At 44.7% G+C, this 72089-nt stretch overlaps 1 pseudogene; it reads left to right on the top strand.

Moving 5' to 3' along the window:
• The first annotated feature begins 22114 nt into the window (after window positions 1-22114).
• On the top strand, window positions 22115-55030 carry LOC147703745 (uncharacterized; annotated as a pseudogene).
• Window positions 55031-72089: the final 17059 nt, after the last annotated feature.

Here is a 72089-nt window from a genome sequence, read left to right on the forward strand (position 1 = left end):
TTGCTCATCACCACACCCATAAAGATATTCACTCACCCAAACAACTGTTAGAACATGTAGTTTTAACTTCATATATCTACCGAATCAACTATTCACACATCTTTGGGCAGTCACACACCCTCCACCGAACCACACACACATTCACTCTCCCATACAAATACTCAATGTACTAATCAATAACTAATATAGCCTTTCACATAGCTAGTAACCAACTGGAGAACCAGTTTACACAACAACTGACAAAGTGATACAGATATACACACAGTTTAGTCACTTACCACTATATTTAGTGAGACACTATACATTGTTAAAGTCCTCCATCTTAGCATTACCATATGTGTTTTATAGCGTTACATCAGCACTAGTCCGAATGAAATGTAACGCTATAAAACACATACGGTAATGCTAAGATACAGGCACCAGACCTTAGAATATGATGGAAACTTGTCGCTTTGTGAAATTCTTTTTATGACATAGACTCACACTAAAGGATGTTAGTACCATCATTCTCTGAGTATCTTAGTCCATATCTCCTTCTATATGTGTCAAGTAACAACTATAACATTGTTCTCATGGCAGATTTAAACCTAGGAGGAATGCATAATATGCACAGGACTAGGAAATGCACTAATGAATATACTAGCTTAAAATGGCGGATCTGTTTAACAGTATGCACATGTCTAGCCAAAGCAGTTGTGCGTCTTCTCTGTTGATTACACTCTTTCACCTTTGTGTTTACTTAAGAAAGTAAAAATGTCTAGTTGGGTAACGTGTGAACAAGACACACTTTGGTGTCGAAACGCGTAACGTTGATTGAGAAATAAAAAGAACCTTGGGCATCTCTACTACCGAGTGCGCGTGTTGCTTTCAAGCACACTGGGATTATTTATATATATATATATATATATATATATATATATATATATATATATATATATATATATAGATAGATATATATATATATATATTCACTGAAAAAACCATAGGTTTCACACCAGTTATAGTTAGGAATTAGCATTTAAAAAACCTATTAAATTCACTGACAAAACCAGTTATAGTTAGCTGGAAATTTTACTGACATAAAACCATTGAAATTCCCACGTTATAGTTAGTTGGACTCACTATAACTTGCACGCCTGCAATGCACTGCTGATGACGTCACATATTACATCACTCATGACATGGTCAGTGACATCACTCATGACATCACTGATGACACCATCCAGTGAATGTGTGTCTTTCTGAAAAATAAATTTGTTTTATATATGTATTTGTAAAGGTCGATGGAAGAATAAATGTTTAAATAAGTGTGTAAATGGATGTTTTTTTAAAAAAAAAATTGGTTGGTTAACTGGCTTATCAAGTGTATCTTAGTGAATACATATATTAGCGAGTATTGTTTAAATATTTAAATGTTTGTATCAGTGTTTCTCTTTGTGTATAAGTGGCACCAGGGGTTGGTGACTGACTCACTGTTTGTATGTGTTTTGAAGACAGCATATGTGCAGGACTGTATGGGTGGACGAGTGTGTATATGTGTGTGTTAGTGAGTGAATGACTGTCTCACTAGTGTCTTCATTAGTAACGACATATGTTTTAATCTAGTATATGTGAGTATTGATGTATATAAGTGAGTATAGTATATATAGTGAGAGATTGTAGGAGTTCCTGTTTAAATAAGTATGTGTTTCTATAAGTGATTGTTTAAGAGAGTAAGTATGTGTAAGTTTCCTTAGAAGTAAGGTGGTAGTGTGTGTATAAATGTATATGCAAATAAATGGATGTTCAATAGTTTATGTGCATGTGTGAGTATGTGTGTGAGTAACTTTTGGATGACTGCTGATGTGTAACAGGATGTATAGGTGTATCACTACATATGATGAGTGAGTATATATATGAGTGACTATATAGAACTGTTGGTGAATGAGTGGATGAGTATATAGATGGTGGAATTACTGAATTGGTTGTTGTTACTGGTTTGGGTATCTCCATTTTTTTGAAAATGTTTGTTTCTATTTTTGAATATGTGTTTCAAGCGTTACATTACACTGAAATTAGGTCTGTCACTCTGTCACAAGGATGGTGTCATCAGTGATGTCATGAGTGATGTCACTGACCATGTCATGAGTGATGTAATATGTGACGTCATCAGCAGTGCATTGCAGGCGCGCAAGTTATAGTGAGTCCAACTAACTATAACGTGGGAATTTCAATGGTTTTATGTCAGTAAAATTTCCAGCTAACTATAACTGGTTTTGTCAGTGAATTTAATAGGTTTTTTAAATGCTAATTCCTAACTATAACTGGTGTGAAACCTATGGTTTTTTCAGTGAATTTCAAAGGTTTTTTAAATGCTAATTCCTAACTATAACTGGTGTGAAACCTATGGTTTTTTCAGTGAATTTCAAAGGTTTTTTTAATGCTAATTCCTAACTATACAAGACCTGAAAGCCCACCAGGAATCTCCAGTATGCGCCAGGGGACTGCATTGCAGAGAGGTGTAATGAAGCCACAACCCTTTTTACACCTCTCTGCAACGCAGCCCCCGTGCATGTTTGAAGAGGGGAAACTAATTCCCCTTGCATACTGGGGGCCCCTGGGGGCCAATTAGCCCACCTGGAACCTCCAGTATGCGCCTGGGGCTGCATTGCAGAGGTGTAATGAGACTATGCCCCTTGTTACACCTCTCTGCAACGCAGCCCACTGCCGCGTTTGCAGAGGGGGAACTAATTCCCCTTGCATACTGGGGGTCCCTGGGGTCAACTAGTGCACCAGGAGCCTCCAGTATGCGCGAGGGAGCTGCATTGCAGAGAAGTGTAATGAGGCCACACCCTTGTTACACCTCTCTGCAATGCAGGCCACTGGCGCGTTTGCAGAGGGGGGACTAATTCCCCTTGCATACTGGGGGTCCCTGGATCATATCTGTCCAAACACCGATATTCCGAACGATTGTAAATGACTTTTCTTGAGAAACATTTGGATTTGGATTATCATGTCCTATACTTTGGAATTTTTGAAAGACTGACTTTGAGGATGCTATAAATTACTCAAGTCTGCCCGAATTGTGTGGGTAAAATTGATACCTAGTCACTTTTAATAAGAATATACTTATGTCTCGTCTAACATTTGGAAGAAATATCTAGTTATATGACAACGGGATACCGACATAACTTGAAGGAAATAAGAACGCCCTGAAGAAGTTCTGTTGTACAGAACGAAACGTTTCGGCTGGCTGTGGTACATAAACTTAAGGAAAATAAAAGCATTTGAATATACACCAAGAGTCAGCGCTTCAATAAGTACTCTAAGTGATATGATTTGATTGGACTCATTGTGAAAGTGGTGCTGTGCCAAACTTTGGAATATTCTCCACTACTCTCTACTACTTACTCTCTCCTACTCTCTACTACTCACTCTCTACTGCTCTCTACTACTCACTCTACTACTTACTCTCTACTACTCTCTACTACTCACTCTCTACTACTCACTCTCTACTACTCTCTACTACTCACTCTACTATTCACTCTACTACTCTCTACTACTCACTCTGCTCTCTACTACTCTCTACTACTCACTCTCTACTCTCTATTACTCACTCTCTACTCTCTACCTCTCTACCTCTCTCTTCTTCTCTCTCTACTAATCTCTACCTCTCTACCGCTACCTCTCTACCTCTCTACCTCTACACCTCTACCTCTCTACCTCTCTCTACACGCACACATATAGACATATATGCATATATATATATGTGCATATGCATTTATATATATGTATGTGTATGTATAAAAAAAAACAACTAAACATTTTTTTTTCTAAACAGCTACTTTTAAAACTGTCATTCTTTTTCCCCATGGTACGCTCCCCGGTACGCTCCCCGGTGCGCGTACCAGGCGCTCCCCCCGCGAAAATCAAAAAAAAAATTTTTTTTTTGCCCCGCGGGGCCCATTTATGGCCCCCACATCAAACCTAGGGGGTCAAGGGGTGGTCTACTCTGCCCCCTTATGGTCATTTCCCTCTTTGTTTTGGCCACCTCTCGTGTCTCGATCCTACCGAGACACAAGATGGCGGCCGCTCCGGACTGTTTAGAATGTTTACAGACACCCCAGAGCCAATCAGCTTTCTGCACGCAAGTCGCGTGGCGCGCTCGGTGCACGTACCGGTGCGCGTACCGGAGCGCTGCTATAGATATATATATTTTTTTGAACCTTAATTACTCAAAATCCACTGGAGCACATATCTTGAGACATAGCAAAGGCACATCGGGCTACCAGTCCCTACAATTTTGCCAAGTTTGGTGGAAATCCATTCAGCCGTTCGGGCTAAAAGTGAAATCGACCGCCCTATGGAAATTAACATGGGGAAAATGCGTTTTGGGACCCCCCTTTTATCTCGGCCCCCGCTTGACGAATCCCCCCCAAACTTTCAGGGAAGGACCGGAACGCCGCGAGGCCATTTTGAGGAAATTTTCAGGCAGATTCGTCAACCGGCGCCAAAGTTATTCCAAATAGAATTTTGAGATTTAACATTGAAAAAAATCCTAACTATAACTACCTACTGGCGACCGCCAGTAGGTAATATATATATATATATATATATATATATATATATATATATATATATATATATATATATATATATATATTTATTTATTTATTTATTAATTGATTAAAATTCATTTACTTCCCACTCCCTAGCCCTACAAAACCCACAACCCACATCTAAAATAAAATGTGCACAATTTACATAATTAATTATTAATTAAACAAATATTAATAATTAGAAAACTTAATTAACTTCCCACCCTCTACCCATGTCATCCCCACAACTTGCACCTAAAATGAAATTTAAATTCAAATTAAGTACACAATTAAAATTAATTTTCAATTAAATAACTAATAGTATTTAACAACTAATTATAAATTAATTAAAATAATTTACACCCCACCCTTTACCCCTATAAACCCAAGACCGACACCGAACAAAATGTAATAAAACCATGAGCATAATTATTTATCAATTAATTAATTAATATTAATTATCAACTAATTAATAATTAATTAAAAATAAATGACTTCCCACCCTTTACCCACATAACCCCATAACTCGCACCTAAAAAGAATTACGCAGTTAACATAATTAATGATCAATTAATTAGTTAATATTAATTAACAACTAATAATTAATTAAAAATAAATTACTTCTCACCCTTTTACCCTATAACCCCCAACCCACGCGTAAAAATGTACCCAAAAAAGTTAAAAGCACAATTAAAACAATTAAATATCAATTAAATAAATATTATTCAATAAAAAAAATCATTAATTTATTATAAATAAATTACTTCCTACCCTATTCCCCTATGAACCCACAACAAACTACAGAATTAAAAAACACAAAATGTTATTAAGTTTTATTTAATTTAATTCAATAACTACAAAAAATGTAACACATATATTAAAAAACATAAACAACACTTGTATCAAAAAAAGGACATCACATACATTTAAAATGTATACTAGAATACATAACAATACTTAAACAACTATATTTTTGTAAATGACATTACCGACTTCTATATTTTAAAAATTGATATTGCTTACCTTAAAATCGATATTCTTGACAACCATATTCTTGCTGACGATATTTCCATATCACAATATTTTAGACTCAATATTTTGGCATGGGGATATTTTTTCGATATTCTGTCACAATACAACTTTGTACTGTCATAGAGTCCAATGCTGTGGAATACAGTGGATTGACATTGCATATAGTGGAGTGAAGTGTTATATATAGGAGAGGTGTGGTGTGTCTTATAGTGAAGTAGATACAGCAGAGTGTAGTAGCGTATTGTGCAGTGCAGTGACGTGTTGTACAGTACAGCTGAGTATCCTACAGTGGAGTATTGTAAACGGCAGTGTCATGGTGTTAAGTGTAGTGGAGTTGAGTGCAATGTTGTCGAGTGGCATGGATTTGAGTAGAGTGTTGTAGAATGGCATAGAGTGGAGTAGAGTGATGTACAGTGCAGTGTAGGGGCACACAGCGTAGAATGGTGTCATACACTGGCATACAGTGCATTAGAACGTTGTGGAGTGCTATTTTATAGAATACAGTAGAGTGTTGTAGAGTAGATTGGGGTACACTGGGGTGTCGTACAGTGGTGTGCAGTGGGCTAAACTGTCATATAGTTTTACTGAGTGAAGTAGCATACTTCATAGAGTGTACTAAAGTGGTGCCTCGTAGAGTAGAGTGCAGTAGAGTGTTGTAGAGTAGAGTGGGGTACATTGGGGAGTCGTACAGTGGTGTGCAGTGGGCTAAACTGTCATATAGTTTTACTGAGTGAAGTAGCATAGCGTAGAGTGTACTAAAGTGGTGCCTCGTAGAGTAGAGTGCAGTGTAGTACACAGAAGTACCATAGCATACAGTGGAGTACAGTGTTATAGATTGGAGTGGAATTCTTTACACTGGAATGCTATGTCATGTTGTAGAGTGTGTAATACTGTTGTAGAGCGGAGTACAGTGCAGTGGCATAGAATGGAATACAGTGCTGCACAGTGGAGCGAGGTTTGCTTCAGTGTAATGGCATCTAGTGTTTTCGAGTGTAGTGCCACAGAGTACCAATGGGAAGAGCGGCGTATATTGGAGTGGCCTAGAGTGGAATAGTGTAGAGTGGACTGTCGTAGAGTGGAGTGGTGTCCAATGGAGTAGCATACAGGGGAGTGCTGGACAATGGAGCGATGCACACTGAAGTGGTGTAGGGTGGTGTGGGATATAGTGGAGTTGTTTATAGAGGAGTGTTATTGTCTGTATTGGCACACACTGGAGTGGGGTAGAGTGGAATAGTATACAGTGGAGTGGGGTACAGCAGGGAACCATACACTGGAGTGTCATAAAGTGGAATAGCGTATAGTGGTGTAGGTTAGACTGGAGTAGAATACAGTGAAATAGCACAGATTTGAGAGGTGTACTGCCCACTGCTGTAGAGTGGAAAAGCATACTGTGGAGTAGCATACAGCCGAGTAGCATACTCTGTGGTGGCATACAATGGAGCGGCGTACAGTAGAGCAAGGTAGAAGAAAATTGGCTTGCACAGAATGGAGTGGCATAGATTGGAGTTGCTTACAGTGGAACAGAGTAGATTAGACTGGCATACAGTGGAGTAGTGTTTAGTGGAGTGTCCTAGACTGGAGTTACAAATAGTAGATTAGCGTAAAGTGGAGTGGTGTAGAGTGGCGAGGTATTCAGTGGAATAGCATAAAGTGGGATGGCGTACAGGGGAATGGAGTAGAGTGGCATAGAGTGAAGTGTGGTAGAGTGGAGTGGCGTACATTGGAATAGAGTATACTGGAGTAGCGTCCATGGGAGTTGCATAGGCTTGAGTGGCGTATACTGTAGTAGCGCACAGTATACTACCATAAATTGAAATAGCATACAGTGGAGTAGAGTACAGTGGAGTGGCATACAGTGGAATGGTGTCAATTGGAGTTTCGTATACTAGAGTGGCATACATTGAAATAGCATACAGTGAAGTGGTATACAGTGAACTGTCATAGAGTGGAGTGGCGTATAGTGAAGTGAAGTAGAATGGAGTGTCATACAGTTGAATACGATATATTGAAGTGGTGTGTTGTGGAGTGGGGTGCAGTGGAGTGGCGTAGAGTTGATTGGCGAGCATTGGAGCAGATTAGAGTAGAAAAGCATATAGCGGAGTGCTGAAGCATGGGGTGGCGTAGAATGAAGTGTGGTTGAGTGCAGTAGCGTACAGTGGTGTACCATAGAGTGCAGTGGCATAGAGTGGAGCAGCACACATTGGAGTGAGATACAGTGTATTAGATTACAGTAGAATACTGTAGAGAGTAGTGGCATAGACTGCAGGTACATACAGTGGAATAGTGCACAGTGGAGTGGCATCTAGTGAATTAGTTTACAGTGGAGTACATTAGAGTGGAGCAGCATACAGTAGAGTGGCATACACTGGAGTGGCATAGATTGGAACAGGGTACAGTGGAATATAGCAGAGTACAGTGGCATGCAGTGGAGTGGAGTCCAGTGCAGTGGGCACAGTGAAGTTCCATACAGTGAAACAGCATACAGTGGATTGGCATACAGTTTATTGGGGTGGTGTGGAGTGGCATGGAGTTGTGTCACAAAGTGGAGCGGAGTAGAGTGGAGTGGCATAGAGTGGAGTGGCATACAGTGCAGTGGTGTGGAATAGCCTACAGCGGAGTTTTGTAGAGTGTAGCGACATTATGTAGATTGGTGAACAGTAGACTAGCAGGCAGGGGGGTGGTGAAGAGTGGAGTGGCATAGAATGGAGTGTTGTGCAGTTTAATATCATACAGTGGAGTGGCATAGAATGCAGTGGTATAGAGTGGACTGGTGTGCAGTGGAGTAAGATGTATTATACTGGCATACAGTAGAATAGCATAGAGTGGAGTGTCGTTGAGTGGAATAAGGTAAGGTGGATAGGCGTAGAGTTGATAGCATAGAGTGGAGTGCCTAGAGTGTAGTTGGGCACAATGGTATAGTGCAGATTGGAGGTACAAAAGGTGGAGTAGCGTATAATGGAGTGACGCTGACTGGAGTGTCATAGAGTAGAGTGGTATAGGGTAAGTGGCACAGAGTGGAGAGGCATAGAGTGGAGTGGAGGAGAGTAGAGTAGAGTGGCGTAGAGTGGAGTGGCATACAGTGGATGGCATGCAAAGAAATATAGTATAGTAATGTGGCATACAGTGTTGTGGTATAGAGTGGAGCGGCATAGAGAGGGGTAGCACATGTCATACAGTGGAGTTGTGTAGAGTGTAATAGTGTGCTGTAGATTGGTGTACAGTATAGTGGCGTGCAGTGTAGTAGCATAGACTGGAGTGTCGTACAATACCATAGCATACAGTGGAATACCGTTCAGTGGACTGGTGTGCAGTGCAGTGGAGTGTTGTAGAATGGATTTGTGTACAGTAGAATAACATAGAGTTAACAGATATGCAGTGTAGTGCTCCAGAGTGGAGTGGCATATATTGGAGTAGCATAGATTAGAGGGATGTTGAGTGGAGTGTCGTACACTAGAATAACGAAGAGTGTTGTAGAATAGAGTGTAGTGACGTAGAGTGGAGGGGCGTAGAATGGAGTAGTGTACAGTGGCGTAAACTGTAATGTGATAGAATGGATGCCATAAAGTGGAATAGCGTTCAGTAGACTGGTGTCAGGCGATGCTCACGAGGTTCCTGTTGTTTCTTCTTGGCGATGCAATCTCCCAAGTCCCCAATGAGACAACCAGTTAGCAAGAGTGTTTAACTTGACCAAACTGACTGACCCTTCAGGGAAAGGGGAATTGGACAGAGAAAACAAGAAAAAACACTGGATCTCTTCTTGAGATGTCAGCGAGGTTTTCTCTCTGGAAGTGTTCAGGGCTTCTTTACTCAAAGAGACTTCGTTTGACCAGTTGCTAAATAAACATACAGTATAACAAGAAAATCAGGAATAGACTCTTCTATTTAGCAATGGAATATATTACTCTCAACATTCCTTGTACATACCAAATTAAATTGAAGCCCTTGTCTACACTTCTACAATGCCAGGTGCTTGACTTTTGCAACCTTCAAGATAAACGTCAAAACAACACTTAGAAGAAAGAAAGCCACTCTGTTTAAATGCACAAGTGTCTTAAAACTCTAATCTTCTATTAGTGGTTAGTTATGGGTTAGAAGAACAACATTCCCCTCATAAGCCTACCTGGCAATTGAATGATGAGTCTTCCAAAGGGGTTCTGCTTTAAAAACAAGAAAAGAGAAAGATACAAGGACACAAATAGTTTCTACTACTCAGAACCTCTCTTGATGCTGTGCGTTCACAATGATATCAGTTATTGCCCACTAGCTATCAATAACTGCATTCACAAAACCTTATGCAGTTACTTGCTAACAATAGCACAATATTGTTTCATCATACTGCACTAGTAGTTACTTGCACAAATTAACAGCCTTTTACAATTCAGATTTTCTGTGATTGTTTACTCGAGTCTTTGATTTGCTCGTGCTTGTTTTTTCCAAAAAATAGCATTGTCTGTTTGGGTTACCAATGCTTGTTTCCAAAGTACACAGTCTCTCAAACACAACACTGTCTCCTTGAATGACCAATGATTGTTTCCAAAATTACACAGTCTCTCAAAAAATAACACTGTCTCTAGATTGACCAATGCTTGTTTCCAAAATTACGGAGTTGCAGATGTTTCAATAAACACTAGTGTTTGCAAAGGATATGGTTGTTTTTACCAATGGTTGATCCCTTCTGACGCGACCTTTCAGGAAGCTGTTGTCCGATCGGAAGTCAGGCTGATGACGCGATGTCCGGAAGAAGCACTGGAACCGGACCGAAGATGCAGCCCTCGGGGGAGAAGAACGGGGGAAGACGAGGTCAGGTAAGGAGGTCTTTTTAAGTAAGGAATCGCCAGGGAGGGATCGTAGAAAGAGGATGGGGCAAAATCTGGAGGCGGAGCCAAAGTCCAACGGGTTGCTAAGCAGCTGGCAGGAAGCTCGTGAAGACGCCGGTGCGCAAGAAGCGAAGCGTCTCCGAGTTGGGAAACAGAGTTTTTATAGTCTTTTGGAAATCAGGGCGTTGGCTGCTTTTCACGTGCCAGCGGGGAAACGTTATCCAAATTAGACCAACGTGCAAACCTATTCCAAACTGGGAGATCGATGCAGGCTAAGGGAATTAAACAAGCATTGCCACCAACAGGCTAAGAGAATTAAACAAGCATTGCCACCAACAAACTACTGTGATTCAAGACTGACATATACTGCATTACCCCACAGCTGCATGTGATTTCGTGACAGTTCCCCCCCCCCCAAAGGTCTTCGTACAGACCGTGGCTTTTGTGGATTCAATGCATGAAACAAACGAACCAATCTGGGGGTGTGTACATTAGTTTCTGGTTCCCATGACCTTTCAGAGGAATCATAACCTTTCCATGCAATCAAATAAAACAAGCGGCCTCCAATACGTTTAGCATCCACAATTTTCTCCACTTCGTACTCAACATGATCTCCCACTACCACAGGAGGGGGTGGATTATCAGATCTGGTATTTGGATCATATGGTTTTAAAAGGGAGACATGAAAGACAGGGTGTATTGAATAATCTGGTGGCAAAGTCAATTTAATGGATACAGGATTCACAATTTTTTCTATTGGAAATGGACCGATAAACCTTGGTTTTAGCTTTCTTGGGCCTTCTATCTGGATGTTTTTTGTTGCTAACCAAACTAAATCTCCTACTTTGTATGGGGGTGAAGGTAATCTGTGGAGATCTGCTATTCTCTTCATCTTTTCTTTATTTTTCTCCAAAGATTTTCGAACTTGTTCCTGAAGTGTTTGCAATCTAGTAAGTCTTTCTGAAACTGCTGGCATGTTTTGCATCTTGTCTGGGACAATTATCGGTAATGTTCGAGGATGGTGACCAGTGGAAAAATAAAAGGGTGAACATCCTAAAGCTGAGTGTATTGAGTTATTATAAGAGAATTCAGCCAAAGGTAGAGCTTCATCCCAACTGGATGAAATAGTGGTGGTTAAACATCGTAGACTTTGCTCAAGGTATTGATTAAGTTTTTCAGTTTGACCGTCAGTCTGAGGGTGAAACGCAGATGACAAGGCCACTTCTACACCTAATTGTGTATTTAGTTGTTTCCAGAATTTTGAAACAAATTGAGGCCCCCTGTCGGAAATGATCTTTTGTGGCCAACCATGTAACTTTATTATGTTAGTTAGAAAAATGTTACTCAACTCGGCTGCAGAAGGGAGTTTGGGTAGAGGGACAAAATGTCCCATCTTAGACAAATGGTCAACTACTACCAGAATCGTGGTGTTCCCGTGTGATTTTGGTAGATCAGTAATAAAATCCAGACTGACGGTGTGCCAAGGATATGGTGGAACTGCTAAAGGTTGTAATAACCCAGTGGGTGAGGAATGTAGTGATTTTTGCCGTGCACATACTGGGCACGTGTGTACATATTGGCGGATATCTTTACTCATGTTTTCCCACCAGAAATGTCTTTGACATAGTTCTAATGTTTTATTCATCCCCGGATGAGCTGCAGAGGCAATGTCATGATTCCATTTAATGATCTGTTCTCTTAAGGATTTTTCTGGAATAAACAGTTTATTTTTATAGAAAAAGTACCCTTTTTCAATGGTAGCATTCTTTCGAGAAAGCCATTGCTGTTGATTCAACTTTTGTGTTTCTCCTTTTAATATGGTCAAAAAATCGTCTGAAGTAGTTTCTGCACACACCTTTTCTGCGGGTATTATACTCTGCAGTTCTCCTAGTTGATCCTTGTTCTTATCACAGATCAATCGAGAAAGAGTGTCAGACAATAATTGCTTGGCTCCAGGACGATAGGTGATTACAAAATCAAATTCACTAAAAAACTGTAGCCAGCACATCTGTCTAGGAGTAAATGCTTTTACTGTCGAATAGAATTGTAAATTCTTATGATCTGAGAAGATCGTTATCGTGTGTTTAGCCCCCAGAAGATGATGTCTCTATTCCTGGAATACTGCTTTTATGGCTAACAACTCAAGTTCAGCAATAGTATAATTTTGTTCTGCTGGTATCAATTTCCTTGAGAAGAAGGCTACTGGATGTAAACGACCTGAATTAATGTCTTTTTGTAATAAGACTCCACCTATGGCTGTTTGTGAAGCATCTGCTTCTACAAAAAATGGTCTATCTGGGTCCGGATGCACCAGAATAGGTGCCGAAGTGAATGCCTTTTTCAGAGTCTGGAAAGCTTTTTCAGCTTCCATGCTCCAACGAAACTTTTTTCCTTTTTGTAACAATTGAGTAATGGGCACTACTATATCAGAAAATTTAGAAATGAATCGTCTGTAAAAGTTTGCGAACCCCAAAACTCTTTGTACTTCTTTGACAGAAGTTGGAGCTGGCCAATTCAAAATAGCTTCTACCTTTTTAGGGTCCATGGTAATTCCTTCAGGTGAAACCCAATATCCTAAAAATTCAACTTTCGGAGTATTAAAGACACATTTTTCAAGTTTCACAAATAATGAATTGTCTCTCAATTTTTGAAGAACTGCCCGAACATGTTCTGTGTGTTCCTTTGAATCTTTTGAATAAATCAGGATGTCATCGATGTATACAATAACGCAGACATCCAGCAACTCATGCAAAACTTCATTTATGAAGTATTGAAAAGCTGCCGGAGCGTTACAAAGGCCAAAAGGCATTACTGTATACTCGAAAAGGCCGAATTTAGTTCTGAAGGCAGTTTTCCATTCGTCTCCTTCTTTAACACGAATCAGATGGTAAGCTCCGCGTAGGTCTAGTTTGGTGTAAATACTAGAACCCCGCACTTGATTGAGCAATACTGGAATTAAAGGCAAAGGATAACGATTTTTGATGGTAGCTTTATTGACTGCACGAAAGTCGATGCAAGCCCTCAAATCCCCTGTCTTCTTTGCCACGAAGAAGAGGGGAGACGAGACTGGAGAGGTGGAATGACGAATAAATCCTAATTCTAATAGCTCATCCAGATAGGAACGTAGATATTGATTTTCAGGTTCTGTTAGAGCATATATACGACTGCAGGGCAACACTGCTCCTGGAATCAAGTCGATTCGACAGTCGTAAATTCTGTGAGGAGGCAATTTGGTGGCTTTAACCGGATCAAACACATCAGCATAATCTTGGTATTCTTTTGGAATTGCATGAGAATCGCAATGAGAAATAGCACAATACAGAGGCATAACAGGATCCTTGGTTTCCTGATAACAATGAAGCTTACAGTAAGAGGAATCTAGTGTTACTGTACGCTTGATCCAGTCAATCTTAGGATTGTGTAACTCAAGCCAGGGAATACCTAGAATGACTCCAAAGGTAGGTGTATCTATTAAATCAAAGGTGGTAAGCTCAGTGTGACCATTATCAGTTACTAAAATCAAAGGTGTCGTATGAAATCGTATCAGTCCCGAAGAGAGAGCTGATCCATCAACCGCCCTTACAGGTTCAGGTTCCTCTTTGGGGACTTGTGTCAGATTTAGTTTCCGGGCTAACTCCAGATCAAAAAAGTTACCTGTAGCTCCGGAATCAATAAGTATAGGAATACTGTGTCTCTGTTGGTTAGATAGAATCAGAATTATTCTTATGGTAAAGTGTCTAGGTATGTGATTATGAACACTAGTAGCGTAATGTGAGATCTGGAGATCAGAAACTCTCGGAGAACCGACCTCCTTATTCCCCGAGATTATTAGTTTTCCAACATCAGAGGAGATTCAGACGATACTACCAAAGCTCTTTTCTTAACTGGCTTTACTGGGCAATCTCTGGCAAAATGGCCTGATTTACCACAATATAGACATAAATTACTTTTACGTCTACGATCCTTTTCTTCCTGTGAAAGAGGACCTTTAACTCCCCCAATCTGCATAGGCTCTACTTGGGCGTTTTTATCCTCAGTGTCTTTGCGTTCAGCTTTAAAATGTAAATGTCTGATGTCACTCTTTGGTCTCTCACATTTTCTCTCGGTTAGCCTATGGTCCAACTTAACAACTAAGTCTTGAAATTCAGTGAAATCTTCTGGGAGGTTGACTATGTGGGCAAGAGAGTCTTTTAGATCATCTCTTAGGCCTCTATAAAATAAAGACACTCTTTTTTCTTCTGGCCATCGAGTTTCAGCTAACAGTCTGTTAAATGTAGTAACGTACGTTATTAAATCCCTTGAACCTTGACGAAGGTTCAGAAGTTCGTTGTCGGATGCTTGCAAAAATACATGTTTCGCAAAAAGACTAGACATAGTTGCTTTAAAGGTATTCAAGTTATGTATCAGGGGGTCATTTCTATCTACTAAGGGCATAGCCCAATTAGCCGCCACTCCTCCCAGATAAGATATTATAAAAGCCACTTTAGATGTATCCGAGTTAAAAACTTGAGGCTTGCACATAAAATGTAGCTGACACTGACTCATGAAGGTATTATAGCGACTTCTGTCTCCTGTGAATCTCTCTGGATTTGCCAGGGGAATAGGATTGGGTGTTAAGACGGTAACCTGTACTGGATGATTAGCACCCTGACTTGAAGGATTTTGAGAGGGAAAATTAGAAACTCCAAACTTAGGAGGACTCAGTATTGGACGTCTAACTTCAGAAGACTCTCGCCAAGTAGTAAAATCGGTTTTAGTTTTATCTAATTCAAATCTAAGGGCCTGGTTTTCCTGGCGTAATTCCTCCATCTCTTCTGCCATCTTTTGTAACAATTGTGCAACCCCAGTTTCATCCATATTGGATGAATCAAAATTCATTGCACCACCAAAAAGAAACAAGTGATATGTGGCTTCGCTTTCTGTCAGGCGATGCTCACGAGGTTCCTGTTGTTTCTTCTTGGCGATGCAATCTCCCAAGTCCCCAATGAGACAACCAGTTAGCAAGAGTGTTTAACTTGACCAAACTGACTGACCCTTCAGGGAAAGGGGAATTGGACAGAGAAAACAAGAAAAAACACTGGATCTCTTCTTGAGATGTCAGCGAGGTTTTCTCTCTGGAAGTGTTCAGGGCTTCTTTACTCAAAGAGACTTCGTTTGACCAGTTGCTAAATAAACATACAGTATAACAAGAAAATCAGGAATAGACTCTTCTATTTAGCAATGGAATATATTACTCTCAACATTCCTTGTACATACCAAATTAACTTGAAGCCCTTGTCTACACTTCTACAATGCCAGGTGCTTGACTTTTGCAACCTTCAAGATAAACGTCAAAACAACACTTAGAAGAAAGAAAGCCACTCTGTTTAAATGCACAAGTGTCTTAAAACTCTAATCTTCTATTAGTGGTTAGTTATGGGTTAGAAGAACAACATTCCCCTCATAAGCCTACCTGGCAATTGAATGATGAGTCTTCCAAAGGGGTTCTGCTTTAAAAACAAGAAAAGAGAAAGATACAAGGACACAAATAGTTTCTACTACTCAGAACCACTCTTGATGCTGTGCGTTCACAATGATATCAGTTATTGCCCACTAGCTATCAATAACTGCATTCACAAAACCTTATGCAGTTACTTGCTAACAATAGCACAATATTGTTTCATCATACTGCACTAGTAGTTACTTGCACAAATTAACAGCCTTTTACAATTCAGATTTTCTGTGATTGTTTACTCGAGTTTTGATTTGCTCATGCTTGTTTTTTCCAAAAAATAGCATTGTCTGTTTGGGTTACCAATGCTTTTTTCCAAAGTACACAGTCTCTCAAACACAACACTGTCTCCTTGAATGACCAATGATTGTTTCCAAAATTACAGTCTCTCAAAAAATAACACTGTCTCTAGATTGACCAATGCTTGTTTCCAAAATTACGGAGTTGCCGATGTTTCAATAAACACTAGTGTTTGCAAAGGATATGGTTGTTTTTACCAATGGTTGATGCCTTCTGACGCGACCTTTCAGGAAGCTGTTGTCCGATCGGAAGTCAGGCTGATGACGCGATGTCCGGAAGAAGCACTGGAACCGGACCGAAGATGCAGCCCTCGGGGGAGAAGAACGGGGGAAGACGAGGTCAGGTAAGGAGGTCTTTTTAAGTAAGGAATCGCCAGGGAGGGATCGTAGAAAGAGGATGGGGCAAAATCTGGAGCCGGAGCCAAAGTCCAACGGGTTGCTAAGCAGCTGGCAGGAAGCTCGTGAAGACGCCGGTGCGCAAGAAGCGAAGCGTCTCCGAGTTGGGAAACAGAGTTTTTATAGTCTTTTGGAAATCAGGGCGTTGGCTGCTTTTCACGTGCCAGCGGGGAAACGTTATCCAAATTAGACCAACGTGCAAACCTATTCCAAACTGGGAGATCGATGCAGGCTAAGGGAATTAAACAAGCATTGCCACCAACAGGCTAAGAGAATTAAACAAGCATTGCCACCAACAAACTACTGTGATTCAAGACTGACATATACTGCATTACCCCACAGCTGCATGTGATTTCGTGACAACTGGGGTAGAGTGGAGTGGTGTAGAGTGGACTGGAGAAGAGTGGAGAGACATACAGTAGATTATTGTAGAGTGGTGTGGGATATACTAGAGTGACAGAGTGGAGTAGCATAGAATGGAGTAATGTACAGTGTAATAACATACAGTGGAATTTTATAGAGTGTAGTGGCATAGAGTGCAGTGGTGTACTGTATAACAGCGTATACTGCTTGGTGCACAGTGAAGTGGCATACAGTGGATGGCATAGAGTACAATAGAGTATACAGTAGGGGTGTAAAGTGGAGTAGTGTACAGGCAAATAGAGTACAGTGGAATAAAGTAGAGTGGAGGGCTAACAGTGGAGTGGTACAGACTGGAATGTGATCAAATGGATGCCTTAAAGTGGAATAGCGTGCAGCAGACTGAGGAAGAGTGGAGTGATGTAGAGTGGATTGGAGTAAAGTGGAGTGGCATACAGTAGATTATTTTAGAGTGGTGTGGAGCATAGTAGAGTGACAAAGAGTGACATAGAATGGAGTAGTGTAGAGTGTAGTGGCATAGAGTGGAGTGGAGTAGAGTGAAGTGCGGTAATTGAAACAGATGTAGTGTGAAAGTGCGTAAATAGATGTAGATGTAATGTGTCCGGAATCTACATTGTGAGGTGTAAATGGTAAAATTGGGTAGTATGTGTGAATAATATAAGTAGTGTTAAAGTTATAAGTTTAAAAATATTTAGTTATATACACTATGCTATTCCACTCTATGCCATTCCACTGTACTGTATTCCGCTCTATGCCACCCCACTGTACGCCACTCCACTGTATGATATTCCACTTTAATCCACTCCAGTCTTCACCACTCTCCTATATGCTTTTCTACTGTGCGCCATTTTACACTCCACAAACTCCACTGTATGCCATTCCACTCTACACCACTGCACTGTATGCCATTCCACTCTACACAACTGCACTGTACACCAGTCCATGTTACACCACTCCACTGTACCTCACTTCACTCTATGCCACTCCAGTATACACTATTCCACTGTACAAAAATAGACTCTGCGCTATTTGTCTCTATGCCAATCCACTCCACCCCACTACACTGCACGCCACCCCACTGCATGCTATTCCACCGTACCTTGCTCAACTTTACCCTATTCCACTGTACGCCACTCTACTGTACACTACTGCACTGTACACTAATCCACTGTACCCTATTCTAGTCTATGCTGCACTTGTGTACACCACTACAGTGTACTCCATTCCATTACATGCCCCTCCACTCTACACTATGCCACTGTATGCTATTTCTATGGATGCTACTCCACTGTAAGCTATGCCACGGTACGTCACTGCAGTCTACGCCACTCCACTGTAAGTTATTCCACTCTACGGCACTACATTCTCGCTATTCTACTCTATGCTGCTACAATGTACAAAACTCAACTGTACATCACTCCACTCTATGTTACTGAAGAATCCAGTGTATGCTATTATACTCTTCCACACTCCATTTCATGCCACCCACTCTTTGCCACTCCGCTGTACACTATTCAGCGGTGCACCACTCAACACTACGCCACTACACTCTATAACACTCAACTACATGCTATTCATCTCTTTGCCACTATACTGTGTGCTAATTGACTCTACTCCATTCCACAGTACCCTACTCCACTGTATGCCACCCCACTATACAGTATTCCACTGTACACCACTACACTCTGTGCCACTAAACTCTACACTATTTAATTGTATGCCCCTCCACTCTACACCACTCCACTCTATGTCACTCCACTCTACTCTTTCACTGTGCACTACCCCACTGTACCCCAGTACCCTCTAAGCTACTCCACTATTTAACAGTTCACTTACACCACTCAACTATTCAAACCACACCACTCCAGTGTATACAACAGTCTAGAGTATGCCACTCTACTGTACACTACTCCACTGTATGCAGTTTCAATGTATGGTAGTGCATTGTACTCTATTCCACTATATGCCACTCCATTCTACACAACTCTATGCAGCTGTATGTTATTCCATTGTACCCCACTCCACTGTACCACACTTCGCATTATGCCCCTCCACTCTACGCCACTCCACTCTATGCCACTCCACTCTACAACACTCCAGTCTGCAACACTCCACTATACACTACTCCACTGTAAGCTAATCTACTCTCCGCTAGTCCACTGTATTCAAATCCACTGTATGCCTCTCCAGTGTATGCTACTACAGTGTACACCTCTCGACTGTATGCACACAAGTAAAACGTGTTCACTAGTTCACTCTACAGCAGTGCACTGTATGCCACTCAAATCTATACTATTCCACTGTATGCCACTCCATTCTATGCCCCTCCACTATCCACTATTCCATTACATGGCACTCCAGTGTAAGCTCCTCCTCTGTACCCCACTCCACTGTATACTGTTCCACTCTATCCCACTCCACTGTATGCTAATATTGTCAATGATTCTCCTCTATATGCAACACCAAGTATGCAACGCCACTCTGTAGTGTAGTTCCTATATTCCCAATAGGCTCTGTGCATTGGAATAATATATACTATAGTTTAGATGTAGGACTGAGGTCGACTAGGTCTCTATCGAATATATTAGACTTAATTGTGAGTGCCAGCTAGTGCAGAGGTCACTAGAAACTTTCTCGAATTCACAAGAAAGGATTTGTTTCTGACAACCCCATAAACACCACAACTTTGTTTCCCAAGAATAAAAAACGTATCTCTAGAGTCGCGGAAACAATAGATAGATATTTCACTCAGTCAATCGTGCATGCTTCGTTTCACCAGAGGTGCAGAGAAATAGAGAGACAGGCATTTTCAATAAAAGTATTTATTGAACAGTCTTCTGTTTCTTGCAGGAGAAATGAACTGCTACAATCGTAATACTGGTTGCAAAGTATAATGCGTACAGTACGAAGAGCATTATAAAATAATACTGTAAAAGCATGATATGGTTTCTAAGATATACAATATAACATAGAATACATGCATTCATAAATAATGACTAAAAGTACTCAACTGGTGCTTCTAAATTATGCCTACCCCGGTAAACCTAACCTAGGTCTAGTACGAGGGAACAAGTAAGTGAGGCGTAGCTTAAGTTTAGTATTCTTTGCCTAGAATCTCTCCAAGAATTCTCTAAGGGTCTAATCAGCTCCGTACCTTGGTTTTAGAATGAAGGAGGTCTTGTATCTCTCTCTCAGAACTCGATTTCCCAGCAACCCACAAGGGCAGCCTGGAAACACTGGAGCTGGATTTCTCGGCAGGAGAAAAGACAGCGTCTCTCAGTGCATCTGTTGGAGGGGTCGGCTTCCTTCGGCACTTGCTGCGGCAAGCTGTGTCGTGTAGGTAGATAGTCAAATTGCTCCAAACCACCGTGTGTTTGCCTGGGCAAGTGTGGGCATATTTATACCTTGAAGGTACCGAGATTGACGTAAGGTTGGACATAATAACGTCATCAAAGACTCAGTTCTTTGAAAACTCCATGATTTCTTGGATACATTAATATTCAAGCAAGGGGAAGTCCCTGACTGCTAACGGTGGGTTTTTCCAAGAAATCGTTGTGGATTTTCAGAACTAGTGAAAGTAGCCATGTCGTTTTTGGACTGCATGGGCTAAGTCTAAATATGGTTATGATTTCTATGCCTATATAAGGATAGGGTGATTTATACCTATATATGGGCATGAATCGGGAAAATTACACTAGGGTCCTAAATACATATACAACAACTCCACTGTATGCTATTCCATTGGATACCACTCTACTCTATGACACTTCACTCTACACTATTCCACTCTATGCCACTCCACTGTAACCCATTTTACTCAACAGCACTCTGTGGCACTACACTCAACAACTCTATTTGCCACTCCACTGCAGCACACTGTACCACTCTCTAGTATACTCTACCTCACTCTACTGAACTACCCTGTACACCACTCAATGCCACTTCACTATATTCCACTCTACAACAGTTTCCTACACTCTACAGCACGGCAGACCACTTCACTGAATGAGATTTTATTCCACTCTATAACACTTTATTCCACTGTATGCAATACCACTACAGTGTACTACACTACACTGCATTCTACTATGTGAGACGCCACTTTACTATGGAACACTTTAGTCAACTCTACGTTATGCCACTCCACTCAACTGCACTATACAACAGTTTAGTCCACTGTACAACTCACCAATGTACCCCACTTCACTCTAGAACACTATGCTATACTCTGTTAAACAGCACTCTACAGCACTCTACTACAATCTATGCCAGTGAACGACACCGTACTACACTGTATGCCACTACACTGCACTGTACTACATCCTACTCCATCTATGCCATTCTACTCAACTCTGTTACTTACATAACTCCACAACACAATAGTCGACAATACTCCACTGTACGACACTCAATTATACTGTACGATATGCCAATTCACAGTACAACTTGTCACTACACTCTACAGTACTCCACTCCACTATACAACACACCCTGCCACTCCACTATATAACACTTTACTCCACTATACACAATGCCGCTCCACTCTACTCCATTCCACTGTATATTTCACAAATTAGACACAATGAGTGTTCACTGTATGACACTGTCCTTTACTATTCTCCACAACACTGCACTTAACAACTAACAACTAAATGGCACTCAATACTATGATTTGAAACAGATTTTTATTAAAAAATAAGAACCATTCAAATTTAATGACAAAACCAAGGTTAAAACTTTAGTATGGTATGGTTGGAAAAATTATATTTGCTTTGGTTGGAAAAATTATGGTTGGAAAAATTATGTATGGTTGGAAAAATTATATTTATTCGATATATATACAAACCAAACTTAAACTATACAAACAGGAGAAATAAAATGTTATAGCTATAAATTAAATTTCAAATTTATGCACCACTAAATAGATCTTACATTTACAATTTACATACCACCTTCAATTTACCATAACTCTGCCATGGGTGGTCCCGAGCCCAGCAGCAAAAGAAGAAGGGTTTTGCATGTCACTAGCTACCCCACCATGTGAAAAAACCCAAGCTGCAGAAATGTCAAACAAAAGAAATCCCAGTCCTGGGGAGAGAGGACTCTCCTTCAGGGAGCACTATGGTACAGAGATTCCTTAAAGCCACAAAAGCGATCCACCTGCTTTCGACCAAGAACATCACCATTGGGACATGGAGCGTGAGGACAATGTACAAGACAGGCAAGACTGCCCAAGTGGCAGTGGAGATGAAAAATACAACCTTACCCTGCTTACCGTCAGTGAGACTACATGAACACAGTCTGGACAGAAAAGACTGGCTCCAGGAGGAATGCTACTGTAGTCTGGACATGAGGAAGAGAATGCTACTCAGAGAATAGCACTGATGCGAACGCCAGAAGAAAACAGAGCTCTGATTGGATGGGAAGCTCACAGTTCTAAAATAATCACAGTGATCTTTCGCATAAAAAAGGAGGATTAATATGAATGTAATCCAGTTCTCTGCACCTACAAATCACAGCAAAGAAGAGGAAAAAGGACAGATTTACAACAGACTCCAGTCCATCCTGGAGAAATGCCTTAAGAGAGATATCAACATACTGATAGGGACCTCAAAGACTTGCATATCTCTGTGCCTTGAACAGTCTGGTGATAGGCAGTAGTGTATTCCCACACAAAAGTATACACAAAGCAATTTGGGTGTCACCATGTGTGCATTGCCAAGCAGTTCAGGAGGATGCAAGAGTTATGAGAGGAGTGGATGTGGGTTCAGACGGCCACTTTGTCATGGCCAGGCTAAAGCTATTGCTGAAGAATGCATGGATGGAACCAACAAATCAACACCAGCAATATAATACCACCCTCCTCAAAGATGCACAGAAACAGAGTAAATACTCACTCACCCTCAGTAACATGTTTCAAGTCCTGCAAGAACTAGAGGACAACAGAGATCCAGTAGAAAGCCAATGGGAGAAGATCATATAAACAGTGACATCAACCTGCCTAGAGGTACTGGGTCCCAAGAAGCACCCGCCTAAAGAATGGATCTCCACAGAATCCAAAATTCAAGCAAGAAGAGAAAAGAAAGCTGCAGTCAACAGCAACCTAACCAGAGCAGAAAAAGCAAAAGCTCAAGGCGACTACACCAAAACCAACAGGGAAGCAAAGAGAAGCTTAAGAACAGACAAGCAAAGATCCATTGATGATCTTGCAACAGAATCCCAGGCAGCAGCAAGCCATGGAAACTTGAAAGAACTCTATAACAAAACAAGAAAGCTCTACGACAGATAGAGCAAGCCAGAAAGAACTGTTAACGACAAAGCTGGAAAAACAATCATGGATAACGAATAAGCATGGGCGAATTTTGAGAATTCGCGGTTCGCGAATTTGCGTATTCACGAATTCGCAATCCGCAAAATCTGCGAACTCTCGTGAATTTGCGGATATTTTCTTTTTTTGTGTTCGCAAGGGTTTCTGCCAGTTCGCAAGGGTTTTGTACCAGTTCGCAAACGCGAACTTACTTGTCGGGTCGCAACGGTCGCGACTATGTTGTTTCTACGTCTGGTTCATCACAGCACCCTCTGTTTCACCACTGCCACCCTCTGGTTCACCCATGCCACCCTCTGGTACATCACTGCCACCCTTTGGTACATCACTGCCACCCTCTGGTTCATCACTGTAGATTATGGGGGGAAAAGGCAGCACACCTGCCCTGCTTCAACTGACATGAATTAATTTGGGGTTGATTAATGTGTCACTGAGTCTGGCACCTGCTTCCTTATCTGTAATTGCTTTCTGTTGCAGTGCAATTTTTTTTCACAGGACCTTTGTGGTCTACTTGTAGCTATTCTCTGAGCTTGCTGTGAGGGTCAGAGCAGGGTCATAGAATAGTTGCAAGTAAGCAACTGAACTCCTGAGGGGGCCCTCAGGAAGCACTACAGGGAATGGTTACTAATGATGAGGTTGAACTTTTGCACCTGCTGAGTGCTTTCAGTTTTGCAAAAATAGTTTTTCTGCAATTTCGCTGGAAACGCGGGGCGCAAATTTGCGCGTGATCGAATTCGGAAGCCGCGAATTCGTGCTAATATGCGTTTTGTTTTTTTGCGGCGTGTTAGTTCGCAAGGTTTTGTGCGTTTTAGCGAGCAGCTTGTAGCGCAACGGCGCAAAATTACCCTCACGGTCGTTCACGGGCACGGCCATTTTGTTTGCGTGACGTATTTCCGTTTCCGGGCGCTATGTGTAATCTCGCAAAGTGTGCGGCTCGCTAGTACAAGGTTGCGTGTGATCGCTAGGAAAATCTTGCGCGAACTTACCCACGCGGTCGTGAACGGGCGCGGCCATCTTGTTTTTCATTCATTGCTATGGTTCTGGGCATGCTTTCTGTATCCTCTGTCAATCTCTGCCATCCTTTGCTTGTTTGAAGTTTTTTTAATCTATTTTACTTATTATCTACCCCTCTATTTTTCTAGCTCTATATTTTTATGTTTTCTGCTACTTTTGGTTTATTTTAAACTACTTTTTTAAACTCTTTTCTTTTCTTCTTCCCTATTCTATTTCTTCCTTATTATTTACCTTCCTTTCTGCCCAGACCATGGTAAAGGGAGCCGGGAAGCAGCCTGGGAAGGGGAAGGGTCCCGCACCCTGTGCCCGGCTCCTGTGCGGGCGTTTGAGGGGGGAGACAGTCACAGCCCGGGAGATCTTTAGCGCGGAGGAGGTGGCCGCACTAGTCTTTTATGTCCAGCGTCGCCTCCCCAGAACCATCATGGCAGGCGGCAAGATCGCTAGCGGCTATGGGATCCGGGAGCGCCGGAAGCGGTGGGAGAAGGTGTGCCGGGCCATGTACCAACACTCTCGGGTCCGGCGCACCTACAACCAGGCCACCCACCGTTGGATGGATCTCCTGGACCGGGAACGCGACTTGATCGACCTGCTCGGCCTCGAGATCCCCTGTCTTGGTGAGTAGTAGTAGCTATTTCTTCACTACTCTGTTTTCTCCTGCAATAATGCTGCTGATTACATTGTAGGTAAATTATATTTCAAAATGTGCATTTCAGGTGCACTGCTCTCCTTCTCAGTAGCGTTGCTACTATGCTTATTTGTTTTCGATTTTGTGTTCATTTCATTGGCCTGAGAAATTATGTATGAGTGTAGTTTAAAGAACTGCGTAATGCTAGACACTAAGGGTCAGATTTTTAATTACCGGCGCATCCCTGCAAAGTAGCAGGGATGCGCCACTAATTGTGTGCCACGCCACCACCACCCATGGTGCCCCGTATTTACAATGCAGCGCACCATGGGCCCAAAACGCAACTATGGCGCAGCTCCAGCAATGCTCTGGGGTGCCCTATCTCCCCAATGTTGCGTCAAGCTGTACGTCTGCTTCAAGCAGGCGCAGGGTTTGAGTCACGCATCATTGTCCTAAAAGTGACTGATTGAAATCTTGTAGATTTCCCTCAGCCACTTTTGGGATGCGTTCCTGCGCATGAACGCCCTCCCCTGCGCTGGATCGCCCCCTGATGGCGCAGGGCTTTACAACATGATGCATCTCCCATGTGCGTCCCGTTGTTAATATACGCTGCACTATGGCGCCTCTTTTGTTCTGCCGCTGCGTCACAAAAGTCACGCAACAACAGAGCAAAAGAGCCGCAAGGGGCTTGTAAATCTGCCCCTACAGACTCAAGTCCAGTCCTTCCTTTGTACACCTGGCAATAAGAAGAAATAGTGGTGGTGGATTGATAGTTTGAGTATTTTAATGACTGGTTAATGTAGTAGGAAACTTTTTAGTGTTGTCGCGGATCTGCAATCATGATGGAGTTTGTCTGTCACTTCGCGTGCTGCGGACTGCTGCCTGCCTGTCCTAGGCGAACTTTTTTAGTAGTTATTTTAGTGAGTTACATAACTTTCCAAGTTGACGGTCCGCAAATAAAGCAATACTAATATCGTAGTAGACCACATGAGATAGGTCAATATATCCCGTGGAATAGTTGTCTATTTGCTATTTCGCCAAAATATTTTGTTATTGTTCTTTTGTAATGTTTGATTTGGTTGACCACAATCATCCATGTTTCGGGTCTTTCTTTCTTTCATGTTCTACATCAGCTCCCCCCAGGGGCAAGAGGACGTTGGAGGAGGCTGCTGCTGCTGAACAAGGCCAGGATCGGTCAGGCGAGGGCTCCTTTGCTGGCCCGGTAAGTTAATTTTAATATAGAGTACCTATTTTTTTCTAAATCGTCTTTGATCTTCTTGTAGACTGTATCTAAATTCTTATCCTACCTCGACTATGACTCCCTGTGGTATTACTAGATTATTCTTATTAGTCTGTCTGTGTAGCTAACTAAGATTGCACATTTGGGGGGGAGGAGCTACGCTGCGAACCAAGATGGCCGCATAAGCTCCCGGCTCCGTCGACCTCCGCCGGCGGCTCATCTATCCTGTTCTCTATCCTCTACTCACGCCCTATGCCTGGATGTATGAAGGTTACCTGATGCCAACGGTGCCGTCCTGGACTTCCTACCTTATTCGGCGACGGAGTTATGTCGTGTCCTATCTTCTGCCTACTCCAGGGCTGCCGCCGGGACCTCGATTCCTGTACTGTCCGAGTGGGAACTGTTCAACATCGGCTGTGGGACCAAGATTGTGGCCGGTCTTCCGGATTCGAATAATTCTCTGCACTTTCGACTTTTGACCTCGTTGATGGAGAGTGCCGGAGAAGAGACATCGTGACATGCTGTGATCCTCCCGACCCGTGGCTGGGGGCTATGTGCCTGACCCTCGTTTCCCGGTCCGGGGGCTGACGGGCTGCACCCACGGCCGGTGTCTGTGTTGAGCGAGCCAGTACGGGGCGCCCCTGTTATTGAGATCGCCTGAATGTGTGACCGAAGCCCGGGATGTGGGCTGGAGATTGTGTCCCCCTCCGTCCTCTGGGCCCCGGGATGGAGGCGACGGATAGCGCACATTCATTGAGTTCTGTAATGGCAGCGATTGGGGCGCTCCGCTCCCAATTCACCGTCACGTATGTCTCCCTGGCGGCAAAGCTGGACGATGTTTGCTTGCGACCGGCCACTGACGCTGCAACACCTGAACAGCATTTTGTGGTCCCGTCGAGCGATTTGGTCCGCCATCTTAAGGTGCCCGAGCGGCAGCCCAGCTTCGCTTATTTGGGAGTCGGCCTCACTTCTCCTTCACCCGTTACAGTGCCTGGTCTTCCCATCACGTCTTCTATCCGATGGAGTATCGTCGCTGGAGGTTCTGATCGTCAATGCCGAGTCTCAGGGTCCTGTCGAAGGGGATTGCCATTCTTCTTTGTCCTGGCCCGTCTGCATAACGGAGGCCGCCATTTTGTATCCGGACTTTGTTCCATCTTCAGTGCCTCGGACTGCCGTGGACGCTTTGTCTGCCTCTGGTCGGCTGTGGCTTGGTTGGCGCGTGCTTCGGGAAGGATTCGCACTGGTCAGGGCTGAATCCGGCTTTGAGTTGTTCTTGCTCCTCGCCACTGCTTTGGGCTACCTGAGACGCTCTTCCTGATCGCATTTGCTGTGACTTTGGCGATGGGTCTCCCCGTGATACCTGCAGGGTTGACTTTTACTTTCCGGGGATTGCTCAGTTCATTTTTTGCCGGGATTGCACGAGTATCTCACCGGGCCTGGGGTGGGGTGGGGGGGTTTCTTATTGGTGACTGTCCTCCCCGTGATATTGCCGAATGTTTGCTTTGATTGACGATGATTGTGCCTTGGGGAGGTCGCTGCCGGCGGGGGGTACCGGGTGTCCGGGAGTGTGTCTGTTTCTCTCCTCCTCCACTTCTTTTATTTTTTCCCTTCTGTGGGGCAGTTTCGGGGCGACAGGCACGCTGTTAGTGGGTTAGGCCGTAGCCATTACAGGGGTGCAGGGTGGCGGGTGTGGGGGGGTTGTTATTTTAGTTTGTTTTGTTCTATGGTCCCTATCACTCTTTTCCGGCTTTGGGAGGGCTCTTCCTCTTTAGTAGGGTTGGCTGTCTCTTGGTCTCGCACCTTTTTTCTTTTTCTGGCATCTCAACAAGCCTCTGTTTCTCTGCTCTTGGGGGGTGGGCTTTCTGGGATGATACTTAGTAATGTTGCTTTCTGTAGTATTGCTTACTGCCCAGTTCTACCACGGTGGCTGCCTAGATCTCAAAGTTGCTGTATCCATAGCCTATCTCAGACTGTAAATGGGGTACGTCCCCCTTGTCTCTCTTGTGTATTTCTCATGTAAGGTGTAATATCCTTGTTGTTGCAGCCCCTACTCTTCTCCTAAAATTTAAAAATGAAAACCTCCTATCCTGTGTTGCGAACCTCACAGCCATGTCTAGAATAACTTGAAATATCCTGATTGTTGATTGGCCTACGTTTCTCCTGTTCCTATTTACTGCCTTTGCGGCCAGCCTTGGTGGTTGTGGGCCTGCGCATGTATCTCCTTACTGTTTGAATAAAGGTTTTAAAAAAAAAAAAAAGATTGCACATTTGGCAAAAGGTGTTAAACGAAACTCCCATTCTAGTCAGCAATAGCTCTCTGTGGGGAACATCCTTTACGACGTGGATTTTACTTCGCAGTACCCATACAAAGCTTCTTTTACAACGCAAGTCGTAACCACGACTTGCGCTGGAGGGCGCTACAGGACAAGGAATAATTTAATTTACTATCCAACATCTTCCCTACTGTATGTAGGCTGGTGTTGGAATAGTAAATTTAAAAATTCCTAAGTCTGCACCCCTCCAACGCAAGTCGTGGTAAAGACTTGCGTTGTAAAAAATGCGTTGTAAAGGTACGCGTGGTAAAACCATGCGTCGTAATGTCGTACATCCATCTCTATGCACTGAGTGCAGTCCTCTGGGATTGTCCATAATGTCTTTTCAAGTCTTCTAAATGTTTATGCTTTGACAATTACAAACAATAAAAAGGTGAATGACCACCAAGAAAGAATAAGATACTACTTTACTTTTGGTTTGGATAGGAGGACAATCCATACTACTACTGTTGCAGGGACAAATCTGCACAAACAGAACTATGGATACTAAATAGTGCTTTGTTTATCAATTATAATAGGCGCAGGTAGATTTTCCACATACCTCAGTGATATCAGTCTTTGAAGAACCCCCAATCTCCTTACTGACTAGATAGTGTGGCAGAGTCATATAGCTCCCGAATTCATCGATGATTGATCCCCAAAGATGATTATCCAACGCAGGACAAGAGTACGGAGTCAGAGTCCATAAGTGTCAGAGGCACGGACTCATGCTTGCAAATTGCAAAACCATTTGCTCATTCACTCTTGACCAAAAACCACAGAGTCTATTTAAGTTTTAAAGCTTTATTAAAAGTAAAAATATTTATTAAAATCAAGCTTGTCATAAAACATAAACGGTTGGTTAAAAATGGAAAAGTGCTTATAGTGATTTATTTCACACATTTATTGTGGGCGAGCCGAGCCCTCACCTGGTTTGAACTTAAATTTTTCTTTTTGGTGCTAAATCATTGGTCCCTCTGTCCTAGTGGTGATGATGATGATTTGTTCTTAGAATTGAAGCTTATGTCTGTTATGAGAAAAATGGTGCGTGTTAAAAAGCAAGCATTCATCAGTTGTGCCAAAAAGTGCAGCAAGACAACACCCTTCCCTGGAAAAAGGGACATTTTTACTTTAGAGTAGACAGTCACGAATTATTAGATTGGTTTCTGTATTCACATTTCTTCATTCCTAGACAAAATACTAGTGAGTGGTGTATGTCTATGACATCTAACATTCTTAAATGTACTTTGTAGGTGGAACATCTGTTGCTGGGCCCAGCGCGGAGGTGGAGGAGGAGACTTCAGGGGAGGAGGCGGTGCAAGTGCAGGACGAAACTGCTGTGCGGGTTGCCACGGTAGTGGTGGGCAGTGGTAAGCTCTTATATTCCTTACTTATTGAGATTGCAGACTGCATAGTGTGCTCCCTGTGAGAAAACGTAAGGTTTGTCCAGATGAGAGACATGAAGAAGAATGATTGACATATAGTTTGAATGGATGGATGCCTGGATCATGGTACTATCAGACTCTTAGATAGCATATGTGTATCTAGAGAGAGTAGACGGTCACTGGATGAACTAAGTGTTACTTTGAAGAGCATGTAACACCGCACCCGCACGTCCGTCCCAGTGTAGGAAAGGCTAGGAAAAGAAGTTGTAATTTTGTCCGAATACTACCATGAATAGTGGCAGTAGTTTGTATTGCAAGCACAGCATATATCCGGCTATTATGATGGCCACTCACTCACTACCTCTGTTAATAAGTTTAGTAGAACTCGGTCATTCATGTGTGGATGTATCACTGTTCACTCAATAAAAACCAAAGCACCTAAAGTCATCACATATGTAAGCAAATACATACCATGTGCAGTGATAGATAATCAGATTATTTATCTTCTTCATTTTCCTTTTCTAGTATTCATTGGCACTGTAGGGTGAAAGTTAAATTAATTAAGCAGTAGCCCTTGTAACAGAGTATTCTCAGTGCCACCCATAATAGAAAAGTAAGAGCATCACCACCTGCATGTACTGGACAGGTACAGTAACGCAAGTCTGTCTCACTCATCATGGCGGGCGTCTGCTTTTCTCGGGTGCAAGTTGACTGCGCTGGCATTATGACGGCTTGCAGAAGTTAACTTACCAATTTTGCTAAACAAGAGAGAAGAATAAGAATAAGAGTGGTGTACTGTCATAGTCGACTCTAATGGAGTGAGTCCATAGTGCTCGTAGAATTGATTCCTTAAACTCCCACTAATGTTAGAGCAAGGATGAAGAAGTGGGAGGTTAGATAGATACTGGCCACAATAGTTATGTACTGCGCTTGCAAGTTGCTAGTTCTGCTGTGACACGACTTTCTGCTGAATCATTTTGTGTTAATCCTAAAGAGCATTGGTTACAGACTATGTCTTTCTTTCTTCATACAGATGCTCCTTCCAAACCAACCCAGAAGGAGCTGGCTAAAAGGGCCCGGTATCGGAGGCTGGAGGCCACTGTCGCCGAATATCGGCGGCTGGTGGCTCACGAGGAGGAGGACACGCAGACTAGTACGTCTATAACATCCACGGCGACACCTGCATCCTCCTCCGCGCTCCCTGGGTCAGCCACTCAGCGCAGCAGGTCTCCAGCGGTACGGAGCCGGGGTACCGTAGCCACCCGCCACCGCCGAGCAGCAAAGAAATCAGCTGCCCCCACAGCAGTTACAAAAAAAGGATGCACCACCTTTCCCTGAGGGTTTCCTACCTCGAGCAGGAGCTCCTCAACACCAAAACCCTGCTCGAGAAACTCCGCAAGGAGCATGCCGACCTGGCCCGAAAAGTCAACAGCAGCCAGCAGTAGGAGGAGACTGTGCCTTGCCCCTTTTTTAAAGACTTCTGGGGGGTGGGAATTGGGAGTTGCGTTTTCTACTTTTTTGGACTTCGTTTTCAGGGACATTTGTTGGGGTTCGGGAGGGGGGTGGGTTGGGTCTTGCGGGAGCTTCTTTATGTTAGGGATATACAAATATACTTTAATCTTTATCTTAGCATACGTGTTTTTTACTGCTTTTGAGGCTGGTGGGTGAAGGTTTAACAGTCCAGAAACTTAAGTGGCATCTTGATTCAAGTTGTGTAAGTACTAATGGCCCAAATGTTTTCAAAACTAAGTGCCTCTCACAGAGTAAGTGAATTCAATAGTCCTAGGACCGTCAGTCTCTCATCTCTCCCAGTCCTAATACTCCAATATACTACATCCCCCCAAACGCTTTTCTTACCTGTAATTTGTGTTTGGAAATAGGGCTAGGCACAGGGCTGGCTGCACGCGAAATGGCGATTAAGGTTGGCAATCCTGGGTGGATGAAATGTCATCATTGCGGTGGTACTTGTGGTGTTACACAGTGGCAGTTGCAGCATCTGAAAAAAAAGAAAATGAAACCTTGTTTGTCCGTACCGTAGCATTAGAACGGTACGATAGAGAATATAGCAGGTGACAGTACACTAGAACAGTGCCACAATGTAGCCTAACAAATGGTAAAGTATTGAAAGTATAACTAGTACTTGCGTTGACTTTCTTTGACATTGGCTACTATTACAAGAAATAGTACCGAAGGTGAAGGACACAGCAGCGTAATAATTTGCCACGTCTAGGAGGACGATGTTCTTGATGACCAATCAAGTTGATGGCGCACATGAAAATCTGCTTTCATTTGCCCATAGTGACTGAGTGTCAAGCTGAGTAAGAATAGAATATATCCTCGGATTCCTTCACCAGCCTGTTGCTATGACCTTATCCTCCCCAGCAAGTGTGTGGAATTATTGCTGTCATTTAGTCACACATCAATCGAAACCACACAGCCCGGGGGAAGAGGGTTAGGGTTTGGAAAATGGATGGGAATGGGGAATTTTGGGAAAGTTTTGTTGAGAGAAGAAAAAAAGCACAGCATGGACAAACAATAATTAAAGATAAAGAAATCTTTGGGTACAAAGTTAACCATAAATCTTTTAAGTGACATAAAGGAAGTGCATGCACTACTGCATGCATGGTTACTGAAAAGTAAGTAGTACTTTTGACAACCGTGAATGAAAGAATGAGACAGTACAGGGCTGCAGTAATAATTATGCGTTTTCACTTGCCTATCTCTGCACTCAGAGAAACACTTCTTACATTAAATTAGGTTTAAAAAATAGCACAAGTAAAACCTATAGAATGGCTGTAGGGTTGAATTTAGAAGCAGAGATCAAAGAAATGCAGAGTCACACTCATAGAAGTTCACAGCAATAACATTACCTAAAAGATAATTAGAAAAGAACGGATACTGTATCTGTATGTTGTTGTAGTTGTCCTGTTGAATTTGGTAAGTTGCATGCATCAAACCATTCCTTTTATTAGCGGGACTCCTTCATTCCATCTGACGCCCCGTCCATCAATGTTGGTGACCAGAAGACACCCTGTCCACTGCCTTCCTGGCGGATGCTGAATTGCGGCTCGCTAATGTGAAACCTGACTTCATCCTTTTTTTCACATTGCACAGACTGGAACCCGGCCTGTAATTATTGATGGAAAAACAGGAAGTGATATTAGAACACCACTGACAAATAAATATAAGGTATGTACGCTGTGTAGTGCAAAAAGTCACACTTTGAGTTTCCTAATAGACAGTACAATATTTTTGAAAGTGCGTACTCTGTCTGAGTCTCCTTTTGAAGGATAAATAAGTATGGGTGAATTAATTTAGCGGATCTTTCCCCTCAAGCTAGGTGTACTGTAAATTGTGTTTTAGAACAAAATTAGAGCTTCCCAGCAGTGCTCTCAGAACCTTACTAAACCCAGTCGCAAAAATGTAGAAGACCCCCAATCAGATCCCCAAAAACGAGGCCTAGTAGAAAATGGTGACAAAACATACATTGAAAGTAAAGTAGGCCCAAATCCCCCCTTACCCACCATGGATTGTATTCAAACCACTTGCAAGCAAGCAAAAGTATCCATACCCAGTATCACTCCAAGCATCACAAACCCCCCCACAAACAGCCCCCCGCCGAAACACATGCAATACAATACTGCTAACCCTAATGAGCCCTAAGTTAAGAATAGTGGCAAACGCTTTCTTTAATTAGGCCAAAGTCCCCCTTTCCCAGCATGGATTTTCTTCAAACCACTTGCAACCAAAATTACACATTCCCACGAGTGCTCTAAGACCCCAGAACTCAGTTGCAAAAATCTAGAACACCCCGAAACACATGCAATCCTGCTGCTAGTGCTAACCCTAACAAGCCCTAAGTTAATGTGCCAAAACGCTTTTCAGCATGGATTTTCTCCAAACCACTTTTATCCGGTATTAGACATTCCCAGCAATGGCCCCAGACCCCTGCAGCCACCCGCAAAATTCATAACACCCCCAAACTGGCAAAAAGCAAAAATGGGCCTACTTCCTGGAATTCTGTCCAAACGCGCTGTGCAGCTAGGCCCTAACTCCCCTTTTCCACCATGGATTTCATGAAAAACAAATGCAATCCACATTAGACTGTGCCAGCAGTGTTCCCAGACCCCAAAACGCACCCAAAACAACCTAAAAGCCCGCCAAACAGCACCCCAAAGACAGGCAAGTGATCAAAAGCGCAAAGAAATTTCTGCTGCAATTTTCTCCAAACCACTTTTATCCGGTATTAGAGCTTCCCAGCATTGGCCCCAGACCCGTCAACCCAGGCGGAAACAAGTAGAAGACCCCCAAACAGCCTAAAAGCAAAACTACAAAAATGAGGACTTTGAAATTTTCAGGCAAATTTCCACAATCACTCGGCGTGAGTTCTGCAGCTAGGCCCTAACTCCCCTTTGCCACCATGGATTTGCTTCAAACCTCTTGCAATCAAAAGTGCTCCCAGACCCCAAAACCCACCCACAAACACCCGGAACCCCCCAAACAGCACCTCAAAGACAAGCAAGTCAGCAAAAACGCAAAAAAAATGTTCACCTCCGATTTGGTCCAAACCACTTTTATCCGATATTAGACATTCCCAGCAATGGCCCCAGACCCCTGCAGCCACCCGCAAAAAAGCAGAACACCCCCAAACTGGCAAAAAGCAAAAATGGACCTACTACCGTATTTTCCGGCGTGTAAGACGACCCGGCGTATAAGACAACCACCTACTTTTCCTGATAAAATGTAGGTTTCATGCTATACTCGCCGTATAAGACTACCCCCACTTCCAGCGCAGTACTGTATTGCCGGCGGGAACTTTCTACAGTCCCCTTTCAATGCCCATGAACTGAGGAGATGACATACGGTACTGACGCTCCTCTCCTTCCGATGAACGTGAGATTTATGGCCAAATTGGAAGGAGAGAGAGACGCCACATCAGCGCATGTGCCCGCTGTAGCTCTAGACTGAACACGCAGTTCGAAAATACCGAAATGCCCCGTGAGATCCTGCTCCCATCGGCACTACGGCACTACAGGACTGTAAGAGACTGAGCACTATTGTCATTTTTGATTCATGTGCCGTAACTTAACATAACGTTTGCTTTTGTAATTTGTTCTGTTGTAATTATCTCCTCATGTATAATTACCGGTACTAGTCCTATTGTGAAGCGCTCTGACACCTTCGGGTAAAGTCCGCGCTATATAAAATAGCATACGGTAAATAAAGTACCCTACCGTACAGCTAGAGGGGATTGTAGTATGACTCACATACCGGTAAGCACGAATAGGGTATAAGGGGGATCAGTAGCAGGGAGAGAGAGATTAGAGAGACGCCAGATCAGCGCAGAGAGAGACGCCAGATCAGCGCATGTGCCCGCCCGCTATGTCTCTAGACTGAGCACGAAGTTCGAAAATACCGAAATGTCCTGTGAGAGCCTGCTTCCATCGGCACTACGAGACTGTACACTTTTTTATTCATGTACCGTAACTTAACTTAAAGTTTGCTTTTGTAATTTGTTCTGTTGTAATTTTCTCCTCGTGTATCATTACTGGTCCTATTGTGAAGCGCTCTGACACCTTCGGGTAAAGTCTGCGCTATATAACATTGCTTCCGGTAAATAAAGTACAGCTAGAGGGGATTGTAGTATGACTCACATACTGTACTGTAAGCACAAATATAAGGGGGATCAGTAGCAGGGCCCCGAACAGAGTGCCACAATCTGCTACGGCACAGGGAGTGTGAAGCAAGAGCCCAGAGGCCATATTGGAGGGCTCGTGGGTGCTGACTTGATTTTTTCTCCATATTCAAAGTCAGTGGAGCGTTGCTTCCACTCCTAAAAATTTGGTTCCCGGCGTATAAGACGACCCCGACTTTGGAGAACATTTTAAGGGGTTAAAAAGTCGTCTTATACGCCGGAAAATACTGTACCTGGAATTCTGTCCAAACGCGCTGTGCAGCTAGGCCCAAACTCCCCTTTTCCACCATGGATTTCCTGAAAAACAAATGCAATACACATTAGACTGTGCCAGCAGTGCTCCCAGACCCCAAAACCCACCCACAACAACCTAAAAGCCCTCCAAACAGCACCCAAAAGACAGGCAAGTGATCAAAAGTGCAACATTTTTTTCTGCTCCGATTTTCTCCAAACCACTTTTATCCGGTATTAGACCTTCCCAGCAATGGACCCAGACCCGTCAACCCAGGCGGAACCAAGTAGAAGGCCCCCAAATAGCCAAAAAGCAAAACTTAAATAAATGGGGACTTTGAAATTTTCAGGCAAATTTCCACAATCACTCCGCGCGCGCTCTGCAGCTAGGCCCTAACTCCCCTTTGCCACCATGGATTTGCTTCAAACCACTTGCAATCAAAAGTATCCATATCCAGCGTTGCTCCAAGACCCCGAAACCCACCCACAAACACCAGGAAGCCCACCAAACAGGCCCCCGAAAACATGATAGTGAGCAAAAAGGCAAACACTTTTTCCTCATGGATTTTCTCCAAATCACTTTTATCCGGTATTAGACCTTCCCAGCAATGCCCCAAGACCCGCGAACCCACCCGCAAAAAAGCACAACACCCCCAAACAGGCAAAAAGCAAAAATGGAAAATCTCATACTTACAATATTTTTCGGCCTTCTGTCCAAACGCGCTGTGCAGCTAGGTCATAACTCCACTTTTCCACCATGGATGTCCTGGAAAACAAATGCAATCAACATTAGACTGTGCCAGCAGTGCTCCCAGACTCCAAAACCCACCCCCAAACACCAGGAACCCACCCAAACAGGCCCCCGAAAACACGATAGTGAGCAAAAAGGCAAAAACTTTTTCCTCATGGATTTTCTCCAAACCATTTTTATCCGGTATTAGACCTTCCCAGCAATGGCCCCAGAGCCATCAACTCATCCGCAAAGAAGTAGAACACCCCCACAAGTGCAGAGTCTTTCTTCATTGGGCGTAATCCAGCCATCTGCTTTGAGGGAAATAGGAGTCTGGAGGAGGAGGATAGAGGAGCATGTTCTTGTGAACTTGTGAACCTGAGGAATGTAGACTGCGGCACCTTCAAATCAATAAGCAAATAAGTGAAGACACATCTGCTGATGGGCTTGTTTTTGTGATTAGGTGATTGCATTTTTTTTATATAGACTTTGCAAAAGAAAGAAACACAGACACACAGGAATAAAAGTGAATAAGGATGAAAAAGAAAGTTATTGATTCATTGTCTCATTTTCAGGGCTCGGTGTCAGGGAAGAAGACTTCGTCCTCATACTCTGCGAATTCAGGCGGGAGTAGGTCACCTAACAGAAAAGAACTTCCCTCATCTAAGTTGGTGTCCTCCTCATCTTCTTCCTGCGTGTATTCTTGTATTTTGTAATCTGTTGGTATGAGGTGCTGATTCATTTTGATCATTGTTAACCTCTCCACATTTTTGGGTGAGAGGCGGGTCCTTTTGGAAGTGACAATGCCACCAGCAGCACTGAAAACACGTTCAGAAGACACGCTTGCGAGTGGGCAAGACAAGTAATTGATAGCCAGGTTGGAGATCTCTGGCCACAATTCTTTTTTCCCATGCCAATACGCCAATGGGTCATCATGAACATAGACCTCTGTTGAGTCATTCAGATAGTCCTGCACCATCGACTCAAGGTTCTCCACGGTTCCTCCACTTTGCTGACTTTTTGCTGGGACCTTTTGAGAAGCAAACCCAAGCTGAGTTAGCCAATCCTCTTCTTCACACAATGTTACTGTTGTGTCTGGTGCAGATGATCCGGTTGCTGGTGTCTTTAATGGCTGAGAGGGAAAATCACTCACTTCTGCCACATCCACAGGTGCAGAAGTGGATTCTTTTGACTCCGGCTGACCTGCTGATGCTGATGTACTGCCTTTTCCTTCAATTTCCTTCCGTTCTCTTTCAAACCTCATGGCTGACATAGCTAGCCAACGTTTGTACTTTGAAACTTCTGCGTCACCAAAAGGAAAGAATACTCTGCCTGCCAGTGCCTTTTTGTAGCGTGGATCCAGAATAGTAGCACAAATGTAATGCTGTTCTGTGTGGATCTTTGAAGACGTTCATCGCAAAGTAGGCGCTCTAATAATTTCTCCGCCAAATCAAAAGCTTCTTGCTTTTCTTCATCTTTTTGAAACGTAGAAGACACCGCCTTCAGTTGGTGCTCTAGCATGCGCAACAATGGGATAGCTTTTTCCAAATTACAGTCCTCCCTGCTGACTGCACGCGCGAAGACCTCAACAGGACGAAGCATGTCTGTCAGGCTTTGAACTAGCTTCCATTGCTCCGCATGTATTCTCAGGTCCTTCATAGCTGCACCCTGTCTAAAGAAATACTGATCGACTACCGCACACTGCTCATACAGACGCTAAAGCATGTAGAAGGTTGAGTTCCAACGTGTTGTCACCTGCTGGATGAGTGCTTTCACTGGCAGTTTATGTTGATGTAGCAGGCCCCTCAGATGCTTCTGGGCCTTAAAAGAATGGCTGAAATGTGTGCACATTCTTCGGCAGGTGGTCAGTAACTCGCACACTGGACTTTCTTCACTCAAGAATTTTTTAACTACCAGGTTTATACAGTGCGCCAAACACGGCACTCTGAAATAGTTACCCATATCCATGGCCTTAACTACATTGGCGCCATTATCCGTGGAAACATAACCAATCTTGCGTTTTCTTGGGGGCAGCCATTGAAAGACCTTTGTGTTAAACTCCTGCAAAATGTTTTCTCCTGTATGACGTGTCTCCATGCCAAACATGGCTAGTGTTGCATGTTTCCGAGCAGCTTTAAAAATGTTCTCTGGGTCAACACCTGCGTTTAGCTTTGCTTTAACCCCTGAAAAAGAGACCTAGTGTGCAGTGATGCACATGTAATCAGTGGCTGCACAACTGGTCCACATGTCTGTTGTCAGATGTATAGTGTGAACAGCACTCTTCTGCAAAGCTGCCCCAATCACCTCCAGCACATCTTCATGTAGTGCTGGAACTGCAACTCTGGCAAAATAGAACCGGCTAGGAACTTCCATTTAGGGCAGAGCGTTGCCACTAATTCAAGAAAACCAACCCCTTCCACAAAAGAAAAAGGGAGAAGGTCCAGCGCTAGCATTTTAGCCAGCTTTGTGTTATACAGACGCGCCGTTGGGTGGTTCGTTCAAATGGCGCATCTGAAAACAACATGCTTCTAATGGTGTGCAGGACCATGATTTTACGGGATGATGATGATCCTTTTCGCATTGGTGTCTCACTCTCTCCCACACTCTTAGTGTGGCTCACAGGGGGTTTGCTGCTGACAGGGGTACTGGGCTAAGTGAAGTGTTTGACGCTTCTTCCTCCTCGTCATCATCAGATGAAACATCAACGGATATAGTTTGTTGACTTGCAATCCGGGCTTCCTTGATCTCCTTTAGGTGCACATGCCATTGGACAGTGTGCTGTCTCTCAAGATGACCTCTTTGGCCTCCAGTACCATAGTTGGTACCAAGCTTACCACGACTAACTGCAAGCTTACGAATGCTACAAATGGCTATGTTTTCCCTTGTTGTGCAAACACTAAAGAAGTCCCAAACTGCAGACTTCAAATGTCTGTGGGGGCGGAGGAGGCGATACTGGTCATGCTGCTAATACCAGATGAAGTGGAGGATGTGTGTTGCCGAACTTTACTACGTTGTGCACTTGCAGCACCACTAATTGAGGAAATGGAGGTCGAGGTGGATGGAGGTCCCTTCTGGTGAGAAAATATGGAAGCGGTAGGTGGTGGTGTACTAGTTAACTCCAATGGTGGTGGTCCCATTGCCTGCTCATCGACAACATCACGCTCAGCAGTTTTTTGGGCTAGGGTAAAAATGTCTGTTTGCTGCATGCCCGCTGAGGCTGGAGTGGCGTGTATGATGACTGCGTCGTCGTCGTGAGAGTCTTCATCAGCAGGAGTAGTATACGCCAATTCTTCTTCAGCGTCATCATCACACCCATAACTATGAGACTTTCGGGGACCTTCCTTTTACACTTAGCTACCTTTGTCAGATCATGGTGTGCCTCACTCTCAGACGACAGTGGTGGTTCCCAATTTGAATCCATATCATCAGAAGGAAGGGGGCTTGAAGAAGATGTAGACACCATCCTTGATCTTTTCCTTGCTAGGGATGTGGAAGACAATGAATGTAAAGGAGGAGTGGCTTCCTCAAATGATACCTCGGCTTGAATGTCGATTTCCTGATGTGCCCCTACTTCGGGAGGAACAACTATTGTGGGCACTTGTGCTGCTCCATGCACCTCTGCTTGCGCATCTCCTTGCGCTGCCTCTCCTTTCACATGTTCTTGGGCTTGTACTTGCACATGTGGTTGTTGTTGCGGCTGTGGTTGTTGAACACTCGTCAGATGAGTTACAACAACCTGTGTTGATTGAGGGATGCTGCTACTTTCTGGCGATGAGCCAACATCACTGGTCGATGGTGATTGAACAACTAGCACTGAGCCCAATGGAGTGGGGGTGCTGCTCCCAGCTTGGTCCCCAGCAGATCCCGCTGCTGCTGCAGGCGTACTTTTTTTTTAATCCCAAAAAATGTGGCGGGCGGCACACCAGTCTCCTTGGTAAGTGGCGCTACTTGCTTCTTCTGCTCCTTACTGGCAACTTTCTTGCTAGAGGAGCTAAGGGGAACTTTTTTGGGGCCATCTTCTTCAGATGTCAGAACAGCAGGCCGCAGTTGCATGAGTTGCAGAGTTGTCTTGTCTGTGGCCACACGTGACGTTGTGTGACGTTATGCTGCACACTCCGCTGCAGGACTTCTTCCTGGCACTGTGAGGTTCCGTGACGATCGTAAGTGGTGTTTTGGACTCGCACGAATATGGTCGAGTCTGGTATCTATGAACCGCAAATGACGAGTTTAGTGGGTGTACGCGTTTTCGCTGTGCTAGCCTAAACCGTTTGTTTGTTTCGTGGGTTTCTACATCCGAGCCCACGGGTTCCATCTTAGATGCGGCATCCATTTTGTCTCTTGCCCTCAAGTAGCCAGTGAACGGACTCTGTCCGCTTCGCGACCCTGGGATTCCCAAGACTCTTGCGGAAGACACGTTTCCTTTGAAAGTGTCTTTATGATGAGGGGGATGACACTGTAAGGCAGATGGCCCCGCTCGAGGCACATCTTGCCGTGTCGCTCTATTGTCTCAGCCGTGCATCTCATTAGGCACGTCCCTTTGATGCCTGTAGCTCGTGTTTCCCGATACCACCCCTTTTACACCCTTTCCGATCTCCCCACTGTTTCTGTCTTCCTCTGCACCTGTTTCTGTTCCTTCTTCGATCTGTTTACTACCGATTGGAATGTACTAATGGTGGGAAGATGGGTTTTTACAGTTGGGAACCACCAAACGTTTCCGTACTTATGTTCCGGGCCTTGAATACATGAAAGCAACCCCTTATGGTTTTGATGATGGGAACCAAGTTGTAAACCTTTGTGTACCATGTTAACCTATAAGCCAAAACTGTATAAAAGGAGCGACCCACAGTAGCAATTCGAAGCAGGCTCCGTGAACTTACATGATTTGTACTTCTCGTGACTTCTGTGCTCCCTGCAGTAATAAACCTCGAATCTTTGACGCCGAAGGAAGTGTCCCGTGTCTCTGTCATTTGTACGCCGGAACAGGTTACCCACGAAGGTTTTAGGTGTTATCCCTGGCACCGCTGGGTCTTAGCAGAACCCAGTCCTTCAGTTGGCGCCCAACGTGGGGCTGCATCAGTGGTACCGGTCCAAGCCCGACGATCGTGAGGAACTTCGTGTGAAATCTCCGAGGGAAGGTGCACCCCGCTTCATCGATCCTGTTGTCGAAACAAGTGGCCCGACGACTTTTCCCACGAAGATTCCCGCCTCCTGACGGCTGCGACGGACTGCTGCCCTGACTGTAGACCTGTTTTGGCGCCTGGCGTAGACCTTGGTACAGCGAGACGATAGACGGGCCTTCCTGGTGACGCCATCGATCTTTGAGTTAAGTATTTGTGGGTCGCCCCCAGAGTCCTTAGTTGTGGGTGCTTAGTTGTTGCATGGTTCCATTGCATTTGTGGTTCTTAGTACTTGGTTCTTTGTTGTGATATTTGACGTCTGCAGTCGCCAAAAACCGAGGGTTTTTGCTCTTTGCAGGGACTTTGTTAATCCTATAACCCTTGAAGTTTGTGAAACTCGGTTAGTGTGCAAGATGCCTGGCCGTAGTACTTTGTTCAGTTGTTTTAGACGTTGTGGTGCGGATTCCCAATTGGAGGACTCGCGTCCGATACCTCCGATTGGAACTCCAAATTATGAGCTATATAGCAAGCATGGGTTAGGTCTGATTACATTCAATGAGTGTTGGATGCGCTATACTAAAGATGATGGTGCCCTTAGTTGGCCACCTCATGGTAGTTTTGAGACCCCGATTCTAGATAATCTTGAGGCCAAATTGTTTAAAAGAAAATCAAGGCCGGCCATGTTTGATTCCTTTTGGTTGTGGCGTAAAGAAGCCAAACAGAAAGAAATCAGACAGATTAAACGTAATCAGAGGGATGGAGTTGTTACCACGGTAAGAAAAGCAGAGCAGTTTCAGCGAGATAAGGAGGAAAAGGAAGTTTTCGATAGATTGCAGCGTATGTCTATAGATAAGTGCTATCCCGTTTTACCGACGGATACAGATAAAAAAGAGGAAGGTACAGAGGACCCTTTAATGTCTTATCTCATGAAGTCACCACCTCCGTATGTACAGGGTACCACCGCTCCTGTGGTTCCCCCTGTTCCTGCTCCCCAACCAGCTCCTGTCCCTGTACTTCCAGCTGTCCCTGCTCCTCTACCTGCTTCTGTCCCTACTGCTCCTCCACTTGTACTTCCTCATACTCCTGCTCCCGCTGCCTCTACTGTTCTGGTTTCTCCTGCTGTTCCCTCTGTTCCTGGTACTTCCCTTGTCACCCCATTAGGTTACTCTACTACCCCGTCTACTGGACGACGTGTCCCTTCTGTAGCCGCAAACTTTTTCAATTCTCTTGGTCCGATTCTTGAGACCGCTGGTTCGGATGGTCCTCAGAGACGTAGTCAGCTTCCCGGTAGTCGGGAACGTGACTGTCTATATGATATGGTACTAGCTTGGATGAAATACCCTATTAGAAATCCACCACGTGTGGTACTCGACACGTTTTCTCAGTTTAATATACCGACACAGAGGTTCGTATTTGAGGAAATGTGCAAGGCTTTGCGAGATCTAATATCAGTTGATGCATCTGAAGAAACGATGTCTGCTCTAACTAACCTTCAGCTTCAGTTTTCGAGCGGAATGGTAGTAGGTAGCAATGTTCGACGTGCTGTCGAGCAGTTGCTGTCTTTTCGTCCTTCTATAATGCCTCGAGCATTGTTTGTAGAAGACATTGAGGGACCGTTAGGAGCGTCTGGTCAATATCCCATGCGCGAGGTTCCTCCAGTGTATATGCCTGGTGATCCACAGGCTGTTCCTATTATCCTGCCACACTTTCAGAGGGTATGGATACATCTTCCGTGGAAACGATCAGAAGTTTTGCAGGTGAAGCAATCTTTGCCTGATCCTCGCAAAAATCCTGCAGGATACTACAAAGAATTATCGCAGCTCGTGGATGCTACGATAATGAATCTTGCCGATATCGATATGCTGTTCGGTAATGTCGTACCGCAACCGGTATGGGCAAAGATCCAGCAAGAAAACCATGCGGCAGAATTAGGTGGTGACTGGCCTGCTCTTGTGGCAGCAGACACCCGTCAAATTGGTGGGGCTAAGCCTGAACAGTTGATTACGGATCTTCCTCAGAGAATTATCACTCTTATGAAAACACTTATGCCAGCCATGAAGGTGAATTGGGACAAACTGTCTGCTTGCAAACAAAAGAAGGACGAGAGTGTCTCTGATTTCTTTACGAGATTTGAGGAGGCATTCATTGATCACAGTGGTCAGGATATGGGTACTGAGGGTGGACAGCGATTGTTCGTGGATAAGTTTGTCTCAAATTTGCTGCCTGACTTAAGCAACAAATTGCGTAATTCAGAAAGTGCTTGGGCTGTTCCTACTTCTGCTCAAATATTGGCCACAGCACAATATTATGAGAACAGAGAGAAAGAAGAGAATGATCGCGCTGATAAAAAGACGAAAGAGCTCAAAACAAAAGTGTTGTTGCAGCAAGCGTATCCTCCACGTTCGAATCAAAACGATTCACAACAGCGGAATAGACCGCAGTCTCAGTCGAACAGATCGCAATCTCGGAATGACTCCTCTTCCGGCAGATCTTCGTTGGGGTACAATCAGTGTGCCTATTGTCGGAACGAGGGTCATCTGAAATTCGATTGTCCGGTTTTGCGTGATCGCAACAGCGGTAATTCTTCTAGAGGAGGTCGTAGCGGCCCCCAACAAGCATCACGTGGTAGAGGTCGTGGTGTTCAAACTGATCGTTCCAATAATTCTTCCGATTCTAACAATTGCTTTGATCAGCGTGGATCATCGCAAAGCAGATCTGCTCAGTATAATGTAGACGATTATTACGTTGATCACAATGTCGACGATAGTAATTACTAGGACAGCCATGTACAAAGAGAGGGAGTAGTATCAGTTCCGGTTGATCAGAGAGGGCCTTACGTCGCAGTTGCCACCTCGGGCGTCGTTGAGCCTTTTCTGTTGGACACTGGTGCAGCGAAAAGTTCTATCATGCATTCGAAACTCCCTGGCGCACCTTTGTCTGGCTTAACAAATGTTTCCGTTGGATTCTCTGGCGCCCCTGTTAGCAATCCGGTTTCGTGCCCTTTGCCCCTTACAATTGGGCCTCGTGCGCTGCAAGCCCCGTTGATTTTGACCACTGGTTGTGGTGAAAATCTTTTGGGCTTGGATTTGCTAAAACGTCTGTATGCGACTTTGTATTGTTCTCCTGCGGGAATTAAGCTTACGTTGGGTGAGAGAGTTATCTCTCCTATGTACTTGTCTCTCGATAAGCTTCCACCGGAATTGAGTTCTCTTCCTGCATCTTTGTGGGCTACAGGTCCCAATGACGTGGGCCTGCTTGACATCTCCCCTTATGTTGTTCACTTGAAATCTAATGTGCGTTTGCCACGTATTCCCCAGTATCGTATCTCCCTTGATGGTGAACGGGCACTGTTAGCCATCATCTACGATTTTATTGAGAAAGACGTTATCGAGGAGACTCGGGGAAACGTGTGCAATAGCCCTGTACTTCCCATTTTGAAGCGCACTGATCCATCAAAACCCCCTGTTTATCGTTTTGTCATCGATTTATGGGAGGTAAATAAAATTGTGGTTCCTCAGTTCCCTGTGGTGCCCGCCATCACGGCACTACTCACTCTGATTCCAGCCTCTGCATCTTGGTTCTCCGTGATCGATCTGAAAAATGCGTTTTTCAGTATACCGATTGCTGAGGAGAGTAGAGGTCTTTTCGGTTTCTCTCTTGGTGGCCGCAGTTTCCGGTTTAAACGTGCTCCTCAGGGCTACTGTGAAAGTCCATCGATATACAGTCAAGCCTTGAAGGGTCAACTTGATGCGTTTGTGTTGCCGGCCGGTGCGGCCTTAATCCAATATGTTGATGACTTATTGGTGGCTGCAGACACTCAGGACATTTGCAAAATTGCCACGGTGTCGTTGTTGCAACATCTCTGTGACTTACATCACAAGGTGTCACCTTCTAAGCTACAATATTGTTGTCAAGAAGTAACCTATCTAGGTCACTTATTGTCAAAGGAGGGAAGAAGGTTGACCCCAGAGAGAATTGCAGCGATTGCCCGAATGACTGTGCCAACAACTCAGAGAGATGTGCGTGCCTTTTTAGGTATCACGTCATACTGCAGGCAATGGATTCCAAATTTGTCATTGCTAGCGAAACCATTGGTGGCTCTTACATGCAAGGATGTTCCAACTCCTTTGCCATGGACGGAAGAATGTCAGAAAAGTTTTTCTGAACTGCGTGACGCATTGTGTTCGGCTCCTGTGTTAGGTACCCCTGACTACAGTAAGCCGTTTACACTATACGTTCACGAGAGGGAAGGTTGTGCGTTGAGTGTTTTGACGCAACAATTCGGTGGTAAGCAGCGTCCATGTGCATATTTTTCGTCGACCTTGGACCCAGTAGCAAGAGCATTGCCGAGTTGTCTGAGGGCAACAGCGGCAGCTGGGGTGTCCATCCGACAATCTGCAGGATTGGTCATGGATAATATGCTTACGGTGATGGTTCCGCATGCAGTTGACACTCTCTTGAATCGTACTAAAACTCAGCACTTGACGAGTGCAAGGTTGTCTGGGTATGAGTTGACGCTTTTGGCAAGTCACATTCAAATAAAACGCTGTAACATCCTGAACCCGGCGACTTTGTTACCAATCAGTATGGAATCAGATGAAGTAGCAGCCCATGACTGTTACTTACGAACTGAGGAGGAAACCAAAGGTCGTGTGGACCTGAAAAATACTCCTTTAGATAATCCCGATGGGACTTTGTATGTGGATGGGTCGTGTTTTAAATTGCCGAATGGTGATGTAACGACCGCGTATGCTGTAGTGACATTGAGTACGGTTGTGGAAGCTGCAAGATTGAATCAGAATTCTGCCCAGGCTGCAGAGCTGATTGCTTTGACTAGAGCGTGTGTGTTGTCGAAAGGGAAACGGGTGAATGTGTTTACCGATAGCCAATACGCTTTTGGCGTTGCGCATACCTTTGGACGATTGTGGCGAGAGAGAGGTTTCATGACGTCGCATGGCACTAAGATTCAGCATGGACAGCTTGTGAATGATCTTCTGGATGCACTTACATTGCCTGAGCAGGTGGCGATTGTTAAATGTAGCGCGCATCGTAAGGTGACGGATGATGTTGGCCGTGGGAATGCGTTTGCGGATGAGACTGCTAAGGAGACTGCCCGGAACCTTAGCACGAGGATGTATGTGACTAGTTCGGTAAGGTGGCCTACAGAGACTGGTATGTGTGAGGATACCCTCGAGAGTGTGAAAGCGATACAGAATGAGGCCACCGAGACTGAAAAGACGAAGTGGAAAGAGAGTACGGGAAGGTTGGATGTGAATGGTTGTTGGATTGATTTGTCGGAGCATAAGAGATGGATGTTGCCAGATGCGTATGTACTAGCCGTTGTGACGATGGCACACGGGTTAGCACACATTAGTGCGAAAGGTATCTGCAAGTTGTTGTCTCCTGTATGGAAGAATGACGGTATCACCAAATGTGCTGAGAGACTGGTTAAGAATTGTATGATATGTATGATGTACAACCCTGGAAAAGGAACCCCTACACCTCCTGGCCATTTTGCACCCCCTTCATGTCCCTTTGAAGTAATTCAGCTAGACTTCATCCATATGGAGCGATGCAATAACCTGAAATACGTCTTAGTTGTGGTTTGCGCATTCTCCCGATGGATTGAAGCCTACCCTCTCAAAGACAACACTGCTTTGTCCACTGCGAAAATCCTACTGAAGGAATACTTTCCTTGGTACGGAATGCCACGAATTGTATGGTCTGATAACGGAAGTGAGTTTGTGGGGAGTGTGATGAAGAATGTGTGTAAGGGCCTTGGAATTACTCAAAAGTTCCATAGCGCCAATCATCCTCAGGCAGCGGGTCTGGTTGAGGGTTATAATGGTACGCTCAAATTAAAGCTGGCGAAGATACAGGCTACAACTGGCCTTTCATGGCCTGACGCTTTGCCTCTAGCTCTGTTGTCAACAAGGGCGACTGTACACTCCCGAGTAGGGCTCAGCCCCTATGAAATAGTGTTCGGTCGTCCTGCAAATGTTTGGGGGGTCCCTAGACCGAATGTGTTCTCTGACCTTGAGTACCCAATGTTGATCGATTATCTGCATGATCTGACTGCTAAACTGAGGTTAATTCACCAACAGGTCTTTGAAGCACTGCCGACGCAGACGGAGGGTCCAGGCCACCAGCTCCAGCCCGGAGACTGGGTAGTGATTCGTAATTTTGGAAGAAAAAGAAATCTCGAACCTCGCTTCACTGGACCCTACCAAGTATTACTCGCCACGAGGACTGCAGTTCGTTTGGAAGGTCGTAAGCACTGGGTGCATGCCACCCACACCAAAAAGGTGCCTATACCTTTATTGGCAGACTCGTGGGTGAGGAAAGGCATTGCTTCATTGGAAACCGAAGTTGTACAGACTTTCGTCCCTTTCAGCGACGCTCAACTTGTTGGAGAGCCCTCAGTGCAGCAGAAAGACATTGTTGAACCCTTACCATCGACAAACTCAAGATCTGAACAATTGACTAATCAGCAGAACTCTGTCCCTCCATCGGATCAGTTGTTTGACGAACAGACACGCCCCGGGAAAACCCGATACTTTCTGCGATCCAATACCAAGGACAAATAAAAAAGCTTTTGCTTCCCCCTTTTTTGACATTCACATTACCCCATTGATACCATTCAGTCTGAATACATTCGTATGATTTTGGTTTTTGTAAATATTGTGAGTTTGTTTCCATATGTGTTTTTGCTTCCACAGCTAGGAGATTTTGTACATACTTGTAAATAAAATACCTTGCATTCGGGTGAGCCGTAGGGCCGCGCGTGTACTTCCTTCTGGTTAGTAGGTCTTGACACTAGGTCGAAGGCCGTCGGTTCCTGGGAACTCCTGGGGATTGACTACTGCTACACAGAACGAAGTGCGCCGAGAAACGTTGAGGACGGTTTTAGAGGATGCCGTTCTCTAAGCTAGTGGATTTGGAAAAAGCTCAGGCGCAAAGATTCAAGTTGCAGCAAATCACTCGTACCAAATGCTTCATGTTTCAAGTGTTCCTTTTGTTTTTAACTGTTTCTTCGCTATTGGTGGGTGGGGTGTATTACCTGATATTGACGTTCTTGCCTTCTGCCTCACCTACCCCTTCTCCCGAGCCTAAAACTACCCCTACTGTTTCTCCTCATTCCTTCCATATCTTACCCCAACACGAACAGGCTAGACGTGCGGAATTTATGAATAATTCCTTCATTCAGCTCCTTCATCAACATCAATTGGTGGTTAACACTACCAATTGTTGGGTGTGTGGGTTGATGCCACATACCACCGATAAGGGAATTCCGTACCTGGTTCTTCCTTATAGTTCCCAGGGTTCAGCTCGAGCATTTCAAACAATGTTTCGAAGTGCACTAGATTCCTACCCCAATCGAGAGCCACGTCCTCCGCACTTTGGTCCTGGTCCGTACCACAAGCCTTTGGCTATAGCGATCGCTGATTTAGATAGGGATATCTATGAGCCGTCGCTCATCCCAGAGGAAGAGGTGCGAGCCTATAGGGACCTGAGTGAGGCTGAGTATAGTGCGCTCGTGGGTGAAAGACAGGTTAGAAGCTCGTCTCCAATATGGATCGTACCCCACCTTGGTAATTTCTGTCTAAAAGGTCGTGGCCGAAGATCGAGAGCATATCTTGGAGAGAGTGCTTGCTCCGAGACGTATGTCTTACCGATGCTCTCTTCCCCTGTGTTTCTGACTGCCAAGGGTACGTACTTTGTTTGTCATGATCGTGCGTACACATGGTTGCCCTCCGACTTTGCGGGCACATGCTATATCGCAAATTTGTTGCCACCGACTTTTACAGTCGCCGCCGATTACCACAAGACTCGAATTGTGAGGGGCGTGATTAGCGAAGAGGACACTGTCGGTCAAGAGGCAGGAGACTTTTTCAAGGGTTTCTTTCCGTTTTGGGGACCTATGGTCAATAGTAGGAACCTGAGACAGTTGACCCGAGTGGTGGAATCGACAGCTAATATCACTGCCAGTGCCCTTGGCAACATTACGGCAGAACTTCAGGCGGATAGGCTCATGACGTTACAAAACCGAATGGTTTTAGACGTTGTTTTAGCAGATCGAGGTGGAGTATGCAAGGTGATCCATTCGAGCTGCTGTATTTTCATTCCAGATAACGCTCTGACTGTCTATCAAGCCATTTCAAAGTTGCATAAGATCTCCGAGTCCATACACGTGGACGTAGGGGATTGGACGCTACTTGGGTGGTTTTGGGGCCTAATGTCGACTTGGGGTTGGAAGATTCTGATGATCATCGGGGTTGTTGCAGCATTTCTGTTCATGTGTTGCCTTTGTGTGCAGTGTGGTCCTGCCTTATGTGGCCTCTGTGCTACGACGTGTATAAGACAGCCGCCTGTTACCAAAGCAGCTCAGTTGGATAGAATGATGTTGCAGCAGCATCTGGATGGTCTGATGAATATCGAGTATGATTCTGACTAGTGCTTGCCTACATGAGGGCAAAAGGAGCGTCTGAGGTTCCGTGACGATCGTAAGTGGTGTTTTGGACTCGCACGAATATGGTCGAGTCTGGTATCTATGAACCGCAAATGACGAGTTTAGTGGGTGTACGCGTTTTCGGTGTGCTAGCCTAAACCGTTCGTTTGTTTCGTGGGTTTCTACATCCGAGCCCACGGGTTCCATCTTAGATGCGGCATCCATTTTGTCTCTTGCCCTCAAGTAGCCAGCGAACGGACGCTGTCCGCTTCGCGACCCTGGGATTCCCAAGACTCTTGCGGAAGACACGTTTCCTTTGAAAGTGTCTTTATGATGAGGGGGATGACACTGTAAGGCAGATGGCCCCGCTCGAGGCACATCTTGCCGTGTCGCTCTATTGTCTCAGCCGTGCATCTCATTAGGCACGTCCCTTTGATGCCTGTAGCTCGTGTTTCCCGATACCACCCCTTTTACACCCTTTCCGATCTCCCCACTGTTTCTGTCTTCCTCTGCACCTGTTTCTGTTCCTTCTTCGATCTGTTTACTACCGATTGGAATGTACTAATGGTGGGAAGATGGGTTTTTACAGTTGGGAACCACCAAACGTTTGCGTACTTATGTTCCGGGCCTTGAATACATGAAAGCAACCCCTTATGGTTTTGATGATGGGAACCAAGTTGTAAACCTTTGTGTACCATGTTAACCTATGAGCCAAAACTGTATAAAAGGAGCGACCCACAGTAGCAATTCGAAGCAGGCTCCGTGAACTTACATGATTTGTACTTCTCGTGACTTCTGTGTTCCCTGCAGTAATAAACCTCGAATCTTTGATGCCGAAGGAAGTGTCCCGTGTCTCTGTCATTTGTACGCCGGAACAGGTTACCCACGAAGGTTTTAGGTGTTATCCCTGGCACCGCTGGGTCTTAGCAGAACCCAGTCCTTCAACTGGTGGTTCTTTTGGGCACCTAAAAGCATTGGAAAACAGAGGAACATCAGTTACACACCCCAAAAAGTCGAAAAACACACAGAAATCAGCACAATCCCATGCCATCCATGCCCTCCATGATGTTTGCATTAAAGACAGAGACCCCACAGAAAGACTCAGTCCATGCACCACTCACTAGCCCTGGGCAAAAGGCCCCAACAGCACCCAAAAAAATCGAAAAACACACAAAAATCAGCACAATCCCATGCCATCCATGCCCTCCATGATGTTTACATTAAAGACAGAGGCCCCACAGAAAGACTCAGTCCATGCACCACTCACTATCCCTGGGCAAAAGGCCCCAACAGCAGCCAAAAAAATCGAAAAACATAAAAAAAATCAGCACAATCCCATGCCATCCATGCCCTCAATGATGTTTAAATTCAAGACACCCCATAGAAAGACTAGGCCCATGCACCACTCACTACCCCTGGGCACAATGGATGAAAGTTAGGCAAAATAGGTGCAGGCCTGAGAACACTGCCTGCATTCAAAATGGCCCCTTGCCCCAAGCACATGGCCAGGGCCTGCCTGTACCAGCACTCAAAATGGCCCCCACCCACATGGCCAGTCCCCATCAACACCCCAAAAAATCGAAAAACACACAAAAATCACCACAAGCCAATGCCATCCATGCCCTCCATGATGTTTACATTAAAGAGACCCCACAGAAAGACTCAGTCCATGCACCACTTACTAGCCCTGGGCAAAAGGCCGCAACAGCAGCCCAAAAAATCGAAAAACACACAAAAATCAGCACAATCCCATGCCATCCATGCCCTCAATGATGTTTAAATTCAAGACACCCCACAGAAAGACTAGGCCCATGCACCACTCACTACCCCTGGGCATAATGGATGAAAGCTAGGCAAAATGGGTGCAGGCCTGAGAACACTGCCTGCATTCAAAATGGCCCCTTGCCCCCCAGCACTTGGCCAGGGCCTGCCTGTTCCAGCACTCAAAATGGCCCCCACCCACATGGCCATTCCCCATCAACACACCAAAAAATCAAAAAACACACAAAAATCACCACAATCCAATGCCATCCATGCCCTCCATGATGTTTACATTAAAGAGACCCCACAGAAAGACTCAGTCCATGCCCCACTCACTAGCCCTGGGCAAAAGGCCCCAACAGCAGTCAAAAAAATCGAAAAACACACAAAAATCAGCACAATCCCATGCCATCCATGCCCTCAATGATGTTTAAATTCAAGACACCCCACAAAAAGACTAGGCCCATGCACCACTCACTACCCCTGGGCATAATGGATGAAAGCTAGGCAAAATGGGTGCAGGCCTGAGAACACTGCCTGCATTCAAAATGGCCCCTTGCCCCCCAGCACATGGCCAGGGCCTGCCTGTTCCAGCACTCAAAATGGCCCCCACCCACATGGCCATTCCCCATCAACACACCAAAAAATCAAAAAACACACAAAAATCACCGCAATCCAATGCCATCCATTCCCTCCATGATGTTTACATTAAAGAGTCCCCACAGAAAGACTCAGTCCATGCCTCACTCACCAGCCCTGGGCAAAAGGCCCCAACAGCAGCCAAAAAAATCGAAAAACACACAAGAATCAGCACAATCCCATGCCATCCATGCCCTGCATGGTGTTTACATTAAAGAGACCCCACAGAAAGACTCAGTCCATCCACCACTGAGTACCCCTGCGCAAATGGCCCCAACAACAGCCCAAAAATCGAAAATTCCAAAATTGTAGTTGCAGCAACTGTAATGCCCCAAACAAACTTACTTGTGAAATTTCTAATCCAAAAGTGATCCAAAGAAAGTCAAAAAGGCCTCAAATCCAAATATCCAGCAGTATCCACAAAAAGTAATCCTTCCAGGTCAAGATCCAAATCAAAGTGACCAGCACATGAAGAAAGCACTGGGAGGAGCCTGCTGGACAGGAACAGGAAGTTGGAGACCGTGGGGCACTTCCTTCCTCCCATCCCCCGCCCCGCCCCCCAAAAATGGACTCCTTGCAAAAAAAGTGCAGGCAAATGTCAACCTGAGGAGTTATTCTGATTAAAAAATCGTCATTTTCAGAAGGTTTATGCTGCTTGCTGGTGGATGCAGAGTTGCAAATTTTGCTATTTCGCAAGTGCGAGATTGTTGCTGCCCGCCGCATCTACGTGTTCGCAATTGCGAGCTCTCGCAATGCGTGCTGTGCAAGGTGGCAAGCTGCGATGACGTAATCGCGGTCACCAAACTCCCGCGGGATCCCGCAGCAAGATTCAAAATGGCGCAGCACACGCAAAATATGGAGAAAAACAACTCTGCAAACGCTGAATGGCGGTAAGTGAACACCGTGCGCCACAATATTGTATCACCAAGCAAAAAAATCCGCTGCATGCGAATTTGCGAATTTTCGGCAAATTCGCGAGAGTTCGCGGATTGCGAATTTGCCGAAAATCCGCAAATTCCGCGAGCGGAACGGATTTTACGCACATGCTTAATAACGAATGCTAATCATAAAGATAGGTGGAGCACTACTGAATCAGCCTGTGCCGCTGTCTCCACCAGACATACAGCTAGCTGACAAGGGCTTGCCAAAAAACTGCAGCTGACTAAACAAAGGAAGAAATATGGCAAGCCATCAAACTTCTGAGAAATGAGAAGGCAGCAGGAGCTGACAACTGAAGGCAAATATTGAAACATCAGTAGACATGCTCTACTCCATATTTGGAAGGATCTGGAAAGAGGAAAGGTGCCATCAAACTGGAAGGTGGGATAGCTGATCAAGATCCCCAAGAAAGGTGACCTGCATAAATTACAGATCAATAACTCTTCTATCAACCCCAGGCAAAGTGTTCAACAGATTCTTCCTGTGCAGAATGGAGAGACAAGTCAATGCTCAGTTGCAAGACCAGCAACCTGGCTTCCACAAAGATAGATACTGCACAGACCAGATGGCAACATTGCACATCATCATTGAGCAGTCAATGGAATGGAACTCCCCCCTCTATGTCAACTTCATTGACTATGAGAAGGTATTCAACAGCGTGGGAAGAGAGACCCTTTGGAAACTGCTCTGCCACTATGGTGTCCCAGATAAACTTGTAAGAATCACAAAGAACTCTTAAAAGGGAATGACCCGCAAGATAGTCCATAGAGGATAACTCACGGAAGCCTTCGGAGTGAGGACCGGTGTCTGCCAGGGTACTTTGCTCTTGCATTTTCTCCTCCTGCTGGCCATTTACTGGATCATCAAGACATCCACAGCAAGGAGAAGAAATGGGATCCAGTGGATACCTTGGACACAGCTCAACGACCTGGACTTCGCAGTCGGCCTGCCCCTACTCACCCTTACCTATCTGCAGATGCAAGAGAAGACCAACAAAGTGGCAGCCACATCAACACAACTTGGCCTCAACATCCACAGGGGAAAGACCCAGATCCTTAAGGCTAACACAACCAGCACAACTGCAGTCACTCTTGCAGGTAATGCACTGGAAGTGGTTGAGGCATTCACCTACCTGGGCAGTGTCATAGACAAGCAGGGCCACACATCGCCGAAGACAAGGCAAGAATCAGCAAAACAAGGGCTGCCTTCATTCAGCTAAAGAAGATCTTGAGCTGCAAGGACCTAATTCTGCAAACCAAGATCAGGCTTTTTAACACCAACATAAAATTGGGCCTTCTGTATGGAGCAGAAACTTGAAGGACAACAGTGACCATCACCATCAAAGTCCAGACCATCACCACCTCCAAATCCGCTGGCCAAACACCATCAGGACGACCTTTAGCAGCAGACTTTCCAACATCCTGCTTATGGAGAAATCATGAAAATATGCTAAAGCTTGATAGGTCTCACCCTCTGCAAGCCCACATCAATCACCATCAGGTAAGTCCTCACCTGGAACCTTCAAGGAAAATGGAAAAGAGGAAGGCCAAGAAATACCTGGCCTCTAGGACTTGAGCTGACAGCGAGGAGATGGGTTATACTTGGAGTAAGAATGAAAGAGAAGTCCAGGACAGAAATGTCTGGAGAGTACTGGTTGATAACCTATACCCCAAGAGGGTAGTAGGCATAAGTAAGTAAGGAAGGGCCTGATGTAGATATCGGCTGACGGGTTTCTCTTTCACAATTGGGAGAAAATGCAGCACAGCGGCCAGAGCAGCTCACTCTGAAGCTGGGGATCTGGGATCGAGCATCGGCTCAACATCCTGTGATTCTGAGAAATCACTGAATCTTCCTGTGCTCATGGACAGCGCCTCATGCATGAGAAGCCACACTATATAAATCTACAAATACAAATATAATGGTAACAGATATCATGTCTGTCAAAATATTAATCCCATTGGTTATAATGGTATTTATATTTCGGCGGGTGGGATATCCTTCACCGTTGTGACTGAGTAACCCGTCAGCCGAGATCTAAATCAGGCCCTAAATTAAGTTTACTATACGTTTAACACCTCTGTAATTCTTCTTCTTGCATTAATCGCCACACTATATAAACTAGAGCTCGCCATTGTCATTTTAGATGCCATGACTATTATCATAACTGCTATGATTTCACAAGCTTTAAGTTACATAATATGCAAGGGTAAGACAAGTGCATGGAGAAATGGCAAGTTATAGTTAATGTAGTGTGGCAATTGATGCTGGGAGAATGCTGGGAGAATGTGCAGGGGGTGCATGACATAAAGAATATTGAAGGTGGTGTATAAATTCTAAATGCAAGTTTTATCTAATGGTGTATAAATTAGAAATGTACGTTATAACTTCCATTTTTTATTTCTCCTGTTCGTATAGTTTGAGTTGGTTTTGTATATGAAGAAAAAATAAAGGTTTCCTAACTATAGCTTAGCTTCAACATTTATTTTTTTCATTATGTATAAAATATACTTGGTCTATTGTTTACACTGAGTGACAGTTTACAGTATAAGTTGCGATGGTTTGCACACATATTTTGGGTCAAAAATAATATTATGATATTGTTCATATCAATCAATGCGCCATGGAATTCCTGTCTGTGCAGCTCTGGGGTTTGGATTGTATTCATACCTACACATTTCTATGACGGAATTTACTTAAATGGCTTTTTAAATTAATTGTGTAATTATAATCTTGTGGATACACATTATCTATTCGTAGTTACATATTAACTTATATTGTGTGATCCATTTTAACTATATGTATTTCATTACCATTTATATTGCTACTTTGGATTATTGGTAAGCCACTACGATAGAGGTCAACAAAACAGACCCATGAACCAGCAAAAAAATGTGCAAGTGTGTTTTGTATGTTTGCTGTGTATTTTTTACCACGTGGTTCAATTTCACTGCATTTGAAAAAGAAGGCGTAGGGCTCTCTTGAATATGAGATCAAGGGCAAGTGGTGCCCGAAACGCGTCTTTGAGGAAAATAAAAGTTTAATTGCCTACTTCTCCGGTGGTTCGTGGTTCTCTGTTTGCCGAAAGCAACTGCCCCGAAAAACGGAGAATCTCTATTATATATATATATGTATATATATATATATATATATATATATATATATATATATATATATATATATACATATATATATATATACATATATTCACTGAAAAAAACATAGGTATGAGGGGTGTTATAGTTAGCTGGACATTTCACTCGTGCAAGACCATTGAAATTCCTCTGCTATAGTTAATTGCACTAAGTATAACTTGCGCGCCCGCAATACTCTGCTGATGATGTCACATATTACATAATTCATGATATGGTCAGTGACATCATTGATGACATCACTGATGACATATCAAATTACATCACTGATTACATCACTGATGACATCATCCAGTGAATGTGGTTTGGTTAGATATTTAAATAAGTATTATGTATATAGCAATCTGCAATGAAAACTGAGTGGTTGTATAAGTGTCTGAATGGAGGATTTAGTATCAATGTGATTGACTGTTTAAGTGACTAATTTAAAGTGTCTCACTAAATATATGCTATAGTGATTAAACTGTGTGAAAGCCTGTATCACTCTGTCTCTTGTTGTGTAAACTAATACATAAATTGGTTACTAGCTATGTGAAAGTCTATATTAGTATTAACTAGTTAAGTGAGTATTTGTATGGGATAGTGAATGTGTGTGTGGTTGGGTGGGAGGTGTGTGACTGTCCAAAGATGTGTAAATAGTTGATTTACTAGGTATATGAGGTTAAGATGTATGTGGAGACAGTTGTTTGGGTGAGTGAATCTCTTTATGGGTGTTGTGATGAGTAAATATATTTCTCAATGATACATGTCCAACAAACTAGAAATATAAAAGGCAGTGTATGTGACAGTTGTTGTATCTAAATAAGTATGCATAAGACTTAGTGATTGTATGAGTGACTGTATCGAAAACTGTATACTTGTAATAGTGATTTCATAACACACTAAGTATGAGTTACTAGCTATACAAATAAATAAAGTGGTGTTTGTATAACTGTGTAGCTTAGTAAATGTACGTATGATCAATTGTTTGCATAAGTGAGTAGGATGGCTGCATAAGTGAATAGGATGTGTGCTGGTGTGTAATGTTGATGTATGTGTTTAAGTATATTTAGGGGTCGATTCCGATCTCGGTCGTAAGCCCTCCGAGACGTGCCAGTAGCCTTACCTTACGGCCAAACCGCACCAGGAGCTGCAACGTCCGGGCGAGGAAGTACGATGCGAAAAGTGCCTAATTCCCAATGAACATGCACGCTCCGACTCCATTCACAATTTCTGTCCGAGCCTGACCTGGAACACTCAATTTGCGTCGCACAGCACCATAAACACTGCTACTTCCGGTCGGTCAAGTATGATGCGCAGTTCCTACGTCCCGGACAGGTCGCCACGTACAGCACGTCACAGCACCCGGAAGAGCTGCATATCAACTCCGAATCGCGCCAGTAACCCAATCCATGGATTTCAAACGGAGCAGCTAGCAACGGATCAAGACGGAGCATGAATCCAATCGCGCAGGTCATACCAGTCCTGTACATATATGACCGGATCAGGAACAGACGTGGTCAGCGCAGACGGTAAGTCAGATACCCACCATACAAATTACACGTACCCGCCAAATGTCACACACACCTAGTAGGTCCAGACCCTGTCCACCAGTACCACGCCTCCTTAGGGAACCCATGGGCACCACTACTGCCACCCCACCCATAAGGGCATGTTGCCTATCACTAATGCCACCCCACCCATAGGGGCATGTTGCCCACCCATACTGCCAACCCACCCATATGTGTCATGTTGCCTATCACTGATGCCACCCCACCCATATGTGTCATGTTGCCTATCACTGATGCCACCCCACCCATAGGGGCATGTTGCCCACCCATACTGCCACCCCACACATATGTGTAATGTGCCTATCACTGATGCCACCCCACCCATATGTGTCATGTTGCCTATCACTGATGCCACCCCACCCATAGGGGCATGTTGCCCCCCCATACTGCTACCCCACCCATAGGGGCATCCTGCCCATTACTACTGCCTCACACACCCATAGGGGTCAGTGTGTCTGACAAAATTGACACCCCCACCCATAGGGTGGATGATGCGCCAGACATCCATCAAACATCAACCACAGGTATGTCAGCCAAATACATTTCCCCACAACATCATGCCAACAGTGTGTAGTGCCTGACAAATACCCCCAACAGTGAATTAGATTTATAACACACAATGTAACTGCCATCACATTTGTGAACAACACCTGAGTGTGGGCTACACAAGTCAAGCTTTGAAATAGCACTGGGCCAATGTTGTCAAAACCCCCATCAGTGTGCACATCCAATGTAAAATGTGTGGACACAAACTGCGGCTAAAGTTGAGCATTGTGGCAAATGGTGAAAATCCACCATCATCACAGTGACCTCAAGGTAAATGTCATCATGGAAATAGCAGCACATGCCAAACAGAATGTATGATTCCTGGACATGTCAGCACAACACTTGTTCAGTCAACCATCATTTACCACCCAATGTAGGCACTGGTGAAATACGCCTGGGTACGGTACAGCCCTTTAAGTCACCTGCACATAGACAATACATATGTCTAGCAAGTTGCACGGAGAACACCAATGACTTTACAACAATGATGCCCACACCTGCATGTACAGTGAAGATGGGACAACAGTCAGGGAAAGAGTCAAATTGTACAATGTGAAGCACATCATATGTGCATGGGTGCAAGCGCCACAGATGTGGCCATGCCAATGAAATGTTAACATCCCTGTGCTAAATTAGTTAATCATGACACACCCAGTCAGTTGCAAAGGATGACATGGATACCAACCTGAACAGGAAACACATCTCATGGTCCACATGGAGTACACCACATCAACACCTCAGTAACAGACATTTGTAAATCCTGCATCATCACAGCAAGGTCAGGGTAAACAGCATCAACAATATGTACAGCTAAATCAAATGCACAAGGATAACAAAAAATGCTATAAAAGCTGAAAGGGAAAATCCTAAATGAAATTAAGTCCAATGTCCTCTCAAAAAACAAAGTCCAATGAGGGTGTGAGTGACACCTGTCACCCGTTGCTTGCCTGCACTGCTAAGGACTGGGGAAATCCACTTTGAGGGGCATACATGGGGCAGGCCAGGCACCGCAGGGACAGGATCAGGGCTCATCAGAAGAAGGCTGTGAAGGGGTGGTGGGTGCACGAGAGTCAGTGGCAACTGCAGTGGAGGTGTCTGACATGGTTTGTGCCTTCACAACTGTGGGGCACAACTATGATGGGGTGGGTGCTGGAACCACTGCAGTGGGCAGGTCAGGTGTAGTGGACATGGTCCTCACTGCAGTGCCCATGTCAGACTGGGTGGTCGTGGACTCCATTGCAGTGCCTAACCCCATGGGAGTGGAAAGGGGTGCAGGTGAGGTTGGCAGGACTACTGGAGGGGAGGGTACGCTCCCCACAGTAGTTGCAGTAACAGACAGACTGGTGGTGGTGTCAGTGGAAGAGCAAGTGGGAGTTGGGGAGGGCCTCAGCACTCTGGGGATGATGTATCTGTGGGTGAGGGAACCTGGGACAAAGAGTGACGGGGAAACCTGTGGTGTGCTGACCTCGGGATGTAGGAAGGAGACTGTGCAGTGGAGCTGGGGGGTGGGGGTGGGGTCTTGCTCTTCCAGGTACTAGGTGACTTGCAGGTGGGGGCCTCAGTCTGCCTGCACCAGGGGGAGGGTGTCTAGGGGTGAGGGGCACTCTTATCTGTGTGTGGGGACTTCCTCTTTCACCTGTAGATCTGCTGGATCTGAGGGGAAGTGGCCTAGGTCACACAGGAAGAGCTTCTTAGGAGATGGGGTTGCAGGTGAGGCAAGGGAAGGGCTCTTGGAGGGAGAGGGATGTGAGGACTGCGGAGTGGTTGTGGATGCCTGTGTGTGTGTTTTCGACCCATCCCCTGTGTGTGTGGTATCAGTCCCCTGACTTTGCTTGCGTGCACGTTTTGACTTCTGTTTGGGTGATTGTGTGCTTTCTGTGTCTGTGTGTTTGGGTGACCGTGCTGGTGTGTGTGTGTGCTGGGGACAGGTAGGGTGCTAGGAGTTGTTGATTGGGCAGAGGCTGAAGGGGTGAGGGACTGTTGAAGGAGGGATACTGCTGCCGCCAGAGAGGAGGCCATGGACTGATTGGTCCTCTGTAGGTCAGACATGCCCGATGAGATGCCCTCTATGAATAACACCAGTTGTGTCAACAGACTGGTGTGTGCATGGAGGACACTCAGCATTGATGTCTGCACACGGATCTGTTTAAGCAGGTCCACAGACACAGCACTCAGGGCAGCAGGGGACAGAGGGGTAGGGGGTGCATTGCCTGGCAGGAAGGAGACATGCTCCCGAACACAGGAGCTGCCACGGACCTCTGGGATGGGAGCCGAGGCGAGGGTGGTGGTGTTGGTGGTGGTTGTGGTGGGAACAGACTCACTATCTGTGCTTTGCTGGCTGCTGACACCCGATCCCACAAGGGAGTCATCCTCCGAGCTGCTGTGGTCCTCAGCTGAGGTGGATGGTGCTGAGGATTCCTCGGTGTGGCTCCCCTCACCTTCCTTGCCACTGGGTCCCTCCGACTCCTCAGTCAGTAGCCCAGGCTGGCTCTGCGTCTCCTCCAGTTCTGTGGTGCTGTCTCCTGTACCCGTGGATGTATCTGCATATAAGTAGGAAAAGAAGGACCACATTAGTCGCCTGCACTGACTGCACACAACACTGTCAATACAGCACATTACAGGGCATGCACTGGCATCCTTTGCTGATATTTGCTCAAAATGCCCACACAGGGGTACATAGGGCAATAGCCAGTCTGAACATCAACCATGGTACCCATATCCCTCCTGTACCTGTACCCATATGTCTGTTGCATGCTGGCAGATAATACCCCAAAGTGCACACATGCACCACATACACAGTTGTTGTACATGCAAATGACCATGTAGAAGCACATTACTATTAACATACATCACATGCGAATCCCTCAGTACAGGTGAGGATGAATGTATGTCCAGCCTCACATTTCACAATCGTGTGATGCCTAGCAGCACAACTCACAATGATGTCCTTTTGTCCTGAAAGTTAATGACACAATGGGGTGCATGGAGAACCTCTGACTCCAATGCATGATACCTCTTCTCAAGTCAATATCCTGGCACAGACATGCATGGTAAGTCAGTCTTCACTGTCACATGTCATGGGGCAATGCATCCAGACAATATCAGTCCGCACTGCGTCACATTCATATGTCATGCCCATACCAAACTCTGCAGCTGACAAGTGCACCAGGCTGTCCCCTGCCACACACTGTTCTTAGACTATGGTGAACCTACATCACTAAAATCTGACATATGAGTGACTGCAAACACAACTACCTGAACATGAGCACCTCACAGTCTGCTGCTAATGACAAACAGCTGTGTGAAAGTCACTGTTGCATACAGAATGGTTTACATTCAACTGACCACACCCCTATATGTTGCACAGGGATCATCCCCATTGTCACAACTCAGATGTCCTGCTGACACTAAAATCCTCAGCACACCAGTTGTCACAAAAAGGAAGCCACACCACAATGATATTGTGTCAGACACCTGATGGAACATTTCAGGAAGCACAATCAGTAGGTACATACACGTGAGTGTGAGTACAGAGTCTCCCAATGCCGTGGACTGGACATGACTGACCAGGTAAACCTGAAACAGTGTATTGGCCTGGACAGTAGGCAGGTGTCTGGGCTAGTGTGACATATTTCCTATACACACACCTGAGGACACTACATGGACTCACCTGCTGCATGGGTATGTTTTAAGAACCCCACACACATGTTGTGAGCCAGACCAGCAATTTGAACACATATGAAAGGCACACACAAAACACATGTCAGAGACCAGGCATAGTGCAAAATATAGACCCACCCACGATGCACACATCAGAGTCCCAGTAACATATACTGTGCAGGACCCTCAGCATAGCTGATTGAACGGACACAGTGCCCAAGTGAAAAAAGTCACAGACTGCTGGGGTCACAACTGTGGATCAGATGAGGAGTGTGACTTCAACAATTGAGGGACATGAGTCCTGGACTCCAAAGACCAACGTATTGTGGGAGTATGACCAGGCCAAAATAGCAAATAGCATGTCATACATGTTTACAGATCAGGCATGGACTTACCCCCTCCTTGCTGCTGTCTGGCCTTCAGTTGCCCATCCTTGTCCGGGTCCAGTGTCCGCCCCTACGGCGAGGAGGCGACAGCTTCAGCTGGACCCTTGCGATCCTCCGGGTCCAGCCACGTAGGTCCTGCCTCCTCTTCTGGCAGTTGCAGATACGGCGCTTGTAGACCCCGACTGATCTCACTGCCCGGGCGATGGTCAGCCACATTTCTTGCTTCTGGTGGGCATCAACCTGTGAGGATGACAAAGTGAAGAGGACCTTACCACACAAGCCACATAATTGTGCTGCATACAATTGAAAATACATGTAGTCATCACAAAGCTAAAAGAGGTACACAGGTAGTGCACCCATATAAATGTGCATTTGTGCTGCAGGTCTGACATGGTAACATTGGCTAGGAATTTAAGGCTAGCACTACTGCACTACTACAGCAGGACACCTGTTCATCACATGTACCCACATAAATTGCTTGCTGATGGTACTCAGTGCATATGCCTCCCACTGCTGTGCACACTTCTATTACTTTTAGTCAGACAACTTGCTGAAAATGATAGGCAGTGGACTGCACACTCACCTGCTCCCCTAGTTTCCCATACAGCTTGCTGTACTGTGGGAGGACCCCATCCACCAGGGCATTGTTCTCCTCCTCTGTGAATGCTGGGGCCCTCCCCAGAGTGTGTGTCATTGCAGGATCCAGAGGAAGCATAGACAGTAGAAGTGGAATCTGAAATGTGGTCCAGTAGCGTGTAGTGTAGGCAAGTGAGCTCCCTGGGGGGCCTGCCAGCCTTAAATCAGTGCTGCAAAGGCAGATTCTGTGACATTGCCCCTTACTGATAGGCCAGACACGTTGCATTCTATGAATCTGTCCAATCCATGGAAATGTAAGACTCCTACATGTCTTCTGCATCGTTCAAAACTCTCACCTTCCGGACACCCAAGGATTGCACCATTGTTGCAGGCATCCAACTGAATTCCCAGCGCACGTCTCAAACGATTTTTGAATTTGCGTCCGTCTCCATGACAGCCCATTGCCAATGAGTGCGCACGGCTCAGTAAACTGACTATACGACGCGTATTTTTTAAACCAAATGCATCCGTCTCAATACGATTCTATGGGCGATGTGTGCTCATGTCTCGGACCAGAACAGCACGACGCATCACTGTAGAAGTCACCCACATCAGGTCACATTGCATACGCGTTGTACATGCATGAACCAAGCCGTGCGCACGCATTACCCATTGTCATCAATGCGATCTGATGCAGGTGACTGTAATGCATACGCATTGTGCAGTCAATGGACAAGGTGTGCGCACCACTCGGTCCATGCATGTACGGCGCGTCTGCATACAAGTCACCCATGCCGGATCACATTGGTGTGACTTGCAGACGGTTTACACACAGATTTCATTGCCATGGCCACACCTTCAACACCACAGCATTTCCAACACTGCACCACATGGCATGTAAGGCTGCATCACCTGTGCGTGTATGGGGGTGCAACATTTCTATTCTTGTGTGGCACTTAGGTGCAACCACTCCCAGGCTGGGCACGAGTTCATGGGGACAGATTCGTTTTTGTGTTGTGCCCCTCACAAATGTAATTTCCAAGTGTTGGCTTATGGGCATTAGTAATGAACACAGTACCAGTTTGGAGATGTGTATGACCTATCACATACACCATGAGTACAGGGTTGCATGTCATGTACGTCACAGCAAGACTAATGGCCACAATCATGATGTACCCCCACGTGTGCATGTTGTGTCTCTGATGTTTGTGGTTCCATGTGCCCAATGTGAGACAGGGTCCACCATGTGCCTTGTGTATCCACATTTATGCTGTATGTGTGTCTCAGGGACGTCCATGTATGGCCTGCAGGGACCACAGGGGCCACTTACTGTGGGACTCATGATTGGTTGTGGGATGTCCATGATAAAACATGGCATTCCAGTGCACATGTGGCAATACAGGGACCATGGCTATCTCCCTGACATGGAGTGGTGATGCCTGTGAAACATCAGTCCTCACTTGTCACTGTGTTGTGTGTTTTGAACGTAACAGCAGTCCATAGGTACTGTGCCACAGACCAATGATTTGCCATTGCACCCCAAGGAACTCATGTACACATGTGTCATTCATATGTGAGATGATGGACATGAAGGGTACATATGTGTCCATAACCAACAGCACACACCTCAGTTAATTGTGTATTGCTATGATGTATCATGTGATTATTTCTCAAGGTGAGTGCCACATGGGTAGCTGAATGTACTATCTTACTTTACCCATCTCTGTACTGCAGGGCACCAGCAGTCCATAGACCGTTCCCTGACCTTGAGACCATGGTGGAACGCGACAGCATCCGATGGTACAGCTTCACCAGGAGACTGATAGATGAGTTGGTGGAGCAGTTGGCACCACATCTGCTACCTGGACGGACATACCCAACAGCACTGACACCAAAGGTGGAGGTGATGGCATCCCTGCACTTCTTTGCCACCAGTACCTTCCAACACACTGTGGCTAGTGCTGGTGGTATGTCACAAACTATGTTCAGCCGTGTGCTTTGTGATGCTTGGAGGGGATGTTGAATTACCTAGACTCCTACATAAAGTTTCCTAGCCCGGGTGAATTTGCTGACATTAAGGATGCCTTTTAAAGACTGTGGAGGATGCCAAACGTGATTGGCTCAATTGATGGCACACATATGGCCCTGATACCACCACGGGCACATGAACAGACATACCGCAACAGGAAACATTTCCACTCAATCAATGCTCTGGTGGTATGTCTGGCGGACATGGTGATCACACATGTGTGTGTATGTTTCCCTGGTTCTGCGCACGATGCCTACATCTTGAGGAGGAGTCGCATAGCGTTAATGTTGTCACAGATGCCAAACCAGCGTGCCTGGCTTGTTGGTGTGTACTGTTTACCATTGTGTGTTTGGCAATGTTGTCTCCCACCCCCTTACAATGCTCAACTAATATGTAATTCTTTGTATGTAGGTGACTCTGGATAACCCAACATGCCGTGGTAGCTGACACCTCTCAGGAACCCTGTGACAGCATCTGAGATGCGGTACAATGAGACACATGGCAGAACCAGGCGAGTGATTGAGAGTACCTTTGGTATCCTGAAAAGCTGCTCCCGCTGCCTGGACAAGACCGGAGGGGCCCTTCCATATGAGCCTGCAAAGGTGTGCAAGATCATCATTGTCTGCTGCATGCTCCACAACATGGCAGTGTGGAAGAAGGTGCCTCTCATACAGGATGATGACAACCAATATCCACCACCTGTGGAGGATCCTGGCCTGGGCCACGAGGCCAGTGATGATGATAAGAGTGATGTCCGCACACAGCTCATCAACAACTTCTTCAGCTGAATGTGAGTTCACAGGGTTGTCATGTCAATGTCCTGAGTCAGCCTTTGATGTGTTTGTGCAGCTCAGTTGCTGCTTGAGTTTGTCCGTGTGGTACTTGACTGGATGCGTGCAGTGATGTGTCCTGTAAGATGGTCTGTAGTCCACAATGGTGTTGATATGCTAATTTGTTACTGTGTAGGTTTCTTGTGATGTTTATTGCATTTCCATCCTGTTCTGACTGTGTCTCATTTTTGTCCTTCCCAAGGTACTTTGCCAGTTGCTTGGTCAAGTCTGACACTGACAACCAGAATCCAATGCCAGGGTGGGACTTCTAGTATGCCATCATGTGATGTACCAGACACCCCTGAAGCGCTATTTGAAGACACTTGGTGACCGTGTGCCCACTGTCATGTGGATTCACCTTGATACTGTTGTGTAATAAACTTGTTTCTGATTTGTAATGAACCTGTGTTTGTCTTCACACATCTGAATGACATTTTTTTTAGTAATACTTTATTCGATGTTTCCATATCATAAAAGTGCAGACATTCATTAATCATAAAACCAAATATACAAAAAGTATCACATACATAATACAATTTCATCCTAAAAGAAGATTTTAAAACACTTTTTACATTAAAAGATAATTACAAGAGCCTAAAATGCATTTTCAGTAAGAAACATCAATCAAGATGAGATTAGCATTTCTATTTTGTGGCGTCTAGCAGCCTAGTCCGTATGAACCAAGCGCTAGAGAGATACTTTGCAATCCCGCAGACAATGAACATAGAGGATGTATCAGTTAGAAGAATACTTAATGCAATCCTAAAATCTCCAACACCCATCTCTCTGCACACAGGTTTTAACCACCTAGCTCGAGGCAGCTTATAAGCCCTACAAGCAAACAAAAAGTGAGGTAGAGACTCCTTCTTGCATGGACATCCTGGACAGGTAGCATCATAGTCTCTCACTCCTTTCCACCCCGCTATAAAGTTTTTCAACGGTAGTGTACCGTATCTCATTTTTAAAAAGAGTGATCTGTCTCTAGGAATTTGGATGTAATCCAAGAATGACTCTAACTTCCTGGTTGGTTTATGTTCCAGAAATTGAATGGTTAATGATCCCTGCTTTGTACTTTTTAGTTCCTCGGCCTCCACCCACTCCCAATACATTTTTTTGACAATTTGTTTGTGATGTGGTGATTGGGAAACCCAAAATTCTGTCATTCCTATATTCATCACCAACTGTTTTAATTTATTGAGCCATTTTATTTTATTGGAGACATTCAAATTGATCAATTCATCCAACACCAAAGCATATTTAGCCAGTTCTGGTGTCCTTCTTAGGTGCACCCAGAACAGCAAGGGGCGGAGGCGTACTATGTCACCAATTGATCTCTTCCGCAAATCGATATAAAGGGGTCTTAGAGGGGTTGAAAAGGGGAGTGAAACTAGGTCTCTCACAAACCTGTTCTCAGCTCTTACCAGGTCCATTGTATTATCTCCTCCCCACAGTTCAGAGCCATAAACCACCGCGGCTAGTGCCTTTCCCTCATAAACTGCGAGGGCTGGAGCTATTGGCCTGCTAGTCGATAGGCGCTGGTTCCTCAGTATTACTCCAGAAACCCTTCAAAGATTCTGGAGCATTTTTGCTAAATGAGAATCCCATTTCATATTGTTACATAATCTGACTCCCAGATAGTCAAATTCTTCAACTACCTCCAAAGCATTTGGTTACCTCACCTGTGGGCTTGTTAGCATTGACTGTGGAAAGGTGTGGTGTCGGTGCATTCCATTGTATATCTGGCAAACATCTTGTGGTAGTGTAGAAATAATTTTTTGGATTAAGCATTAGCAGAAGACATGTCATATTTAGAGCCTATCTTGGCCGTTTTACTGAATCCATTTTATATTTCTTTCAGCCATTTTGTATGCCATGTGCTCTTTCCTACCCCCTGTCAACTGCCCTTGAAATCTGCCTAGAGACAAGATATGTTTAGTCTTCTCTTCTTTGCACATGCTCAGAAGAGCATGCAGCTGTCTCTGAATTGTAACTGTCAAGATGTGTCCACCAGAATAGGTGACTGTTAGCCCTTCCCACTTGCTGAAAGCACACTTTCTGTATGACCTTGTATGTATTGAAACCTACACTCTGTGCTCTGTACCGCCTTCATTTCAGCCCCTGTGTGGGTATAAAAGGACCAAGCTCCTTCTAGTCAGTGTGCTACCTCATACTATACCGAAGGGTGTTGTGTGATTGTAGTTCCACCTCAAGAGGTTTAATAAACTCTGTCTTTTCTATTCCAGTTTCTGTGTCAACTTCTTCCTTTTGGTCTGAGGACTCTGAGCAGAGAAGGAAGAACCCCTCGCACTGGTAGGCCTTGCTGAGGCCACCACAACAAATTGGTGCGTCCAACGTGGGGCTCATCGGTGACTCGGATGCCCGAAGGACTGGTCGAGACGAAGTATTGGAATCTCGCTTTGGACGTGATCACTGCCCGAGGAGACCCGAGTCTTGGCATACACAGCGTTTTCCCTTTCTTTCTGATCTGACCATCCAGGTGGTGCAGGTCCTCGACTGAGATCTCTTCTGTTTATCCGCTGTGTAGTGACCGTTTGGTCGATTTGAGAACTTGGCAGGCGGAACCTGGACACTATTTCACTGGTAAGAGCCGTTTTACGGCACTTACTGTAAGTATGACGCCTTGTAATTAGTAAGGTAGTTTAGATACGCTTACTACTGCATTTTTTTATGTATTGCCCAAAAGTTTGAAATGATTCTATGTAAAGTTGATATATGTCTTGCAACACATATAGGCAGGTAATGAGGAGATTTTTCTCTAATCCTATGAAATTCGAACGGCGCAACGTACAGAGTACTTTAAGCGCCACTTTTTTATAATACTGCATATCTCGCACTATTTTCGGCATGCCTGTTTTTGGCACACTTCGTAAATTGTGTTGCTTTTGTAGTAGTACCAATTTGAAACTTGATGAAGTACAACCAGCCCCCACGGAGGGGACGCCTAATAGGGATATGTACATTAAATATGGTATTTCGTCCATAATGTACAGCAAATTGTGGAATAAATACACTCGCAAGGATCCTGAGTTGCGTTGGCCTATGCATGGGTCATTTGATTTACGAAAGATTCAGTATGTGGAGCAACAAGTGTTTAAGCGAAAGGCTAGGCAAGATATGTTTGACTGTGTACAAAAATGGGAATAAGTGCGTGAGGGAATGAAGCATGAACAGGCCTTGATTGAAAAAGAACAGTGAAAAAGTGTGCATGCGAAAGCGTTAGAAATGAAAAACAAAGAAATTAAAGAAAGAGAAGATAGGGAGCATCAGTTACTGGTAAATGGCCAATACACTGTTCGTAGGCCTCTCTATCCTATTCTTAATAAACCCCAAGATGATTCTCTCTTATTAGATCGATCTCCACCTCCGTATAATTTGCCTTCTGCTCCTACAGAGTCAGGTGAGGACTCTCCTACAGATCAGGATAAAGCCCGAGACACTCGCTCAATGTTAACTACCGAACGTTCCTCTGAGATTAGATCTGTGGCGCGAAAAGACAATCGTTGTACTCTCACTGCTTCTGAACTTCTAGATACTATTAAGAATTGGTCAGAAAAGGAACAGAAATATTTTACTGAGATATTGGCTACAGAGCTTGTTGTGCGATTTAGGAAACATTTGGTGGAAGTAGAGCCAGATGATATAGCAGCTGATTGTAAGCAATTACGTGAAGGTTCTTTTGTCTTTTCCCAGGTGGCTGACACGATCAGACGCTTGGTTAAACTATGTGATGAAGCAGTCCATTTGCGGGAGGAGAAAAAGGCCGCAGACGCAGCTGCACAAATATCTCGAATTAATATGGCACGAGCACCGACGCCCGAAACAGATCAGAATGTTGTAAATGTGAAACCCATGCGGGAAGCCGTGCCTTTATATGTTCCTCCTAAAGGAACAGGTACAAGTGATGATAAGACTTCTATTGACGTGAAAGGGTATTTTATTTATAATTAGGTTTACACTCCTTGGAATAGAGCAGACGTCATGGCTCTTAAAAATGCATTGCCTGATCCGCGAAAGAATCCAACAGCTTTTTATGAAGAAATTGAAGGTGCCATTAGTTCTTGTACTATGACTTTGTCTGACATTTATTTGTTTTTTGGATTAATATTGCCACATGATATATGGAGAACTGTGCGTAAAGTTGATGATCGTGCGACATTTGGGGCATTGTGGTCAGATTTAGAACATTTAGATAAAGATAGAGAGCCTGCACAAAAACCATGTCGACTAATTTTAGATCTTCCAGCAGCTATCTTGGTTAAATTAAAGACTATTATTCCCTCTAGAAAGATAGATTGGACTATGTTAGCGTCCTTTAAGCAAAAGGCAGATGAGTCAGTTTCAGGCTTCTTCACACGCTTTGAAGAAGCATTCCACAATTTTAGTGGCTAGTCATTGACAGATGACACGGGTAGGCATCTGTTTGTCGATAAATATGTCACAAACCTGTTGCCAGAAATAGCTAGTCGTCTAACAGCGAGTTAGAGTTCATGGACTACCTCCTCTCCGGTTTCTCTTCTAACTATGGCCCAGTATTATGAACGGCAAGAATTAGAAGCGAAAAGTAAGGTGGATAAAAAAATCTAAAGAGTTAAAAACAAAGGTTATGCTGGTTCAAGCTTATGGCTCGCCTTATAGAGGTGATAATAGGGGTAGACTTGGATCTTATGGTTCGTCTTTTCCTCCCTCTACTCGTGGAGATTTGCCTATAAATCAGTGTGCGTATTGCAGACAATTTGGCCATTGGATTTCTAACTGTCCGGTACTACGTGCCCAGCAGGGTTCAAGTGGTAAAGACTGAATGTTAGACGATAAGGGCTGTTGGCGTAACAAAGAAATGAATAAGTGCAAATTGCCTGCAGCCTATTTACAATCTATGGTTCAAATGGCACATGGGCTGGCACATGTTGGAGCTCTAGCAATAACTAAATTGCTTACACAAGTCTGGGAGCATCCTGAAATTGCCAGCACAGCTAAAAGAGTGGCACAGTCCTGTTTGATCTGTTGGCAGTATAATCCTGGAAAAGGGACACGAACTCCTACAGGAGGGATTGCTACACCGACTGCACCTTTTGAAGTTTTACAGATGGATTACATCCAACTCGAACGCTGTAACAACCTAAAGTATGTCCTACTGGTGGTATGTGCCTTCAGTAAATGGATAGAGGCGTACCCTACAAAGGATAATACAGCGCTCACTACAGCCAAGGTGCTTTTAAAGGAGTTTTTCCCTAGATTTTGTGTTTGTAAACTTTTCTGGAGTGACAACGGACCTCATTTTATTGGGCAATTTGTTGAGCATGTCCTCAAAATATTAGGGATCAAACAGAAGTTCCATGCAGTCTTCCACCCACAATCAGCAGGATTAGTGAAAAGGTATAATGCTACCTTAAAATTGAAGCTGGCGAAATAGTGGCTTCTACGTTCCTAAAGTCGCCAGATGCGTTACCTCTGGCATTGCTGTCCATAAGATCGGTGCCACACTCACGATCTGGGCTCACACCTTACGAGGTGGTATTTGGAAGACCGATGAATATTTGGGGAGTTCCTAAGCCACGCCCCATACATGATGTACCTTGTGTTCTGCTGAATGATTATTTGGCACAGTTAACCGACAGTTTGATCTCTATTCATCAACAGGTTCGAGAAGCTCTTCCTGACAGATCCGAAGGTGAGTCCCATGATCTCCGACCTGGCGACCACGTGATGGTCAAGGCCTTCGACAGATCCAGCAGCTTGGAGCCATGGTGGCGAGGACCCGAGCAAGTACTTCTGGCCACGAGGACAGCAGTTCGAGTGACGAACCGGAAGAACTGGGTCCACAGCACGACACTGCAAACATGTGTTGCCTACCTTGGTGGAGCCTGCTGCATTGACCGACCATCGAGAG

The sequence above is a fragment of the Lissotriton vulgaris genome, chromosome 7, assembly GCF_964263255.1.
Source record: "Lissotriton vulgaris chromosome 7, aLisVul1.2, whole genome shotgun sequence".
Lineage (NCBI taxonomy): Eukaryota > Metazoa > Chordata > Amphibia > Caudata > Salamandridae > Lissotriton > Lissotriton vulgaris.